General features: G+C 38.6%; 6 protein-coding genes across 6 annotated transcripts; 5 read left to right on the forward strand and 1 right to left on the reverse strand.

Moving 5' to 3' along the window:
* The first annotated feature begins 5,279 nt into the window (after positions 1 to 5,279).
* masp2 (MBL associated serine protease 2) lies at positions 5,280 to 15,942 on the forward strand. The gene is made up of 11 exons (XM_058410681.1): positions 5,280 to 5,450; positions 5,539 to 5,755; positions 6,645 to 6,822; positions 8,347 to 8,478; positions 10,460 to 10,656; positions 12,923 to 13,070; positions 13,878 to 13,996; positions 14,087 to 14,165; positions 14,379 to 14,501; positions 15,010 to 15,084; positions 15,164 to 15,942. The coding sequence occupies exons 1-11, from the start codon at positions 5,440 to 5,442 to the stop codon at positions 15,940 to 15,942; spliced, it is 2,058 nt and encodes a 685-aa protein (XP_058266664.1). The 5' UTR covers positions 5,280 to 5,439.
* A 934-nt stretch (positions 15,943 to 16,876) lies between these two features.
* Positions 16,877 to 24,620, reverse strand: dffa (DNA fragmentation factor, alpha polypeptide). Its single transcript, XM_058410682.1, has 6 exons — positions 24,332 to 24,620; positions 22,393 to 22,551; positions 22,156 to 22,310; positions 21,350 to 21,536; positions 20,970 to 21,097; positions 16,877 to 19,473 (listed from the first exon to the last, which is right to left on the reverse strand). Exons 1-6 carry the CDS (start codon positions 24,423 to 24,425, stop codon positions 19,258 to 19,260), a joined length of 939 nt encoding a protein of 312 aa, XP_058266665.1. The 5' UTR covers positions 24,426 to 24,620; the 3' UTR covers positions 16,877 to 19,257.
* Positions 24,621 to 27,381: 2,761 nt separating this feature from the next.
* On the forward strand, positions 27,382 to 30,222 carry LOC131366353 (uncharacterized). Its single transcript, XM_058410762.1, has 6 exons — positions 27,382 to 27,752; positions 27,842 to 28,144; positions 28,237 to 28,566; positions 28,996 to 29,097; positions 29,377 to 29,420; positions 29,705 to 30,222. The coding sequence occupies exons 1-6, from the start codon at positions 27,713 to 27,715 to the stop codon at positions 29,954 to 29,956; spliced, it is 1,071 nt and encodes a 356-aa protein (XP_058266745.1). The 5' UTR covers positions 27,382 to 27,712; the 3' UTR covers positions 29,957 to 30,222.
* Positions 30,223 to 32,579: 2,357 nt separating this feature from the next.
* Positions 32,580 to 35,538, forward strand: LOC131365799 (uncharacterized). The gene is made up of 8 exons (XM_058409667.1): positions 32,580 to 32,706; positions 32,888 to 33,196; positions 33,325 to 33,654; positions 33,806 to 33,847; positions 33,949 to 33,990; positions 34,365 to 34,484; positions 34,595 to 34,626; positions 35,044 to 35,538. Exons 1-8 carry the CDS (start codon positions 32,667 to 32,669, stop codon positions 35,302 to 35,304), a joined length of 1,176 nt encoding a protein of 391 aa, XP_058265650.1. The 5' UTR covers positions 32,580 to 32,666; the 3' UTR covers positions 35,305 to 35,538.
* Positions 35,539 to 41,000: 5,462 nt separating this feature from the next.
* Positions 41,001 to 44,330, forward strand: LOC131365800 (uncharacterized). Its single transcript, XM_058409668.1, has 8 exons — positions 41,001 to 41,132; positions 41,251 to 41,541; positions 41,670 to 41,999; positions 42,155 to 42,196; positions 42,298 to 42,339; positions 42,645 to 42,755; positions 42,869 to 42,900; positions 43,316 to 44,330. Exons 1-8 carry the CDS (start codon positions 41,090 to 41,092, stop codon positions 43,574 to 43,576), a joined length of 1,152 nt encoding a protein of 383 aa, XP_058265651.1. The 5' UTR covers positions 41,001 to 41,089; the 3' UTR covers positions 43,577 to 44,330.
* A 2,471-nt stretch (positions 44,331 to 46,801) lies between these two features.
* Positions 46,802 to 49,384, forward strand: LOC131365802 (uncharacterized). Its single transcript, XM_058409670.1, has 7 exons — positions 46,802 to 46,929; positions 47,042 to 47,338; positions 47,447 to 47,776; positions 47,935 to 47,976; positions 48,228 to 48,356; positions 48,513 to 48,544; positions 48,928 to 49,384. Exons 1-7 carry the CDS (start codon positions 46,887 to 46,889, stop codon positions 49,168 to 49,170), a joined length of 1,116 nt encoding a protein of 371 aa, XP_058265653.1. The 5' UTR covers positions 46,802 to 46,886; the 3' UTR covers positions 49,171 to 49,384.
* Positions 49,385 to 59,197: the final 9,813 nt, after the last annotated feature.

The following is a 59,197-nucleotide window of genomic DNA, read 5'->3' on the forward strand; positions in this document are numbered from 1 at the left end:
TTTAAAGTAGCAGTGATTTAATTTTCTAACTCTGATGCATGTGTCAATTGAAAGCTGTTGAAATATTTCCTAGCTTGAGCCTTTTACAAGAACAACTGGTCTGAAAAGGTTTAGCAGATAATAATAATATATAATAATAATATTTTTATAACATATTTTCAACAATTTCATGTATGTGTATTATCAGAAGGTGTAGAATGTTAAAAAAATATTATTTTTAAAAAAATCTGTAATAATACTATAATATAATAATACTATAAAATATAATACTATGTCTATGCTACACTAGACATTACTGTATTTTACTTCACTACATTACAGTACAGTATAGTGTATTATAGTATAGCTAAACAATGCATAGCATAAAATAGTATGAAACTGAATGTTTCCGATGACAGGTGACAGGTTTCATTCCATTTCCATTTCTATTCTGAAAGTATGCTCATATTTATGCACTTATACTAATATATTATCCTTCCTGCAGTAACAGTTTACAGAGATATTTATTTAATGGACTATCTGCGTAATCTGCTAATTGATTAATAAACTAATAATAATACATTAAAGACTAAGAACAAACAGATTGAAAAGAGCATTTAAATTCTATTCAAGCCTAATAAATTTCCAAATATATACAGTATAGTATTTTTCAACATATGAAGGCGTTTCCCAGGCCTGCCTAGAGCACTAGCTTTACCTTTTCATGTAAACGAAATGTTTTGATTAGAACTGACCTATTGTGCCAAAGGTGTCTTCAGATCCTGAAGTCAAACAGAAGCGCAAACTACTCAACAATCAGTGCGTCTTGTTTTCAGTTGACATCCCAAGAACCCTGCGCTGTAAAGAGGAACTGAAGGACTCTTGACAATCCCTTAAGTTTCACTTAAGCCACTTCTAATGCACTGACAAATAGCCAACTGTGACTGAGAGACTAATAAGATACATTAAAATTAAGCTTAATTGTCCTGGTTATACAATCGGCAAAGTGCTTGAGATACAGTGGGCTGCACATGAAAATATTACCTAACCAAGTAGGAAATAGAAAAATCTATCAAATATTTCTCATATTTGATGTCTCACACATTTGAATCATTTTAATTAGTGTTATCATTTTTAATTATCCAACTGCACTGTGAGGAGTTTATCTTCATTTAAGAAATAAATGTTTGAAGAAAGCAAAAATGACCTGCCAATCCAATAAGATAATTTTAATTAATAGGATTACTTAAAAAATTGATAATAGGTAAAATAATAACATAATGTAATGTATAATAATCACATAATGAGTATTAGATACGTGCATAATTTATATTAAAGAGAAATGTTTTATTTTATTTTATTTTATTTTATTTTATTTTATTTTATTTTATAGATTTTTTTTTTTTTTTCATTTGTAATTCATGTGTTTACTCAATAAAGTTTAAAAGGTCTGATTTATGTACACTTGAATTTCAGCTCATTAAAAATACCTATTGTTCTGCATTAAGTCCTATATTGAATGCAATGGCACATACAATGCTATAATGCTTTTATGGTATGGGTAAATTATCTTGTACTATTCCATAACATCCAGTCCTGCAATCCTACCACCTGCCAACTGGATCCAATCCCTTCCACTATGCTCCAGACCATCTGGCCTGACCTCCTGCCCTTCATCACCACAGTCATCAATGGATCCAAACCATCAGCAGTTCAACGTTTCATAACAATTAGTATATACTAACAGCAATACACAACAGTCTATGGAGTTTACACAGAATGGTGCAAAAAAAGCAAATAACCAAGTGAATCTTAACATCTGTAGAAAAGAAATACAGAAAAATTCTAACAAATTTTGAAGCTTCTAAAATAAAACTGCCATCAGACAGAAGTTCTTAATACCTACTTGTTAGTGAATGTGTGCTCAAGATTTGCTCCTACAGTTATTACTTTTGCCTTAGAAAGTTCTATTTTACACAGTTTGAATAAAAATCATATAACCCCAGGTTGGTTTGGCGTTGCATCCAGGTTGTATACCCAGGACAGGGTCTGGATCCATTGTATCCTTGGCCAGGATAAAATAGTCACTGAAGATGAATGAATGAATGTAGGAAATCCCTCTAATCCAGTGTGGTCCCGTGCTGAACACGATCATGACCTGACCTTTTTTTGTCCTGCGATCTTTATTTCTGACTACCTGTGACTGTGTGAGTTAGAGCATCATATTAACTCTTCTATCCTGTCGCACTAAAGACCTGAATAATGGAGGATGTCATTTTCCAGGAAATTAACAAGTGTCCATCAGCCACAATGGAAAACATTCACATATGCTGAAAGAATAAAATTCACCTGTAAATATTCATATCAAAGCTTAAATTTAATTGGTCAAATACACAAATACAGTGCTTATAAAGCTGAGGCTGAGTGGGTTCTTAGCTAGTTTAGCTATCTGATGTTTCCTAAAGAAAAAAAAGTGATGCTCAGTACAACTTTCCCGTTGTGTTGAGGGAAGAAATGGCACGTCCGCAATAAAGGATTTTTTTTAATGTTTGTTCTTTTAGTTCAAATTCCTGAGAAAAATCACATATGCTTATTCATACTTAATCTCATTATTTATTTTTATATATATATATATATTTTTTGCTAGATTACTTTATAGTACAGACTGTTCTGCTGGAAGTGGTGTGGAGATTCTGTAACATCTACAAGAGCAGAACATGTGGCTAAAACATACGTTTGTCTGTATTTTTTAGTTCTAACGTAAGTTCATCAGACTAGAGCTCAGGTATAAATCTCCAGCGGCTCAACCCTCACCATCAAAAAGACCAGTGAAACCTCTTCCATTTCAGCTGATCAGTTTTCAACCTTGTTTCCCCTTCTCGTTCTGGAATAATTCTGATTAACAGGATTAGACTTCTCTATGCACACATCTGTCAGAGAGAGAGAGAGAGACAGAGAGAGAGAGAGAGAGAGAGAGAGAGAAGGAAAGGGATCAGAGTCCAGGCTTCGGTCCAGAGACTGTTACAAGGGGTAATTATCCTTACAAAGGCTCTTTCTTGTGACCGTCGACAAAATATCCGATGTTGGTGCCCCAGAGCACATGAGAGTTCCCATGCTCCTCCACCTTCCTCCCAGCTGATCACTGCAGCTTTATTCCTGGTGTTGCGTAAAAGCACTGAAAGCCCTTCTGTTTTATTTCATTTTTATTTCATTTACTTATATATTTCAGCATGTGGGAGTTTATTTCCAACACGGCGACTCGGCTGAATCTGGCGTTCTCAGGACGAGAGAAAGCTCGCTTTGTGTTCTGCTCAGAAGCAGTGTTTTTTTTTTTTTATGTGATGTTTGTGACTGGACTCGACTCCACAGAGAGAGGAAGCTCTATTATCTTAGCAGCGCTGGTATAACATGATGAGACAGCGTGTCACTGAAGAATCCTGTTAGTTCCTCAAGAGCTCTTGGTTGCTGTTGTAGAAAGGACAGTATCCAAAGTTACATTATTTACTGTCCAGTGTCATCCAAACGAGGATGAGTTTCCATTTTGAGTCTGGTTCTTCTCAAGGTTTCTTCCTTATATCATCTAAGGGGGTTTTTCCTCGCCACAGTCGCCACAGGCTTGCTCACTAGGGATGATTTTGTCTAACATCTAGGACTTTTGTTTTTTATTTCTTATGTTCTGTAAAGCTGCTTTGAGACAATGTTCATTGTTAAAAGCGCTATACAAATAAATTGAATTGAATTGAAAAATTGACTTTTTATTGCTGCCTCCCATGGGATCCCAGTTCTAAGCACACCTCAGTTTGTTAACCCTTGAGGTACATAGGCATTGTAGATAGCCAGGAAGTCCTACACTCCAAAATGTATATATTCATTCAGTACATTGTTTGCTGTGAAAAGAAACATGTCAAAATGTCTTATTGCTATAGCAGCTGCTCATAATAATGGACTAGATCAGTGGAAGTGATCTCCTAAAACCAATGGACTAGATCACAGGTAGATTTCCCTGCTGTGTTACTCAGCTGATTAGTTGAATCAGGGGTGTTAGCAGGAAAAACACAAAAATGTGCCCACTTTTAAATCTCATTTCAGATTCAGTGAAGGAATGTTTATGAGTCTCAAAGCATGAATCAGGCAATAGAACAATAAATCCATAAGTTATTACAGACACATGAGTGTAGAGTTAATATCCGGATGTCCTCAGAATGCAGTCGCTGCTATACCTCTCAGTAGTGACCAAACATTTGCTCCATATTTTAAATCAAAACTCAACAATCCGTGATCCCTTGAGCCGCCAAGAAGTGCAAGGTCGCCACATTATAGCAGATGCTCACAATCAGCAAAGGCTTTCGCAACTGGAAATTACCATTGTCATTTATGAAGATAATTATTATAATTCTCCATGTACATCAAACCATTACCAGTGTAGTGTATCGGAAATAAAGGCCCAATTAAAAGCTTGCTTGTGGAACATTTATTGCATTCACTCACTCTCACGCTCGGCTCTCTGAGAGCTTCCACCTTTTTAAATAACAACTAAAACAACCACTTACTTCTATAGCAAAATGTAGATATGAACGAGACGCCAACATTACAAAAGCCCCAAATCAATTTTGCTCTTAGGATAATTGGCACATGGTGATGCAATCTGGTCCCCATTCAATGCAGACGCGGAACCTGATTATCAAGCAGAAGCGTCACTCCGCTTGGATCTCTCTCTCTCTCTTTTGTTTTCAAATCTAATAACTAGGTGGAAAAAAGTTGTGTCTGAGTATTTAGGATTCTTTGCACTTCAGTATCAATATTCTATTATTATTAGAGATTATTACAGCCTTATATGTGGTAGAAGCCCTAGAGCTGTTAACTGCTTAAATGTATACTTAGATTACATTCCCGGCTAAAAAACAAAAACTTCATTGCATGAAATCAATCATCAAAAATCAACAGTGACCTCAGAGACCCAAGTGTTTTATAAGCTCTTTTGCATGCTCAATGGTCTGAACTCAAACTATAAGGTTATAAGATAAAGATTTTTCCTCACAGAAGACATTTTGTTCTACTCTGTGTTAGATACAGTAGCTAATAAATCAGTATATGTTTATTATGATGTTTAATAAATAGATGTACATATTTTACCTATTATTTATTAATATCTAGTATCCTGTAGCATACTTTGATATAACTGTAATGTGGATAAAGTAAAACAAAAAAAAAAAAAGCAAAAAATAATCAATCACTCAATCACTGAAAGTACCACATAGACTCAGAGATAATCCTAAACCTGAACAGCACTCACACTGTCAACATTTGGGAAAGTCAACTCTGTCATTAGTCAGTATTTGCACAGACCTTTTTACTGGATTGCTGGTTCAGTAACCTGGAGTGCACTGTATGGTCATCGGTGTAACTGGACCAAACGTGAATAAAAGTTTGTAATCTTCAGCAAATGACACAAGGTGAAGAATGATCAAAGGGTAAGCAAAGAGCTTGCTTTTCTTTAAAAATGTATAGCATGAATATTTGGTGTTATTGAATGCATGTGTTATGATTGTGTGCCTACAGTGTTTTAGCAGCTGTGGTTGGCCTGCTGCCTCTGTCTTTAAGCCTGGAGTTAACAGGATTGTTCGGGAGCTTCACTTCTCCCAACTTTCCGAATGCGTACCCTAATAACCAGCTCATTACATGGAACATCACAGGTCCAGTGGGTCACAGACTTCGGCTGTACTTTACCCATTTTGACCTGGAGCCCTCTCTTCACTGTGAATATGACTACCTGCAGGTACTCTCCAAGATGACTTTAGTGATACATATGTTGCAACTGTGAAAAATGGAAAATGATGAAAATAGACTGAATATAACAAGTCAACCAACAAGCATTCACACCGATTCCAATGCAAACCTATTTACCTGGTATGAATGCTACTGATTTGCACTCTTGACCTGTACACATGACTCATTAGCACTGCAGATGCTGCACATACAGTGTTATAATTACTAACAATGCATTAGGCCAATTAGACATAATCTTGATGGGGTAAATGGAAGTCTAATTAGACCCTTAATTACAAACCTAATTCAATGCCTTCAAACCTAAACACATGTCTAATCAGTTTTTTTTTTTTTTTTTTTTTAAGAAAAGAATCATGACAAGTACAACAGTTCAGGGAAAAAATGAAATCAAAAAGGAAGTTATCGTGTTATGAATCCCATGCTTTTGTATCAAAAAGGATTCAAAACAGAAGTTTTGTATCATCGCAAATAACATAAGACACAAAATTTCCGATCTTATTTGTATTCTCTTTTAACTGCACAATAATTTCCACAGACCCTCTCAGTATAGATTTATTTCAAGAACATTATCTAAATGTGTACAATAATAGTCTATTTATTAGACTTTAAATTCTTTCTCTGTTCCTGAATATTCCACAAAAGGAACACCTATTTATAGGACAACCTGTTTTTGAGTTTTTGAGATATTTTTGAAGCCCATACAATTTAAGTGACCATCCAAGTGAACAGACAAATAACTGTAAGAATTCTATGGTAAATATAATAAGTTTGTAAATAATGGGTTGTAATTTTTATCACTGCATCACAACCAAAAATCATGGATGAATTCATATGCTTTAGAAAGTCTTTTCGCTGTTTTTCTCTCTCTGGTTTGGCAGGTGATTTCAGAGGGCAATGATACAGTCCGATTTTGTGGTGAGAATAAAAACAATTATGAGGATTCCCCAAAGAAAAGCAATCTGTACTCCTCCACCAACACAATGTCTGTGATCTTCAGATCAGATTACTCCAACGAGGAACGGTTTACCGGCTTCCAAGCATACTACGCTGTAGAAGGTGAGAATTTATTGTTACTTCTGGGGCTTTGTGGCTGTACTACTGCCATCCGGTCTCAGGTCTATAGAATATATTCAGCAGCACTATGTGTGAGTTCAAAAGTTGTAACCATGTTCTTTGGTAAACAATAATGGCATGATATTAAAACAACATTAAGGGTGAAACAGTGGTGCAGTGCTTCCAGAATGATCTTCAGTTCAATCCTGAGCTCCGGTTCCTGTCTGCTCTCCTTGTGTCTGTCTAGGTTTCCCCTCACCATCCTAATCTAAACTATGGGCTATGTCCTAAATTGCCCCTAGGTGGTACTGTGTGCAATGTCCCTTCTAAAAAGCATGTTCACACCCTGCCTTCTTGGCATAAGCTCCAGATATGGAGCAGAGATGGAGCAATGCTAAATTTCCATCTCTCCAATGGCTGGCACATTATTACTAATGAAGCACATCTTCCACAGAGCAATGTGCTGATGATCTTTACTACAAAGTTCCTGGGCAATCTTCACAGCAAAAATCTGCAGTTTATAGTCACGCATGAAAATATGTCATCTTAAAGAGAGGAAAGTCAACAAAAATGGTTATGTGCTTTGAGCTGTGAGGTTTCCTGGGAATTATGCAGTAAATATTAGCAACATGTGGCAGGATTTAACTCAGATGGTAGGGAAATGCCTCCACCAAAGCTAGAATTGTAACCATCCAACAATTGTTAGGTTCTGCTAGTCAGATAACACTCTGGCTATTAAGCATCCAGCCTGAAAAATATTAACAAAGACAAGGTGATTGTTTTCCAATCTTCAACATCCAGTTTGTGGTCACTGTTGCCTCAGATTCCTGCTCTTGGCTGACAGAAGTGAAACCTAATGTAATCTTACAGTATAGTATTGCATCAAGGTTTGATGTGTTGTGCACTCTGAGATGCTTTTCTGTTTGCCACATCTGTAAAGAGCAATTTTGACTTACTGCCATTAGCCTTTCTGTCAGCTTGAACTAGCCTGACCATTCCCCTTTGGCTTCTCTCATCAACCGGGCATTTCATGCTAGAGAACTATGACTAACTGGATGTATTTTTGCTCCATTCTGTGTAATCTCTGGAGACTGTTGTGAGTGAAAATTCGAGGATATCAGAAGATTCTGATACAACTGTGCCACAGTTAAAGTCAATGAGATTTCCCTTTTTCTCATTCTGATGTTTAACGTGAACTTAATATAATATATTTAGTTTGGTATTATGAGAGAAATGACGTGAAGAATCATAAGAGGAAAGAGATACATCTATACAAAACCTTTACTTTCTTACTTAGTTCAAATGGAAGCCCTAAAAATACTTTCCATAAACTCACATTCTGAATATATTGCAATAATTAGCTGTTGCAAATAAGCCATAACCGATGAACATTTTCAATGCTATGTGCAAACCCCAATCTTCACTGTGAGAACGGCTTACTCATCACAGAGAATATACAGTGTGTAGAATGAAACTTTTTTCAGCAAGAACGCGGGTCCTAATTGCTCGCTTTCTCTCTGTGCACAGACATTGACGAGTGTGTGATTACGGTGGATGGAGAGCCTGTGTGTGACCATTACTGCCACAATTACGTGGGGGGCTATTACTGCACTTGCAGACTGGGATACCAGCTCCATGCCAATAAAAGGGATTGCACTGGTAAGGATGCAGAATGAGCGTGAACAGTGTGACCTTCAATTAATTTGGTGGCTGATCACTGAAGCAAACGAGAAGCATTTGTATTAATACTGGAGTGCAATGGATTTGCAATTTGCTGTGTTGCATTTGTAACAGTTTGCATTCGTGATGAACGATGAAGAAGCTCTAAGTCCGCAGATAATTTTTCACTATTATTTTAAATGCCGTTGGTGCTGACGGACCCCAGAATCATTTTTTAAACAAATCTTCATATATATAGCTAGTTACTGTAGCAATAAAACCTGTCCATGATCCCAAATGTGTCCATGACTCTTTATGTTTAGATATTTCTTAACGCTCCCTCCTGTCGTTCAGATCAGTGCACAGTATGCAGCGCACCATTGATTATTTTCCACGCTGAACTTTGCCCCTTTGGCAATTCATTCTAGACAGTTGTTTTCTTTTTGTTATCAGCAATGCTATAGACCTATTTAGTGTGTATCAACACCCTTGTGCCCTGAAGGCAACATGTACAATTGACCCTGTCAGAAGCTGCTGATTACAGTAGCACAGGCCAGAGTAGAAAATACAGCTTAGAAAAAAAAAAAAAAGGATTGCAAAGTTTCCTTTGTAACTGAACGTGAAATGTCTGAGGGTCAAAGAAGGAGCGTGTGCAAGCATGTGACATATTAATGCATTTTAATTAGCAAGTTATACAAAAACAAGCTTTAAAATGATTAGATGAGTAACCCATAAAGTAGTGGATCCTCACTGTGGAATCATAGTCCTTGTTATTATATTTATTATTGAGTTCTAATAATTATTAACCTGATTAGCCAAAAAAAAAGCACCAAAATATTGAATAATGATCAGTGATAACATCCGAATAGATTTATTATGTTCGGAGCAGGATCTACGAAATTTATTCTACAGTTAAAGGGGTGCCAAAAGCTTGAGAACCCTTAGCTTAAGGTCCCATAAATAAATACAGAAAGTTGTCTTGAGTGAGCTTTGTGATCATTACCATGTCTGAATATGAAACACTACATCTCTTTGTCAGTCTGAGACTAAGTTAATCACCGTACGTTCCTGAGGGAACAGCAGGATGGCGAGCAGAAGAAAATTGATACCTGTTTGCTGCTTTAATAGAGTGATGATGGTGGGTAATTAATCACAATTACCAGCCTTGACGTGACTCTTAATTATTGCTCTCCGCCGAAGAAAGTGACATCACATTATGCTGAGGAATGGGGACATGTACCTGCATCTGCGTCTCCCTAATTATCTAAATTACCTAACCTTTGTCACCTTTGGTAGAGCCTCTGCCTTTTGTCACATTCTCCTACGTTTGTTGTGCTCGAAAATGAATTGTAGCAGTTGGCAAAAACAGACAGTGCTCATGAGTCTACTGATTAAAGCTGTGTAGTGACAATGAAATGAAGAAAAGTGATAAGGATGACTGCTATTCATATTAAGCACCGCAGAGTCTCAAATCAGATTGGTCAGAAGGTGTTGATTCATTTACTATAACTTCAACTACATAGTCTAAGTTTAATAATAATAATAGCCAGATTCAGTGCTGTTATTTAACAAAGAAATACATATTAACACCATTCTGTAAGCAAAGTGTCATTTCTTTAACATCTAATGTCATATGTACATTTTAAAAAAGAAATCAGCTTGTTTTGTGGACAGTTCACAAGATAAAATGTGAGAATCAGGCCCGGTGTTCCACATGATAGATAGATAAATAGATAGATAGATAGATAGATAGATAGATAAATAAATAAATAAATAAATAAATAAATAAATAAATAAATAAAAGTAAGAAGGAAACTGTAGGATGTGCTGTTATTGTGCAATAACCAGCTCTGTGGATTTAACAGTAAGCTTCACACTAGACCACATCACATCACCCCAGGCTAAATTCTGTATGTCAGAGAAAGAGAGAACGCATATTAATAATAAGAAGAAAATGAAAAACTCTTTTTCCTTTCTGTAGTGGAATGCAGTGGTCAGGTGCTTTTGGACAGGTCAGGTGAGCTGACAAGTCCACGGTATCCGCTTCCTTACCCCAGAATGAGTCAGTGCGACTACACCATTCGCCTGCCGGACGGCTTCCAAGCGAGCCTTGATTTTGTGGATATCTTTGACGTGGAGACTCATCCAGAAGTTCCCTGTCCTTACGACATGCTCAAGGTTGGTGCTGCCAGGAGATTGCGATATCCAAGTATTAAAATGATACTAATTTATTTTTTTTTCAAACTGTCAGTAGTTAAAGTCATATTTTAGCTGTACAAATCAATGAAATCAGCTAATCAATTAAAGATAACATTAAAATAGTCAATAAAGAGTAACCTTTACATCCATGGTGTTGCTTCTGCAATGAAAAGAAATTAATGAAAGCATTTACATTTGTTTGCAATGTAGATTTGAGTTGTAAAAGATGTTAGTGTGTTATATTAAAAATTATATTATATTATATTAAAAATATTAAACTTTTCTATATATTAAATCTTCACCAAATGAATGATTATAAATGTTTCTTTGTTAAATAACTTTATTGTTGTATCAAGTATTAAGTATCAGGTCACTGATGTCCAGATCACTGATGTGAATTATGCTACAGAAGAAATGAGCGTATCTAATCTAATCTAATCTAATCTAATCTAATCTAATCTAATCTAATCTAATCTAATCTAATCTAATCTAATCTAATCTAATCTTCTGATTTGAAATAAAGATGGTCCTATTGTCAGAGCTGCTGCTATAGAAAAATCTTCTGACTAATCAGAATCAAGTAGAATCTGTGCTATAAAATACCTCAAGATATAATATAATATAATATAATATAATATAATATAATATAATATAATATAATATAATATAATATAATATAATATAATATAATATAACTAAACTAGAACAGTAATTTCTTATAACACAAACAGGCAAGACGAATGATATGAAGTTTTAATGAACATCTTCTTGGGGGTTTTGTAGTATGTATATTAGCAGACACATCTTTGTTGATATGCGCTGTACACCTCGTCCTATCTGAAGCTCTGATTCGAACCAAATTTCCGGATGTAATAATGAATGTTAAGTCAGGCGTCTGCGAGCTGCACTTAACTCTGACATCTTATTTAAAACTAATTACTCATCTTCGATCATAACTGCGGGTCTTGAGAGACGGCATGCGCGGCTAAATGAATGTGTTGTAATAAGCGGTAGGAAATGTTATTTATTTATATTTTTATTCAATTAAAATCTCTGTTTAAGACGAGAAGGCCAAGTGAGAGTTACAGCTTTCTTGCATCAGAAAGCTGTAACAAAATACAGTAGGAAGGCAGAGCAAGATTATATTTAATATGGGAATAATGTCATCATAAATGTTAACAAATATTATTCAACACATAATTACTAGTCCATGAAACATGAATGTGTACTGTGTCTAAATATAGATTTTCTCTTTTACAAAGCTGATTAAAAAACCATAGGACCTGTGATTGTAGTTGTCACACGTAATCACACAATAGTTGTTTTTTTCCCTTTGTCTTTATCTTAATTTTGTATAATAGAGGCTCTAACAATGCTGAAGATTTTTTTTCCCCCTCCCTCATAAGCCACACATATTCCTACGTATTGTTTTCTTTGAAAATAGAAATAGAAATTGTAAATTGCTCTTGTGTAACAGAGTACATTATGTAAGCAGGCTTGATAAATTACTAATAAATTATGCTGCAAATGATCTGCTTATGGTCATAACATCTTCCAACTGTGTTTTCGTTTTGAAAAATACTTCGCAAAAACAATCTTCTTTTCTTGACTTTCAAAAAATCTTCCAAAAATGATCAATACATCTTCATTGAACATTTATCACTTATTGTCACATTTGGTACATGATGTTATGAGAACTCTTTATCCTGAGTATTATTCTGAATGCACGAACCAAACATCATTAAGTGAAACATCTGATGAGTCACATAATACGAGCGGTTTGATGGATCCAGGCATTATTATTGAGAGTGATTTAACAATGTACTCTCACAAATATTAATTACAGGTTCACTTCAAATAATTAGCAGTTTGTCCATCTCCAGCTGGTTGTGGCTTACTTTGCTTTTATACCAAACTAAGCAGTATTTATCTCTGTATGTAAATGAACTGTCTTTATATTTGTTCAGTTGCTCTCTCTCTCTCTTTCTTTCGGCCTTCTGTCTCCTCTTTAAAACAAACGCGGGTTCGTCAGGCATGACGACAGCCATTAAAGTGCTCCCCAAGCTCCACTGATCAATGACCCGAAGGCCCATGAATAAACAATATATGCTCTCTCATGCCTCTTTAAACTGCCTGTCTTTATTTCTCCCAACGGATGTGTAGATGCACTTTTCTGGGCATTTATCCTCTAAAACAGTCATGTTCTGCTGGCTAAAACAAAGTCTGTTTTGTCTCTGATCGAAAGATCGCTGCAGGTTTAAGGGAGTACGGCCCATTCTGTGGAACCACACCACCGGCTAGAATCGAAACTGGCACTCACGAAGTACGTGTGACTTTCTGCTCAGATGGCTCGGGAAAAAACAGAGGATGGAAGATAAAGTACTTCAGCACAGGTAGCCTCCGAGCCACTGGGACTTTAATAATGTTTTCAATGTTCTGCTTCAGTTACACATCTTTATACCACAGTGCTTAATTCTAATATCTGATTGGGCAGGAGTTGCTGATTAATTTTGCGATATAACAGCAGCTCTGACAGTAATGCTACTGCAAGGCAAATCACAGGTTTATATTAATATTACACAGGAACTTGTATCATGGAGGCACCGCATCAGTGGATTAAAACGTGTATAGCCATTGACATGATATTCTTGGGGTGGAGATGTTTAGCATTTGTGGAAGAAGTCTCCAGTGTCAGTGCTTTGTATAGTAGTGAAGCCTTAACGACAATTTTCAACTGTTTATAGCTGCTATTATTTACAGTAATAACACTAACTCACTTATCACACAAATGTAAACACAACATAACTATAAACTTAATAATAAAAAAAAATACGAATAAAAAGTACAATATGTCATTCTTTATATAATATAAAATGCAATAAGAGTGGCATAAGAGAAATCAAACATTTCAGGATTTTAGCAAGGACTCTGCTTCATGGCAGTAAAGCATCATGGTGATGACAGCTGAGGCACCAAATTATTTTCCATTTTTGAAAACATACTCTTCCATGGTTTATGCATGGAGACAAGGAAACATCAGCAATTCGAATGAAGACACTAACAGCTTGGATTCCTCACTACACATCTAAATGTATACTGCCATTTCATTACAGCAATGTTGGATGACAATGTTTATTGTTCCTTTCTCTCTCTCTCTCTCTCTCTCTCTCTCTCTCTCACACACACACACACACACACAGCCAAACCTTGTCCAAACCCTGTGGCTCCTCTCCATGGCCGTGTTCACCCGCAGCAGGACCAGTACATCTTAACCGACACTTTCAACGTTACTTGTGACCTCGGTTATGAGTTAACTCTGGTATAAAATCTCTGAGTTTACTTTTTGATGTGGAAAAATTAGCACATGAATATGCTCTTTTGGAGGTTAAAATCACTTTTATATCTTTAGGGTGATGAAAACCTACCCTTTTACCAAGCCACATGCCTGAAGGGTGGATTTTGGGATGGTCCAATGCCTCTCTGTACATGTAAGCAGACTGAACCTAAAAGAGCATGAAGTGTACAGAATTGTCAGTGGAGCTTTACTGAAGGAGCCTTTACACCTTAAAGCCTGATGTGGACTAAACCAACAGATTCAAGACAGACATAAAATACCATAAATATACTATCTTATTATTTGTATCAAATTCTGTTTTAATCCAATGGATGTGTATTATTAATCGTTTTTCTTTCTCCGGCAGTGGTTGACTGTGGAGTCCCCGATAATGTTAACAATGGAAGTGTCCAATTCACCACAACCACATATACATCTCAGATCAAGTACAGCTGTGAAGAATTGTACACCACGAAGGACAGTACCAATGGTGAGAGCTTTTTATTATATAACCAAAATATGCACAGCAAAGAATACATATTAATTGTGTGGAAGCCTGGGACAACCATTTGACATTTTCTGCTATATACAATTCTGATGTCTAAAGCCTTTAATCTTAATCAGGGACATTCTAACAGCCAGTATCTTTGCTAATGACACAAAGCTATCCTACTTGATGAAAGCTTAACATTCAAATCACACTTATCTAACAAGGCTTTAGACATTTTCAGGTAGACTTACTAAGATGCTGAGTTTGTTAAATTGTCTTTGTTTCTAGTTGTTTTTGATTTTTGTTTCTAGATTCCAATACCCATGATGTCGAATTATGTCATAGACATAAAAAGCCAAGCACCCAGCAAACAAGGGAAAAACAAACATTCCTAATTTTTTCATGAACCAAAAACAAATGTTTCCACCCTGTTCCAAAAAATAATCTGTTATCCTTGGCAACCTCACATTTGTGAATTAATATTTAAGCTTGTTCCCTGACTATTTAGGAGTCTACACCTGTGGTCATGATGGCTTCTGGAGAGACACACTGGGTACAAAAAGTCCTCCTGACTGTATACCAAGTAGGTATGCTAATGGAGTTATATCAGTGAATAGAAATGAACAGTTTTCTTAGAATAACTGGTCTAACTTGTGTGAAAGTCTGTGGGAAGCCTGCAGGGAGACTGGCTAAGGTGATTGGAGGAGAGAATGCAGAGAAGAACGAGATACCCTGGCAGGTAATGATCCTGAGGGGAGGTCATTTAAAGGGTGGTGGTGCTCTTCTTGGAGATGACTGGGTCCTGACTGCAGCTCATGTTCTGCACGATTATGGCGACTTGTCCAACCTGGCAGTGAAAGTAGGCTTGGTCAAACGCTCCGATCCCAAAGCTGTGAAGGTGATGCTAGAGGATATCTTTATACACCCAGGATACCATCACAATGGGCTGAACTTCAACAATGACATTGCTTTGATCAAACTGAGGCACAAGGTTCCTATTAGCACAGCCATTATGCCAGTGTGTTTACCTGGAAAAGAGGAACGATTTGTGCTGAAGACTAATGACTATGGGACAATAAGTGGTTGGGGAGTATGGCAAATGTCCAGCAATCGCGGTTCTCATAATCTAAAGTTTGCAGAAATACCCGTGGTCGACTTTGGAGAATGTAAGGCTAGGTATGATGCCCTAGAAACCTCAAATGGGAAGCTGGTAGTAACAGACAACATGATGTGCGCAGGTTTGGAGGAGGGGGGTGTGGATTCATGTCAAGGGGACAGTGGTGGGCCGTATGTATTCCTGGACAAACAAAGTCATAGCTGGTACATTGGTGGCATTGTGTCCTGGGGATATACATGTGCCAAAGCAGGGTATTATGGGGTGTATACAAAAGTGACCAATTATATCACTTGGATAGAAGACATCATGTCACAAAACAGTTAAATAAACAGACATTACTGTACAATGTATATGGTACCTCTTGTTTATTTTGGTCTACAGTTTTTTCCCCCCAGAACAATAGCTTTGTTGATTCATTGCCATGAATACCTCTAGTTGTTATAATTATTAGGCACTTAAGTGGATTAAAGATACCACTTTGGAAAACACCACTGCTCTTGAGGGACTTTTAGCAAAACCTTCAACAACCTGTTGCATTTGAGTGGATCTCAGAAACACGGGATGTAATGTAGATATGTTTAAAAGGCAAATGAGCAGCCTGAGGCTTTCAGCTTCAACATAATCACTTACACTCATTTAACTCTTATGCATTATGCATTTGATGCCAATTTCACAACACACGCTTTCGCTGTGTGACCCATTCAGTCCTCTTGACTTGGGTATAATTGCCTCTCCATTGGCTTCTAGCACTGCTTTTTCTCCACTTATATTGTCTGTCATCAGAATTTTAGCAATGTATGATCTGGTGTTAAATGAGGAGGTTACAAAATGATGCTGTGCATTTGCAGGGTGTCTGATTCTGGGTTTATGCTTTGTTGGTGATGGGCGCTGGATAACAGGCAGGTGACGTGCAGGTCGATGTTGGTGTCGGACTCTTTTCATGAGAGAGACCATGTATTAACATAGAAATAATACCAGATTTAAAAAAAACCACCAAATTCTCAAATAAAGCCATGTAATTATTTATTTATTTATTTATTTATTTACTACATTAATTAAAGAAACAAAACATAGTTAAAAAATAGAATATTCTATTTATAGAATATTAATATTTATAGAATATTAATATTAATATATATAAAAGTTATTTAAAAAACATAAAAATACGTTGAATACCAACAGACTCTGCAGTGGGAGCACTGAGAGAGATGATGGCAACATTAGGACTATAATTCAGTGGCAGGGGGTTTGATCTGAACGCTGGAGAACTGAGTTCCAGCCGGCTATTAAAGCTTTTAAGACAGGAAGACTTATGCCACCGGAACTACACCCCATTCACAGTCCTCGTTCAAGGCTGTGATGCTGCATACAGAACACCCGTACATTAAATCCTTAATCAATATAGCAGCATGCTGCATTTCACACGTAGACTCATGACTAAGAGTTCATGTCAAGAAATTGTGCCGGTTTCAGGGTCACTGGGCTGTTTTCATGCGTGTCGTCAAGCATACTGGTCAAGCTCTTCTCCAACACCACTCTGTGCTCATTACACTGTAAGGCGGAGCCACGTCCTCGGGAGCGACCTCAGTGCTTTTAACAAGACTGTTCCACTCAACCAGTGTAGCTGTCCACCGAGGAAAAAAAAAAACAAACATTTCCTTCATTACACACAAAGTGTTCTGCATTATTAGCATCTAGGGTGAATCCATACACGTGAATCCAGGCGCTCTAACAAGCTAAGTCCGGCTTTGTGCAAATTCTTGTAAAATCTTTTGATTGTATAAATCAAAGACCTTCTTAGACAGAGATATGAAATGAAATATGAAGAGGATTGAGACTTGAATTCAAAACGGCACACAACAGAGACACATGGCTTATTTCATGAATAGTTTATTAAATGTTTTTAGATGTTTGTGTCCATCTAGGTTTAAATTCCTCAGCAAAACGAGAAATGTCAGTCAGATATCATTGGCTCGGTGGTGATAAATTGGATTTTGTGTGTTATGGGGAGAAAGGAGATGAAGCTCATGTTGCATTTCAGTGCCTTCTGTGAAAATCTAAATTTAATGCCATGCATTTCCAAGTCTAATGCATTTCTTCATGAGCAATGGTTTGAATATGTGTGGTGGTCTGGGAAACCTTTTTAAAAAAACCTTTTTAATTAACAATGATGTTGATATATTTTATTTCATTTTTCCTATCATTCTACAAAGACCATGTTGGCATCCGAACATGATTTCTTCACACAGTGGATGTCAGGCTTTGATCAAGATGCAGGACATAAAGCCTGAATCAAGTGAAGTGAAATGGGCAAAAGCCTAATCAGCTCAGTTTGTAATCACATAACCGGCTGTCAAAACGTCTGTGGTGCTCCTCATCCAGTCGGAATGAAACCTGAAAAGCAATTTTCTCCTTTTTCACTTGTGGGTGAATAGAAAATGCATTACCTATGGTTGCATGCGAACGAAAAACGCATTTCAGTTCACGAAAGCCTAGAGTTTTCTGATCTTTCTAAACACAGAAGAATGAAATTTCACCATGTAAAGGGTTCTCCAGGCTGCCACACATACAGGACAATACTCCAGCTATACTCAAGTATTTTCCAGAATCACAAAATTTCCAAGTGACAGTAAAACAGTATTAGAGGTTGTGTACCTTTATTTAAAAAAAAAAAAATCAGAACTTTATGATCAGCTATAAAGCTTGTGGAGTGCCACATTGCAAGTCGCAGGTCACCTTTAATAACCAACATTATGCATAAATCCAAGACACCTGACGTTAGTATGCAGATATGCAACGTTAAAGACGACGAATCGAATTTTCACATATGATTTGTTCGAAATCTCTGATGTCCAGCCTCCAGTGCTCTCATGGTCTCACGCTTCCAGACTCAAAAGTTGCTGTGATTAAACACAGACTCATAGCAATGACATCATATTGCTGTGAGACACAGTATATTGCAAATTACTCAGAAAGTCGTTTGGTACAGTTGTAACTAATGAGGTTCGGCGGAATCAATACTTAATTAGGTCACCTTTAACACCTGTTATTTTTTTATTCTCCCTTGGAGTCTTGGTGATGTTGTGCCTCAAAGGATATCATTCTGAGAGGACTTGTCCAGCTTTTCAACTAATTCTGCACTCGGTACAATGATACTGAAGAATTCACATGAAACACATTGAAATAGAGGTATGTTTTAATTATGTAAAAAGCATCCCATCAATTGTTATAATGGCTCATTATATAAAACTGTCAGCATTGTGGTAAAGCAGATATATAAAACGTCACAGTTATAATAAAACTCTTTCACTTTGTTTGTAAGTCTTAGTCATAAAAGGCATTTTCTATGTGCTTCAAATTAGAGGAATTTAGTAGTGCTCTCATCATGTCACTTTTTTTTTGCGGGTAACACGTGACTTTGAACAGCTTTGACCTAAACAGAAATCAAACCTAATTCATGTGAGAAGTTTGTCGAACAAGATAATAAACCAATACACATATGATGTCAAAAATGATATACAATCAGCCAGGACTTGCATCAGAACATTTCTGGAGTATCAAAATGACTAGAATTAGACTTAAAACAATATGACCCTGAATAAAGGAGTGTATCTCCAGCAAGGAAAAACCCTGCTTGGGTTATTTTCTACGTTTAGCTCCGGTCTCCTCTTTCTGTAGCCGTGTTGTGGAGGTGGAATTGCTGCACTGCGAGTGAGCGCTGAGTGACTGCATGGCTTGGACCTGCTGCAGACGTCTACTCAGTTCTTCCTCACAGGCTTGTAGTAACACGGCAGTCCTGTCTCTGTCCCAGCCCAGCTCGCCCATCATTGTCTCCACTCCCTGTTTAAGCACCATCTACACACGCAGAGATATATATCAAGGCACTGTGCATTCAAAACTCGCTCGCCGTCGAGTATGTTCCGGAGCAAGTGTGTCATAAGCTGCTATAATTTTCCGCCGTTAAACGATCAATCTTCATTTCCATGCTTCAATGCAGAGTTTTGATTCAGATCAATTGTGCGAATTAAAGTAAGCAATAACTGAAAAACAAAGTAAGCAGGGTTGTAAATAGGCTGCGTTTGTGTGACAGAACGATGAAGAGAGCGAGTGCCCCCATGTGGAATGGAAATGCAACTGCAGTAAAACAGAGCTTGAGCTGTGGGGTGGGGGGTGGGTGGGTATTCCTGAACACGACCATTCATATATAATATATTCAAAATATAAATGAAAGTTATTTAAACAATACAACATAAGGAAACTTCATAGCAGTCAAATGTCTTGGCATGAAACCAATAACCACAGAAGTAGACAACAACAGTGAGCAAGCTACCTAAGTGCATTAATAAAGACTATGCGGCATGAAAAATATGCGGATTACTTCTTATCCGTTCTTGATAATGTTTCTAATGAAGCACACTGTGTTTGCGACCTCGGCAAACAGACACCAAGTTGCTGCCAGACGTGTTTGCTACGAGACGTGTCAAAACATTATTTAGGACTGTGACAACGTTTAACTGTAAGGGGGCCACGTCTTGTGCTCTCAAGAGTTATATGACGACTTTGAGCTGCACCACCAATGCGTGTAGTTCAACATGCAAAGGCATCTGGGTGGAGTGATATTATTATATCATCAAGTTGGCTCATAGCAGTGTGTATTTTCTTCCTCTTATCTGTTGGCCAACTATGAATGAACAACTAATAATCCAGACATGAAATCTGCTTGTCCCTGGAAACCTGGGTTTGTCTGCCTCTGATCAAGCTCCACAAACATATATGTGCCTTCAGATCATGATAGCTATAATATTTCGAGACCTCACAGTTGTTGAACATGGCACACTAGTTGGATGTTGAAAGTAATCTGCAAATATATTATGCAGCTGTTTCAGCAAAATAACAGATGTTGCATATTTTTGTTATTTTAAATTAAGAAGCATCAGGATTATTTAATAACACTGAGAAGTGCGCAGTCATGTAATGTATGACGGGTGTCACCCTTTATAACCGCAAAGCTCCCCAGTAGATCCAGGTTAATATTACTGTAGTACTGTTGATAGTTTGTGAAGGTCAAGATGAACTGATTAAACAGGTGGAATCAGGTAAACCTGATGACCCATGATTATTATTATTTTACATCGTTCCAGGAGCCAAGACATGACATCTGCCATATTCAGATGCTTTTGGTTGGCCTTGCAGTTACTTGAAATTCTGCCTCAAACCATTCTGAATATTCCAGATAAAGAGCTCTAAAGCGTGAACATGAACCCTAAACAGCTTGACACACCCTTCTTCTAATCTGATCAAGATATATAGATAGTGTAAAAAAGGCTGGTGAAAAGACGCTGGTCCGGTACCTGCAGTTCCTCGTTGGAGAGTCTCGTTTCAGGACTTGTTTTGCTCTTCAGAACCAGAAGTGTCCTAGAGTTAAACCCTACAGCTGAGTCCACTTCAGTGCTATCCACCACATCCAGTGCTGTTTCACCTGCAAGACAGGAACTATAAAATATCACAATAATCTACAACAAATAAAATACTGTTGGATCATTTAAACAGTTCCTGTACTGTCACCAGCATCTGCAGTATTGCCTAGGATACACTACAGTACACTTCATTGTTACTGAACAGTTTCATCTTTCACAGCACAATGGCACCACCTTTTGGCTGCAGGGTTTCTATAAGACATTACATTTTTTCAGTGTCACTAATAATAGCGTCCATCATATCAGATTTCTACCTTGTTGCAAATCCTGTCTGCGCTCTTTATCCGCAACCTTCAGATAGAGCTTCAGCAGCTCTTTGGACTGCCGCTCCTCTTCTCTGCGGTCTAGCACTCTCTGCAGGGTATCCTGTAAATGCCGGGTTTTCTGTTCTGGAAAACCGAGCGCTGAGGCCAGGACTGCGCAGGGTACAGCCACCAGACTCTGTAACAAACACATGAAATGCATGAACACGCACACTAATTAGCAGCAGTTACACCACAGCGCTGTTGAATTGTTAACTCTGACTGACCAGAAGGTGTGGATTCATTGTCTTTAACAGCGGAACTGAGAGTAGTTCCTCTGCTATGCTGCAGACTGTATTCAATTACTGTGCTGGGTTTGATCTGGTGTTCTTCACAGGAACTTGAAAGTGGATTCTTCCTCATAATCTACGGTGGTGTTATTTAATGAACAGATTTTTTCATAAGAAACGTGTATAATCATTCATATCATGCTGCTTTCTATTTTTAATTTTAATGTGTTGGGCCATGCTGTCTTCCATTTCCAATGAACAGCGTGCATTTTCATATTTTATTCCTTACTTATTTATTTATCAAGGCTTCAACAGCAAGATTTTGCTGCTCACGTGGCTAGAGTATGTATCTATTCTTTAATTTATTAAAAGTGTAATAGGATGCAACCACATCACACCACCCATGTTCTTATAAGTAGCTATTTTAGGAAGGAAACATGCTCACATGCCCACTCATGTTTTATTCCTTAAATAACCCACTCTTTCTTGCAACGGGTCAGGAGTAAGGAAAAAAAAAATTTAACACACCTCTAGATCAGCCTCAGACATAAGAATGATGCTGGCCAGGTCCTGACGCAGCTGGTCAGCCAAACCGCGCCAGGGATCTACACTGCCGTGTGCGCTGTCTACTGTGTCTCTGCCCATGTCAAAAGACTGCCTGAGCCATGCCGTGCCTCCGTCAACTACAGAGAACAACAATCCTGATCAGGATTTGAGACTGAGACTAGCACCAAAGAAAAACTTTTCACCCAAAGACATTCATACATCGCTTTGCAGGCTTCCACATCTCTTTATCTTGCAAGAACATGAATTTGGTGTTCGGGGGAAGACACAAGAAGTAGGTGTTGTCTTCAACAATGGTTCCATCATCGTCAAGCACCACAGACACCGTTGTGTCGGAGCTGTAGCCCAGGGCTTGAATACCTATGGGATGAACACGAAAAGATTTAGATTAGAAATTAAACCTGAATTTTTAAAAAACAGGAGAAACCTGTGCCTGGATGTCATACCTCAGGCAATTATAATCATCATCACCATCAGAAGAAGAAGCAGACTACTTCTGTAAAAGCATTACCAGAAGTGGGCAGGTCTCTGCTTGCATTTAAGGAGACAGGTACTCAGACAAGCAGCGACTAGCCATGGAAATTCTCTTTCTTTTTCAGAGAGTCAGATCATTTGACTCATAACAAATAAGAACCAACTCTTTTGGTCTCGCAAATGACTCATATCCATTTTTCGACCATTTTTTCCCCTCTGAGGCAGAAACTGTGTAATGAACTCTTACTCTATGATCTACTGAATAAAATACCATTCACTTGGTTCACAAGACACTCATTTGTATTAGTGTAATGTGTGTATATTTGCATTGATGGTATTGTGCTGCTGAGTTGGTGCTTCATTAGGAAGATTTGTTCCAATCTGCTTAGATAATCAATCACCTTCCATAATATAGTGACCATATACAGTACATCTTCAACAAGCAAAGACAAGAAAGAAAGAATAAGCGAGAAAGAAAGCAGAAAGCAAGAAAGAATGGAGGTAGAGAGAGAGAGAGAGAGAGAGAGAGAGAGAGAGAGAGAGAGAGAGAGAGAGAGAGAGAGAGAGAGAGAGAGAGAGAGAGAGAGAGAGAGACAGACAGACAGACAGAGAGAGAGAGAGGAGAAAGAGAAGACAGACAGACAAATAGAGAGAGAGAGACAGACAAATAGAGAGAGAGAGAGACAGACAAATAGAGAGAGAGTGAGACAGACAGACAGACAGACAGAGAGAGACGGACACAGAGAGAGAGAGACAGACAAAGAGAGAGAGAGAGAGAGAGAGAGAGAGAGAGAGAGAAAGATAGACAGAGAGAGACAGTCAGTAAGATAGAGAGAGAGAGAGAGAGAGAGAAAGATGGACAGAGAGAGAGAAAGATAGACAGAGATAGACAGTAGGTAAGACAGAGAGAGAGAGAAAGATAGACAGAGAGAGACAGTCAGTAAGATAGAGAGAGAGAGAGAGAGAGAGAGAGAGAGAGACAGACAGACAGACAGAGAGAGACGGACACAGAGAGAGAGAGACAGAGAGAGAGAGAGAGAGAGAGAGAGAGAGAAAGATAGAGTGAGACAGACAGACAGACAGACAGACAGACAGAGAGAGAGAGAGAAAGATAGAAAGTGAGAGACAGACAGACAGAGAGAGAGAGAGAGAGAGAGAGAGAAAGATAGAGAGTGAGAGAGAGAGAGAGAGAAAGATAGAAAGTGAGAGACAGACAGACAGAGAGAGAGAGAGAGAGAGAGAGAGAGAGAGAGAGAGAGTGAGAGAGACAGAGAGAGAGAGAGAAAGATAGAGAGTGAGAGACACAGAGAGAGAGAGAGAGATACTGAATGCAAGCAAGATAACTCTTTAGACTCGGACAAAGAGTCGATTCAGTGAGAAATAATAAAAAGCAGCAGATTTCGTTTCGCGTGGAATAAAATTTCATTATGGATGACTGCACTATACTCTAGTAATTGTTTAATGTTTAAACGTTTACTAACGTGCTTATAATAAAACTTATTACTTAATACGATCATGTTTTTAATGATATAAATATGAGATGTGATAGTAACTATAGCTGTGCACTTTACACCGTTCCACACCACTCGCACTGCCTGGTTTTTGCCTGTGTTCATTTGTATAAACGTAAAATACGAACACAAACAGATACAAGTCTCTGCCTTACCCTTTGCCTTGAGCTGGCTCAGTGAAACCACCACCACTCCGTAGTATTTCTGACGGGTGAAGTTGCACACTTTACACGGCTTTATCTCTGACATTATAGTTATTAGTTACACACGAACACACATTCAAAATCCCCCGTCAGCTATACTCATATTCAGAGACGGTGTATCAGTCCACCTTGCTGTAGTTTCAACACTTCCCTGCGAGCTAACGTTAATTATTTGCTTTAAATTCCACTCCGCCCGACGCGTTTCCTAGCGCTTCCGAAACGCCTACGTACAAAGATAAGATCAACTTCCTTGAATCCCAATTTACTTCACAGTTGCTAGATATTACACTACATAGGTTAAAACCGCCATTTTATTTAACCCTCTCTAGTGTGCTACAGTAGGGAGTGTAGTGCTATTTGGGACGACATCGGTCCTGGATCAGCTAGTTAGGTCTGACAGACTCGTGTTGAAGAGATGCAGTTAGCTTAGCTTTCTAGGCAGTCCGATTAGCCGTTGTAGTTTCTACGATACGACAACTCGTCCGCCATATTGGAAAGGGCATAATACTATCGCAAGTCTATTAAAAGATGCGAGTCTGTACTGATAAAATGCAATTTAATTTAATTCATTTCAATTCAGTTTTATTTGTATAGCGCTTTTAGCGATGCACATTGTCTCAAAGCAGCTTTACAGAGCATCAGAAACAAAAAACATAGTGCAAAACGTTCTAGATGTTAGACAAAATCATCCCTAGTGAGCAAGCGACTGTGGTGAGGAAAAACTCCCTTAGATGGTATGAGGAAGAAACCTTGAGAGGAACCAGACTCAAAAGGGAACCTCATCCTCATTTAGGTGACACCGGAGAGTGTGATTATAAATTATTCTAAACAATGAAGAGCGTGATTATGAACAATGTCCTTTCTGCAGTTTCTGCAATTTTTGGCAGAATGTTAGTGTGTGTATTAATCAAGAGGTTGTGGTCATCCTCAAAGTCCACATAGAGTTGGCAGCGTTGCTTTGAATACCCAAATCCTCACAAAGCAGAATCCAGTTACAGCTGGTCCACCTCTAGATGCCTCAGGATCCTCGCAGGGTTGGCTTCTTCTCACTGAAGGTCTACTGGAACTGGCACAATATCTAGATGCCTCAGGATGGGTAGAAAAAGGGAAACAAGTGAAAAGGAATTAGCGTAGCTGCTGTTCATAACATTAGCAAGCACTAGATGATAATGTGAATTAAATCAGATGTACTGGAGCACAAGTTTATGGGATGTATTATGCCTGGCTAAAGAGATATGTCTTTAATCTATGTTTAAACTGGAAGACTGTGTCTGAGCCCCGAACAGTGTCAGGAAGGCTATTCAAATGCTTAGGAGCTAAATACGATGATCTTTTTTTTCTTTTTTTTTGTTTCTTCGGTAGACAATTCTTACGACATTAAAAATTACAGACTATGCAAAGCTCAATAACTATACGATTGTTACCTTGTATGTGGCCAAAGGATGAAAATAATATCAATAGTGCAAACGTGTTATTCAAATTATGACACAGATTTGTATTAATTTTTACTAATTCTTCTCTCAATCACAGGACAGCTTTTAGACTGAACAGTTTGGTTCAGTGGCCTGTTCTCAGTGAGTGACAGCGCTCCAATTCATGCAATTCAAATGCACTAGTTGGATGGTTTATAAGTAAGTGAAGTTTTCCCACCTTAGACGTAACACATCCAAAAACCCTATGCTTTGCTGAGTCAGACTGAATCATTCATTGGCTTTTTAGTTTGTGCGTCAGCCAAGTTGTGTGTTGTCATACACTGATGTCTGAGGACGAGACACTCTTAGAGACTTTCCCACTCCATCCTGAACACTTTGTTTGTTTTGAGATGACCTGTTTCAGTATTTTTCAAGGTAAAACATGACAAGATGCATTTTTTTCAAAAACTTTGTCCTCTGAACACTTTCAATAATCAATGCAAATAATTCATTCATTCATTCATTCATTCATTCATTCATTCATTCTTCTTTCTGCCCATATATTTGTCTGTCTGTCCATCCATCCGTCTTTTCATTCATTCATTCATTCATTCATTCATTCATTCATTCATTCATTCATTCATTCATTCATTCATTCTTCTTTCTGTCCATATATTTGTCTGTCAGTCTGTCTTTTCATTCATTCATTCATTCATTCATTCTTCTTTCTGCCCATATATCTGTCTGTCTGTCTGTTTGTCTGTCTTTTCATTCATTCATTCATTCATTTTTCTTTCTGCCCATATATCTGTCTGTCTGTCTGTTTGTCTGTCTTTTCATTCATTCATTCATTCATTCATTTTTCTTTCTGCCCATATATTTGTCTGTCTGTCCGTCTGTCTTTTCATTCATTCATTCATTCATTCATTCATTCATTCATTCATTCATCTTTTATTCCATCCATCTATCCATCCCTACCCAGCCATTTATTTATTCATCTTTCCATCCATCCATCCATCCATCCATCCATTCATCCATCCCTTTGCCCACCAACCCAACCATCATTCATTCATTCATTCATTCATTTGTCTTTCTGTCCATCCATCCATCCATCCATCCATGGGATGCTGATCTATCACAGGACACAAAGTACACACATACTTACAGTATTCTACAGTATGTCACCCCTAATCTAAACTGCCTTCCTCCCTCATCACTGCTGTAATAGAATTATATTTAATTCTATTCAAATTTAATTAGAATTTATTAAAGCCTGAAATCTGAAGAACAATAGAATAGTTTTTATTATCCGTATGTATTTTTGCTACACAGGTAGATCAGAGAATATTTCTTCAATGATTTTGTACTTCTAAGAAATTTACAAAGATGTCCTGGGCTGATGAGCTCCCATTGTTACCAGAACATGAAGATTATGTAAAGTTTTGTGTGTGCCTTCAAACACAGCCACCTAGTAGTAGAAGAAGCCTTTATTTGTCACACTACAGAACAGTGAGTAGCTTTTCCTCACATATCTAGACATGCTGTAATATGGCAAATATATCCCTTAAATGTAAAGGTTAGAAAGCTGGTGTCAGAGCACAGGGGCAACCGTGATGCAGCACTCTGGAGCAGAAAGTGTTAAGGGCCCAACAGTGGCATCTTGCTGAGACTTTAAACCCCTTTTAAACCCCTTCTAATCAGTAACCTATAGCTTAACCATTAAAGAAAAACGTAACAGATGTAACAGTCATCACTGATTGCATAATGTGTGTGACACAGTCAGTATCCAAAAAACTTCCAGGGGATTTCATTTGTATTTATACCACATCCTGTTTAAACAGGAAATTATGATAATTTATAAACTCTAAAGCCTAGACCAGTAAAACATTTCAGTAGAAGTGAAGCTGAACTTCATTCCAGGATGAAGATCCTCCTCCTCATCACCCTGTGCCTGATATCAGGTCAGATATTTTTCTTTAGTCAATGTATTTAAGATTTTGAGTACTCAAGACTTAGTGAGGTTAACAGTCCAATTTATTTTGAATGACAGGTCCAGTGGGTCACTCTGACGTGATTGGATACTCAGGTGGACGTGTCATGATACTCTCGGAACTGCAATGGGATTTAGACAACACTAAATCTATTTTCAAGATGGGACAAAAACATTGGGATTATATCATAAATAAAAGTTCAAACAGAAGTTATGTTCATACAGGCAGATTCATGTTGTTTAGAAATGCGGAAGGTTTTCTGAGAGTGTTGATCAGGAACTTGAAGCTGGAGGATACTGGAACATACAGAATTGGAGTCGGCAATCACAGCAGTTACAATGTGAACCTGGATGTTCGAAAAGGTGAGAAAATATCGATCTTTATTTTCTTACTGAAAAGAAATGAATCTCACATCAATCATAATTATAATCTCACATCCCTGTGTAATTGACAGATCCTTGTTACGGAGAACCAAGAACAATGACCACTTATCGAGGGCAAAATATCAGCATCATCTGTAACTATCCTCTGGAGTTTAAGGAATTTAGCAAGTACATTTACAAAGAGGACAGTGACTATCTTGTTAAAGACATCCGGGCTATTAGAGCAAACTCTCAGAAGAGCAGATTCTTAATTTATTATGATAGAAGCGCTGAAGTTCTCGGTTTGAACATCAGTGACGTGAGAGAAGCTGATGGAGGAGTTTATTTATGTGGAGTGATGAACAGTAATCAGCCAGTGCTGTATTACTCCTTCTTTTCAGAGACCCGGTTACATATAACAGGTGAGATTTTTATATATGGTGTTTAAAATATTCATATACACATCAACAATTCTTTCTAGATCTAAAAGTATAATTTACAAGGCTGCCACAGACTCATTCAGATCTGAGTGTATAGTGAATATTATTGCATGTTAAAAAAAAAAAAAAAGGTGCAAAAACATGATGACACCATCAGCACGGACAGAAACGCCACATGATGGAGTATATTTCTCACTGATTATACATACCTCACTCTTTTATTCCGTATTCAAGTAAATGTGCAGTCAGTTGTTTTCCAGTGGCTTGGTCCCAGTTGCAATTTGACAAAAATACACCACAAATAATATAAACAAATGGTTTTGCTCATATATGAAGATCATGGACACGTCTGTTGAGTGTGAATAAGTCTGTTCTGTGTTCTGTATTGTTAATTTCTGTCTCTGTCTTCAGGTTCTGACCCTGTCATCATCAGTGTCAGTGTCAGTGTGGCTCTGCTGCTGTTTGGAGGATTTGCCTTGATTCTCTACATACTGATATACAAGAGAACACGAGGTAGTATTTACCCTTACACACACACACACACACACACACACACACACACACACGGCACAATAGTAGTACGCTTACGAATAATCCTGAGCTTTAGTGCAATAACCAAAAGGAAACCTTTCTGTCATTTTATTTCATTTCTTTATTTATTCATAATTATTTTTTAATGTAGACTTGCTCTTGTATCACCATCAGACTTTATTATTTGTTATATTATTACTGCAACCACTGTGGAGAGTTTGTGAGAAAGTGAACGTTATTCTGTTTTGTGTACGATTACAGACTCTGCATGTTCACCCAAGAAGAGGCTTATAGACAATATACAGGTGTGTGTGGATGTGTGTGTATTTGTGTGTGTTTGTGCATGTTTGTGTGCTTGCGTATGTTTGTTTGTGTGCGTGTGTTTGTGTATATGTGTGTGTGTGTGTGTGTGTGTGTGTGCGCTCATGTGCTTAGGCTTGCTTTTCAGAATATGATGTGTAATTAGGTCTCCATTGTTATCATTTTGTGTGTTATGTGAATTTTGTTTAAAAAATCCCCTCATAAAAAATCTAAACTCTTCAATCCCACTACACTAAAAAGTAACAGTAATTCAATTCTCTTATTTCAGATTTATGAGAACGACTTGGCTAATTTACACCTGTATGAAAACACTGTAATAAAACTGAATTGTCAGAATCTGGGTTCATTCACAAGCCAATCAGATTCAACGTACCAAAGACTGGATCCCCTCACCAACCAATCCGATTCAGGCTACGCGTCTCTGACTAACACCACCGACCAATCACATTCACACTACCAATGCCTGGATCCGAGAACTCGGACTAACTCTATTTACCACACTCTTGGTGTTAGTGTTTAATGTATTATTTATTCCTTTTTTTCCATGATGATAATTGATTTTCGTCTCTCAGTACAAGATTTTTTCTTTACCACTATTTATGAACCTGCCTCACTATCCAACGATCAGGTATATAAAACCTGAATGCCATGAATAATTGACTGCATGCTGTGTAAATGTTAGTATTGAAAGTGAAATCATACATTCATTGGAATTTGGTTGTAAATTGACATAAGGAAAAAAAACTTTAACAGTAATTTGCTGGGGATATTTTACTGATCTAAGCTTCATGCTATTTTTCTAGGAAATAAGGTTAATACATATTCTTATATAACATCATATACATTTATAATATGTGTAATTTTTTTTTTTATTGGAATAGAAACATATATTCACATAGAATGTGTTGAATTTGGTGTTCATTGAATTCTTTGATATACAGATTATTGTGTAGTTTTTTTTTGTCTGTATTTATTGAATGTATTGTCTTGTTTATTATGAATTTTACTGAATGTGTTTATGACCGTACATATTCTCCGGTTATATTTATATTTCCTAACATTGCATCTGTGACGATAAAGATTACTTAACCTGGAGGCTCAAGAGTTCCATAATAGCAGCAATGAGTTAATGAGGTTTTTTTTGTTTTGTTTTGTTTTTCACCTCCAGTTCATGGCATGACTATAATGCTTCTTAGTGGACTTCTGACTAGAATAGATTTAATGATACATCGTATTTATCTCATATTGTGCTGCAATCTTGAAACATTTCCTGTGTGGACCTCACAGATATTTTGATTCAGGAAGTAACTCAGTGGATGACTAAAAGGTTGTATGTACAAATTACCACCCACCCACCCACCCCCAAATCCGATACCCCCACCAATCTCATACCACTGTGCTGGGCCCTTGAGTATGGCCCTTAACTTTCAACTGCTCAATTGAGATGTATGTAAATTGCTCTGCGTGTTTTCTAATGCTATGGATGTAGTAAGAATATTATATATAAATAAATGATACATAATAATATTATTATATATGTAAATATATATTATTATCCCCCCACCACCAACAGATAGAACAGCATTAATGATCACATAAGACAGGGTTACACAGAGTGTTGAGAAAATGTCTTGAAAACTTCAAATTGCCCATAAAATTACTCAGAAATAAATTGGAAGGGGAATGTAACTAGAACACACTAGTGTGAGAACTAAACAAGAATTAAACATTTAAACAATAAAACACTCTCTCTGATCTTGGGTCAGATCTTCACTTTTATTAACCATTCATTTATCACCAATCATTTATGAATCATGATTGTGAATTTACCTTTTTTAATTAATTGCCAGCTATTATGGTAAACAAGATTAACAGTTTGGGTCAGTGGCCTGTTCTCAGTGAGTGACACCAATCCAATTGATACGTGTCAAATGCACTAGTTGGATGGTTTAAAAGATACAAATCTTTTTTCACCTAAGATCCAAAAACCCTATGCTTTGTTGAGTCAGACTGAATCATTAATTGGCTTTTTAGTTTGTGCGTCAGCCAAGTTGTGTGTTGTCATACACTGATGTCTGAGGAAGAGACACTCTTAGAGACTTTCCCACTCCATCCTGAACACTTTGTTTGCTTTGAGATGACCTGTTTCAGTATTTTCCAAGATGCAGTTTTTTTTGTTTCAAAATAAATTTTTTCAAAAATGTTATGTCCTTTGAATAATCAATGCAAACAATTCATTCATTCATTCATTCATTCATTCATTCATTCATTCATTCATGCATTCATTTTTCTTTCTGTCCATATATTTGTCTGTCTGTCTGTCTGTCTGCATGTTCATCAATTTATCCATCTATGAAGTCATGTCTTCATTTATCACTGATCACATAAGACAGGGTTGAGGTGTTGAGAAAATGTCATGAAAACACCCACAAAACCATAAGGAGGAAACATAAAATGAGGAGGAATGCCCATAAAATTACTCAGAAATGAAGCGGAAAGAGAACGTAACACTTCTCAGTGTGAGAACTAGACGAGAATTAAACATTTATCAACCCTCTCTCTCTGACCTTGGGTCAGATCTTTACTTTTATTAACCATTAATTTGTCATCAATCAATTATGAATCTACTAATTGCCTTATTTAATTCGTTGTCAGCTGCTACTGTATGTTAAACGAGATTAACTTCATGATTTGAAAGCAAGTCTTTCAACTTTTTCATACTAAATATGAAACACGTTAAATGCATTAAATGTTCAAAACTTTCTACATGAACGTTTACACACTTCTCTCTGGAGAGACTTAGAAAATGTCATTAAAATGTAAATTTCCAGATTGCAAGATTCTTATATTAACTTATATTATTTATTTTCAGTGGAACTGTTACAAACATAAATATTAAGTTACTGTTTGTAAAAATGGATCAGTAGACTGATAAGTACTGATAGAAAGTATACATTTTTTAGACAGATTTTAGTGAACAGACTTGGAAAGAGCATAAAACCATCAACACAAATCACATTCAATAATATAGAGGAAGTGCAGTGTGCTGCAGAGGGTGTTGAGTAAGCACACACTTACAACACCAATACACACATCTTATTAAAAGCAGAAATACCCAGTGACATGCAGACATTTGGAAAATAACAGCTAACAGAAGTCCACTAAAACATTTCCCTGTGCGCTGGAAAGAGCAAAAGAAGAGTAGAAGTGAAGTGAAGCTTCATTCCATCATGAAGAGCCTCCTGATCTTCACCCTCTCACTAATATCAGGTCAGCTGTTTGTTTCTTTTAAACAAATATATGAAGTCATTGTTTTGTATTATGTTTGCAAAGTTATTATGTAATGTTTCTTTAAACAAATAAAGTTACATAAAATTGTTCTGTGTTATGTTTGTTCTAAGGTTATTATGTTATGTTATAGACATTAGTACAATTTCCTTTTGACTGACAGGTCCAGTGGACTGTATTGTGACTGGATACTCAGGAGGAAGCATCATTATAAGCTCTGATATAAAATGGGATTCAAGATTTATTCGATATTTTTGTAAGAAAGAAAGCATATCATGCACTGATGTAATACGTACTGACACCACAAAGAATTCTGTTCAAGAGGGAAGATTTATGCTGTATGAAAATACAGAAGGATTTGTGACAGTTTTAATCAGGAGTCTGGAGCCACAGGATGCTGGAACATACAGAATGGCAATTGGGAACGGACAATTGCGGACGATCAGTGATGTGAAACTGACAGTTATTAATGGTGAGGAAATGTTTAACCTTATTGTTTTAATAAAACTGAAACATTTTGTCCTTCCAACACAAAGTTAAGATATCATTAAGACGTTTCACAGCTTTTGAGCTTTGTTTTCTCGTTTCTATAATTGACAGATTCTTGTTGTCCTGGGCCAAAAACAATGTATGCTTATCCTGGACAGAATATCAGCATCATCTCTAACTATCCTGTGGTATATGACAGAGACTACAAGCATATCATGAAACTTGACAATGGCAGTGTTTTAAATGGCATTCTAGATACTGACACCCAATCCCAGAACAACAGATTCTCCATTTCTGATGACAGAAGTGCTAAAGTTCTCGGTCTGAGCATCAGTAATGTGACAGAAGCTGATGATGGAGTTTATTTATGTGGAGTCTATGACAATATGAACTCAGTGGAATATTTATCCTTCTTCACAGAGATTCAGCTGCATGTTAGAGGTGAAACTTTTACTCATGTTGCTTGAAATATGTGTGAATATTTACACTAACAGATCTCACTAACACTAAATATGATTGATTTACAGGACAGGATTAAATTCATGTCTAAAGTTTTAAGATTTACTGTGTAATTGTTTCTTTCATTTAACAGCCAAATCATGGAAAGAAATCTCATCTGATAGAAAGAATTTCAGTAAGATCTCACTCATTATTCATACTGTAACACTCACACTTTTATTCTACGAGTTCTGTGAGATTTACTGTGTAATTGTCTCTTTGTGTTTCACACGACAGCCGAAGCACCGATAGAAATCTCATCTGAGAGTGCATATTTCAGTATGAACTTTTTTCATATTACTTCATACAACACTCACACTTTCATTCTCTGTGCTTGTTCAATGTATACATTCAGAGGATCAGTGTATTACATTCAGATTATCAATCTGTTCCTGTCAGAATATGTTTTAAGCCTCCACAAGAGGAACTGGAACATGATTAAAGCTGGAATGTTTTAGTCTGATTTATTTTTGGTATCATGATAATGCAAGCTTTAACGTTTTTCTAACATGACATCATCACATCAGGAAAGTGATCAGGGAGTGACTAGCAACATACTGTACACACATACACACTACAAAATACATGTTTATGCTCATGTATGAAGTGTTTGTTCTGTTCCTCTTCTGTATTGTCTCTGTTTCTGTCTCCAGGTCACTCTAATATCATCATCATCATCATTATCATCAGTGTGTGTGTCTGTGTGACTCTGCTGCTGACTGGAGGATTTACACTGCTGATGATCTACAAACTGAGACAGAAAGGAACACCAGGTACACACACACACACACACACAAACAAACTAACTTACACACTTTATCATGCGTAACATTTTTATCATTGCTGTCAACTGGAAGAAATTGAGACTTTTGTATAATTACAGGTTCAAGACCTTCATCACAAGACAATGGACATGTGAGTATTTATGTTTAATTGTGTTAGACCTGTGTGTGGGTATCACATTTAGGCTGTTGGGGCTGCAGTCCCAATAAGTCTCTATGCTTTAAACCTAATCATATCACACTTTTACCTACAGCTAGCTGCTTGTCTATTTCAAGCATTTACTTGTGTGCTTGTGAGAGAATGTTGTTCTTCATCGTATATAAATTGCTAGAAATAATTTGCAGGTAAACAGCTGTTGTATGAGACGGGGTCGCCAATCTTCCTCAAATAAGTGGCTCTACTAATGGATAAAAAACAGGACTGTGCAGAGCCATACAATAGAGAATATGCTGAAAACTGTACAAATGCTAATGTTGTGTGTCTGAGATTGAGGTATATTCTACCATCCTGCTGCAATAAACACTAACAGTAATGTATTCCTTATTTTAGGCTTCTCCTGTTTATGAGAATGACCTGCCTAATTTACCACCATATGAAAACTTGAACATGAAAATGAGATCCAATCATCAGAATCCGGATTCATCTACAAACCAGTCAGATTCAACATACCAGACACTGGACCCACTCACCAACCAATCAGATTCAGGCTACATGTCTCTGAGTAACACCACCGACCAATCACATTCACACTACCAGTGCCTGAATCCAAGAACTCAGGTGAACTCAGTTTACCAGACCCTTCAGTCTTAATGCTCTATTTTTTTATCCTTTTTTTGTAATGTAAGGTTATTAAATAAAACGTAGTTGTTAGCAAATTGCTATGGTACAGGTTTGAGCATCTTGTTATGCATGCGGAAAATCCGGGGAAAATCGTCACCTCAGGGTGGTAATAGTTACACCCTATAATTCATTATTTTTCAATAACAGCACACTTCATTGTTTTTTATTTCATACTTAACCCACTGCAGTTTTTTAGGTTCTCATTGTAACCTTTAAAATGTTATGTAATGTCAAAAGAAAAATGCTGTACATATCATCTTTATGTGAATAAAATTTTAGTGACATGGTGAAATGATGTAACTGACCCCATAGCTGGTGAAGATTATAGCACCTGAGTGAAGGTTTTTATTGTGTAAATATCAGTATTATAAGTGTATTTGCATATGAAGTGAAATTTGATTGCAAATTAGAATAATAAAAACCTGTGAATCATTATTTAGTTCAGTAATCAAGGTTCACAGTGAACAGTTACATCCAAATAGTTACATCCAAAGCATTTAATACAGACTTTATTGTTTAAGGATAGATGCAGCAGCATAATCAGCATGTTTTACAATGAATAAATATATAAATCTATTTTAAGAGTAATCTGGGTACAATATTTCATGCATATTCAAGTAACTAGTATCTATTAGTTATATTACACAAACTACACTGTCAGCTTATGTAGTGATATGTGGTATGTAGTAATAATAATAATAATAATAATAATAATAATAATGATAATAATAATCACCAAGATCAGTGAGAGGAATTGAGGAAGCCTGGTGCAAGAAAAAATGGTCTTTTAATGTCAGCAAGACTAAGGTGACGATTGGTGACTTCAGAAGAATGAGTATCTAATAGCATTCTAATTGGTGGCACATATCTTGCAATAGCAAATGCTTCCTGAACACCTCATTATTAGTTATGAAGCAACATCAGCACCTATACATCCTAAGAAGAACAAAGAGGACTGACTGCGGGTGAATTTTGAGTTGAATCTCTGCTTTAATTTTTTGTAGGGCTGTCAGTCGATCAAAATTTTTAATCTAATTAATTACATGATGTGCCGATTAATTTATCTAATTTATCGCGTTTAATCGCACATGAACATTGGCTGAGAAATTGCCCCCAAAAAGATCATTTAAAGTCATTACTGTGTTAGATAAGCATTAAATAAACATTACAACAAATACCTTTTTATATTATTTATTTACTGAACAACAGCCTATCACTTAGACTACAACAATCTTGACATTTTTTTTTTATTACTGAACAAAATCAGTTAGGCAACAATGGTCATGCCATTTTTTAAATATTATTAAACATAAGCACTTGGTCATACAATGGCTACAATGGTCATATGTTAACAGAAACAGTTAAACTGACCTCAACTCCTCTTTTAACATTCAACCAGTTGCTAAGACATTTTCTGAGTGTAAAGATGCCCTCTTCTTTTGGACAATGTTGCCAGCCAGTGAGAAAAGTTTTTCACATGGTGCAGTGGTTGCAGGGGTGGCCAGATATTTGAGAGCTAAGAAAGATAGTTTAACATGGGCCACTGCATGAGCCCACCACCACTGTAGAGGACACTTATCCATCTCAATACTGGGCTCAGGTCTGTAATGATTTAGAGGATTGCTAAGCTCATTTTCCTCCTCTGATTCAGAGTCAGAACCCAGCAAGAGGATCCTTCTCTTCTATGCTGGCTTATGCTCTACACAGGATTGTGGAGTATTTGTGCTAGATTCTACATTTTTTAGCATCTTCTCAAGGCTGGACCACACCTGTTCCCTCTCTTCTCTTGATAGGCACTTAAAGTCCTTAAAATGTGGGTCAAGAGCTGAAGCCAGTTTCAGCCATTCGTTGTTCATGTCAGCTTGCCGTTCAGCAAGGTCTTTCTTGAAGGCAGCCTCGAACCTCGCCACATAGGCTGGATCCTTTTCAGAGACGTTCATTACATGGTTAAGATGGCAGAATGCAGGCAGCACCACACAACATGAGACATAAGCCACACCACCATGATATGAACAATCAATAAAGTTCAGTACATTTTGTTTAGTCAAGACAAACCTATTTATTTAGCATCAAGTTATAAAAGGTGATTAAAAATCTTTCACATTTTGTAAAGTTCATTTTATGGAGTTTTTAAAAAGCTCTAAGACATTTAGGCATGCTTTTCTGGAACACTACTAGAAATACAAAATAAATACTAAATACAATTGAAAACAAACAAATCCAATAAAAACATGCAATAACAATAGAACATGTGGCACTACTGTAATTGAGGAGCGTGGGTGGGTGGAAGATTTACCGTGTAACAGTCTGTAGTTTGTGCAGTTTGTCCCACTCAGCTGCGGTCAGCATGACTAACTTGTGTTTCTGTTGGGCTAGAGTAGCCTCTTGGTTCCGTTAGAGACGGGTGATTATATCGAGCGATGAGTTCCACCTTGTAGAAACAACTTGTATCAGATGCTCTCTCTGTTGTCCAAGTGCTGTCTGTTGCTGATGTAATTCTTCTGTATTAGCAGGGCTGTGCTTAAAATGTCCTACAATTTTGCGACACTTTGTCAATGCATCAACAAATCCACTGTCGGAGAGGCAAACAGAGATGGTCCTCTGCAATATGTGTGTGGCACAGGGCATGTGATCAAACGGACGTCTTCGAAACCATGTTTCGAGCGCTGTCTGTTCCGATGGTTGTCACCTTATCGTGATTTCCCCACGCCTCAGCCAGTGTTAGGAACTGTTCGGCACATGCATCAGAATAGTGCCGTGTGACTGTCTTCAGTACCGTCAACGCAAAGGTCTGAAGTTTCCAGTCACAATCGATGAAATGTGTAGTAACACCTAGATAGTTCTGATTACTGACCAAAGTCTAGTGATCTCCGGTCAGGGCAACATATTTAGCTTGAGCTAATCTTTCCTCTTTTGATTTTTTTTCGGTGTCAAACAGCTGATTTATTTCCCAAAGTACCGTAGTTCTTAATGGTGGTGTGTAGGTAGGATCTGAGGACGCAATTCAAAACACATTCATTAACCCCTTGTCTTCCATTATATTAACAGACCTACAGTCCACAGCAATTCATTTAGCTATCGTATATGTAAGTTTATCTGATGTAGACTTGCTCATTTTGTGACGACGAGCGTGTCGATTGTAGCAGCCGGGTTGTGCTAAATTTAGAGTTCACTAAAACATGCTTTGAGTTCATGTGGCATTTCAGGCTAGAACTGCTTCAATGGTTTGCAAATTTCTTATGGCAGACAATGCAGACGTCTTTGGTTTTATCAGTGGCTCCATCTGGATTGTCCCTTCAGAGTGCCAGGTAGATATTTGTCGTGGTTTTGCATCATCACTACAGCTTGCAGTGCTAAGATGATGAGACAGGGTGTGTTAACTGCGTTAAAATATTTTAATCATGTTATTTTTTCATAACTAATTAATTAAGTTAAACTGACAGCCCTAATTTTTTGTTATTTTTTGTTATCAAAAAATAGATACTGCAGAGCTGATTATACATATATGCAAGGATGTAACTTAGGGACTGTGGTGATACAAAATCCAGGTAATAATTAAGTTGATTATAATGATAAATTCTGCAAAAAAGAACAGTAGGCTACTAAACTGTCTATATAAAAAAGATGTCTTTATTTATTGTTTAATAGGGGCCGGTCACCAAGACTTGAGAGAATCATTTTATAAAGTCAAAAATGTTTACCATTAATGTTTTGTGTGTGAATAAAATGTAAATAATGTGAGACTCAATTTCCACTGTTAAACAAACTTTTCATTTCAAACTAACTGCTGTACCCGAAAATGTAAAATAAATCACTTGTTGCACAAGACGTTCGTCAGAGACACATCCACCAAACTGCAGGTGTTTAGAATAGAAAAAGCAAAATGCTTTTATGAACTGTGTGCGTTGAATCACAATATCAAGTGCAGATAGAAAGCAGCAAAATTAATATGTAATTATATGAAAATGTTGACCATTACTTTTATAATTGTCTTGCATGCATAAACATTTCTGGTGCTAATTTTCTGTGCAGCAGCGTAAATACCTAAAGTAGATCATTTAAATGCATCCAACACTGTATTATAGCAGGGTAGGAAGTAATGAGCTGTAATCCTTTCTTCTGTAATCCAAAAGGATGGGAAAACTGATAACACAATATACACTACTTATTTGGTACACAGGATGCAAGATTGTCACACAATCTCAAAAACATAAAAGAAAGAAATTACTTTAATATAACGAACATTTTTCATTGTCAATTCAATCCCATCTCTCTATGTATCCTAACTATCCACCTCATCTGTCCTCTGATATGAAAACCACTGAGTTATGATCATATTGAGTCTAACATTAAACAAGCATCCGGAGTCTGCTTGTCATACATTGCTGATGTTTTCATGCTACACAGAATGCTCTAATCTACATTAAATATTTAGCTAAGTTGCCTAGCAACAACAGTGTATGTTAACGTTAGCTTAGTCAATGTTAGGCTAACATCAAATGGTGTAGACAGTAAATATGATTATCCTGACCTGAGCTAATTTACTGAATCAACTCACATCTCCTTTCTTTCATTTCATCCATGAAGAAATTAAAGTCATCTTTTGCTGCTTCTGTTGTTTCATCACTGATTGTGTCGCAACCGCGATACCTGTTCATTACATCTTTCAGTGAGATTTAGAGTTTGAGTGTGACCACAACATTCCTGGACGCAGACACGTGCATCAACACAGGCAGACTCTGTGTCCTGCTCGGTCCTGCTCCTCCGAGTGTGGTTAAAAATTCATAACAAATGAATTTGAAAGTGGAAGGGCACAAACAGTGGAAATTACACCCCTGCATATACAGCTCTGGAAAACAATAAGAGACCAATCTCCAGATTTGAACCCTATTGAAAACCTCTGGAATGTCATCAAGAGGAAGATGGATGGTCACAAACCATCAAGCAAAGCTGAGCTGTTTGCTTCTTTTTGCAAAAAAAAGTGGTATAAAGTTCCCCAACAGCAAAGTGAAAAACTGGTGGAGAGCATGGAGCCAAAACGCATGCAGATCGGGGTTATTCCACCAAATACTGATTTCTTAATGTTATTTAGCCGAAGGATTAACACAATTTGTTTACAAATTATTTGCATTTTGTTTTATTTGAGTTATTAAAGCTCTGCAAATACTGCATGATCTTGGGTTATTTTGATGTGTTGCCCTTTCCTTTAAATATACACTCTAACAATAGTTATATTTTGAATTTAGGAGAAATGTTGTCAGCAGTTCACAAAAAAATGAAACAAAACTGTTCATCTCACCAATACATACACATGGAAGAAAAAAACATAAGAAACTGATTATTTTGCAGTGGTCTCATTTTTTTTTCCAGAGCTGTAAATAACATTATTATCTGAGCAACTGAGCTGCAACAATGTTGATTAAAAAGTCAACATTAGTCTGTTTAACTGGTTCCCAGTTGCCATGATGTTACTTGACTCTTTAAATTAATAAAATGTAAAAAAAGAAAAAAAAAAGAAAAAAAGAAACCACTAAAACAAATCATATTCAGTAATTGAGGAAATGAGTAGTATGCTCAAAAGAGTGTTGTGAAAGTATACATTTAATAGACCAACACACGATATCCTGTCTAAAGAGGAAATTACTCATCATATGCAGACATTTGGGCAATAACAACTTAGAGACATCCACTAAAACATTTCCCTGTGCGCTGGAAAGAGCAAAAGAAGAATAGAATTGAAGTGAAGCTTCATTCCATGATGAAAAGCCTCCTCATCTTCATTCTCTCTCTAATATCAGGTCAGCTGCTTGTTTCTTTCAAACAAATACATAAAGTTATATAAAATTAAGGTTTATATAAAATTAAGGTTATTATGTTATGTTATAGACATTAGTACAATTTCCTTTTGACTGACAGGTCCAGTGGGCTGTGTTGTGACTGGATACTCAGGAGGAAGCATCATTATAATCTCTGATCTAAAATGGGATCTGAGATTTATTAGATATTTTTGTAAGAAAGAAAGCATATTATGTACACATACTGACACCAGAAAGAATTCTGTTCAAGATGGAAGATTCACGCTGTATAAAAACAGAGAAGGATTTGTGACAGTTTTAATCAGGGGTCTTGAGCCACAGGATGCTGGAACATACAGAATGGGAGTAGGGATTCAGATGAACACTGATGTGAAACTGACAGTTATTTATGGTGAGGAAATGTTTAACGTCATTGTTTTAATAAAACTGAAAAATATTGCCCTTCCAACACAAAGTTAAGATATCATTAAGACGTTTCACAGCTTTTGAGCTTTGTTTTCTTGTTTCTATAATTGACAGATTCTTGTTGTCCTGGGCGAAAAACAATGCATGCTTTTCCTGGACAGAATATCAGCATCATCTCTAACTATCCTGTGGTATACGACAGAGACTACAAGTATATCATGAAACTTGACAATGGCAGTGTTTTAAATGACATTCTAGATACTGACACCCAATCCCAGAACAACAGATTCTCCATTTCTGATGACAGAAATGCTAAAGTTCTCGGTCTGAGCATCAGTAATGTGACAGAAGCTGATGGTGGAGTTTATTTATGTGGAGTCTACAACAGAATGAACTCAGTAGAGTATTTTTCCTTCTTCACAGAGATTCAGCTGCATGTTAGAGGTGAAACTTTTACTCATGTTTTAAATATGTGTGAATATTTACACTAACAGATCTCACTAACACTAAATATGACTGATTTACAGGACAGTATTAAATTCATGTCTAAAATTTTAAGATTTACTGTGTAATTGTTTCTTTCATTTTTCACACAACAGCCAAATCATGGACAGAAATCTCATCTGATAGAAAGAATTTCAGTAAGATCTCACTCATTATTCATACTGTAACACTCACACTTTTATTCTGGGAGTTCTGTGAGATTTACTGTGTAATTGTCTCTTTGTGTTTCACACGACAGCCGAAGCACCGATAGAAATCTCATCTGAGAGTGCATATTTCAGTATGAACTTATTTCATATTACTTCATACAACACTCACACTTTTATTCTCTGTGCTTGTTCAATGTATACATTCAGAGGATCAGTGTATTACATTCAGATTATCAATCTGTTCCTGTCAGAATATGTTATGTTTGGTATCATGATAATGCAAGCTTTAATGTCTTTCTAACATGACATCATCACATCAGGAAGTGACTAGCAACACTACTGTACACACATACACACTACAAAATACATGTTTATGCTCATGAATGGAGTTGAAGTGTTTGGTCTGTTCCTCTTTTGTATCTATTTCTGTCTCCAGGTTCCCCTTTTATCATCATCATCATCATCCTCATCATCAGTGTGTGTGTCTGTGTGATTGGAGGATTTACACTGCTGATGATCTACAAACTGAGACAGAAACAAACCCAAGGTACACACACACACACACACACACACACACTTTCTTACACACTTTATCATGTGTAACATTTTATCACTGCAGTCAAATGGAAAAAATTGAGACTTAGACCTGTATAATTACAGGTTCAAGACGTTCATCCCAAGACAATGGACATGTGAGTATTTATGTTTAATTGTGTTAGACCTATGTGTGTGTGTCACTTTTTATTTAGGCTGTTGGGGCTGCAGTCCCAATAAATCTCTATGCTATAAACCCAATAATATCACACTTTTACCTACATCTAGCTGCCTGTCTATTACAAGCATTTACTTGTGTGCTCGTGAGAGAATGTTGATATTCATTGCATATAAGTTGCTAGAAATAATTTGCAGGTAAACAGCTGTTGTATGAGACTGGGTCGCCAATCTTCCTCAAATAATTGGTTCTATTTATGGATAAAAACAGGACTGTGCAGAGCCATACAATAGAGAATATGCTGAAAACTGTACAAATGCTAATGGTGTCTGTCTGAGATTGAGGTATATTCTACCATCCTGCTACAATAAACAGTAATGTATTCCTTATTTTAGGCTTCTCCTGTTTATGAGAATGACCTGCCTAATTTACCACCATATGAAAACTTGAACATGAAAATGAGATCCAATCATCAGAATCTGGATTCATCTACAAATCAGTCAGATTCAACATACCAGACACTGGACCCACTCACCAACCAATCAGATTCAGGCTACATGTCTCTGAGTAACACAACCAACCAATCACATTCACACTATCAGTGCCTGAATCCAAGAACTCAGGTGAACTCAGTTTACCAGACCCTTCAGTCTTAATGCTTTATTTTTGTATTCTTTTTATTATGGTGTAAGGTTATTAATTAAAATGTAGTTGTTGGCAAATTGCTATGATATAGGTTTGAGCATGTTGTTATTAGAAAATCGTTACCTCAGGGTGGTAATAATTACACCCTATAATTTATTATTTTTCAATAACAGTACCCTTCATTGATTTTTATTTTATACTTAACAAATTGTTTTTATGTTATCAATGTAACCTGTAAAATGTTATGTAATGCAAAAAAAAAAAATGCTATATGTGAAGATTGTAACACCTGAGTGAGGGTAAATATCAGTATTATGAGTGTATTTGCATATGTTGTGAAATTTGATTGCAAATTTGAATAATAACAAACTGTGAATCATTGTTTAGTTCAGTAATCGAGGTTCACAGTGAACAGTTACATCCAAAGCATTGCTTTTAGTGCTTCATCATAGGGCAGTGTTGTTATATTACTGAAAAACAGCAGAAGGGATTTCATGCATAATCAGCATGTTTCACAATGAATAAATAAATAAATAAGTGACTTACTTACATGTCTCTGTAAGTTCAACTCTACTAGAATGAGTGACACTAGTAAAGAAGAATAGTTTCATTAAGTCAGAAATGCTAAGCAATAAACAGAATGAATAAATGAAGAGAGCTAAAAATTAAAGATAACCTGTAATGCCATATGCTGTAGATGGTCTACTTGACATCTCTTGACATCACGCAGCTATCTATAAATGGCTAAGGATTACAGATGTGGACTGGACCCAAAACAGCATTTTTATATGTTCCATTTGTGACATTTGTTCCATTTGTAACATCAATAATAAATCAATAATAAATACATTGAACAATGCTTGTTTATGTGTTCCAATTGTGACATGAGTAATAAATCAACAATAAATACATGGAAGAAGATTCCTTAGATCAGGAGTGTCAAATATACTAAATATATAATATAATCTGGCCCATGAGATGAATTTGTGCAGTGCAAAAAATACACAGAAGACATTATCAGAAATTTGTCAAAAAATAACTGCTATTCCTAACTTGTCATGTGGAGTTGTGCTGTAGATGGCAGCAATGCACGATTTATGGACTGCTTCCTATTTATTCACAGATGTGAATTGGAAACCTGTGTGCTTGGTGTGTATGCAGCAAGTTGCAGTGCTCAAGATATATAATATTCGGCACCCCTATGAGACACATCATGGCGAAAAATACTTGCAAGGTCAACTATGAACAGAGAAGATAAATGAATTGTTAGCGGGTCTGAAGAAACAGCAGTCTGTTTTTACCCATAGCCGAGAGGTCAGTGATGCAGCAGTGTAAACCAGCTACCTTATTGCAAGCAAAATAGCTTCAGCATCAAAGAGTAAGTTCATGAATACATGTATGGTGAAAGCTGCAGAAATCATGTGATATGAAAAGTGACAGGCCTTTGCCAACATTAGCCTTTCAAGAAACACTGTGGCAGATAGGATTTCAGGACTTTTGGCAGATTTGGACTGCAACATAAAGGAAAAAATCAAGTAATTTCTTGCAGTTTCAGTTGCACATGATGAGAGCACTGACAATACAGATGTTGCGCAACTGGCCATATTCACTGGTGGTGTTGATGAGACTTTGACCGTCACAGAGCAGTTCCTAGGGCCTGTGACAGACAGCACAACAGCAGATGACATTTTCAGCTCTCTCGTTGGAGTACTGGACAGCGTTGGAGTGGACTGGGCCTGTGCTCCCAGCCTGGCAACAGATGGCCCACTGTCAATGATTGGGAAAAAATCAGGTGATCAGAGACAATTCAGAGAGAAAGTACAGGCCACAAATGGAGGACATGATTTTTGGATGCTTCACTGTATTTTGCACCAGGAGGCATTGTGCTGCAAGTCATTAAAAATGGATCATGTGGTTTAGCCAAGGTGCCATGCTGAAGTGTTTCTTTGAGAGGAAATTTGACAGTTCAGGGACAAACATGGCAAAGCAACGATGGAATTCCAATCCCCAGAATGGCTGCAGGACCTTGCATTTATGGTGGATATTACAAAGCACTTGAATAATATGAACAAAATGTTGCAAGGCTGCAGAAATTTTATCATAAACAGTGAATCTTAGTTTTTTGATCATAAAGTTAATAGCTAAGTTAATATGTTTCAGTACCAGATGCCTGTTACTAAATGTTTTGTGCCTGATTTGTAAGTTTTAATGCACAAGTGTAGCCTAATGTCACACAACAGTCTGTTGGCGTTACACCTAAGCTGAGGCATAATAAAATTGCACTTATTTTTCTTAATAATTTCGGTTTGTTCAGGTTATTTATATTTTTGTGAAAGGATACTTGGTTAAATGTAAATATTTTCATCATATAATTTTACTTTTTTTGCACTAAAACAAAGAAAAATTTAGATTTTTCATTATTTATAGTTTATTATGCTATTATTTTACTGGTCCAGCCTGACTGATATCAAATTGGGCTGTAAGTGGCCCCTGAACTATAATGAGTGTGACACCCCAACTTAGATTATAATATAGTTTTACAGATTATGATCTTGATACATGACTCGCTGCAGTGTCCTAGAATAGGATTTATAGAACAAAATGCTTTTAATTAGACAATATAGACTTGGCAACTTGTATAAATGAGCTAGTATCTAGTAAAAGCTAATACAGCTGGATTTGGGATTTCCTGAGTAGCAGGTCAAGGAGACCTATTTCCTTCTTGATTACATGGTTCACAGCAACTAGGTAATCAATGTTGCTGATGACATCAATGTCTTAGAGCACATCACCAAAGATCAGTGAGAGGAAGTGAGGAAGTCTGGTGCAAGAAAAATGGTCTCAATGTCAACAAGACTAAAGTGACGATTAGTGACTTCAGAAGAATCCAAGTATCTCAAAACATTGTAATTGGTGGAATAATTCAGTAGATTACCAGAATGTATTTATGACCCTTGGGTGAATGTTAGCAGTAAAAACAGTGAGCAACTTCAGTGCCTTGGACCTGCACATCACATGCAACAGCAAGTGCTTCCTAAACACCATCATTAGTGAAAAAGTAATATCAGTACGAAGAAGAAATAAAGGAAGAAAAATAGAAACTACCAAATCACATCAGTAATATAGAGGAAGTGAGCAGTCTGCTGCAGATGGTGTTGAGTAAGTATAGACGTAAAATACCAACACACGAGATGTTAAATGCAGAAATATCTTATGACACGCAGACCTATGGGCAACAACAGATAAAAAGAGTCCACAAAAACATTTCTAGTGTGCTGGAAAGAGCAAAAGGAGAGTAGAATTGAAGTGAAGCTTCATTCCATGATGAAGAGCCTCCTGATCTTCACTCTCTCCCTAATATCAGGTCAGCTGTTTGTTTCTTTTAAACAAATATATGAAGTCATTGTTTTGTATTATGTTTGCAAGGTTATTATGTAATGTTATAGACATTAGTAAGATTTCCTTTTGACTGACAGGTCCAGTGGGCTGTATTGTGACTGGATACTCAAGAGGAAGCATCATTATAATCTCTGGTCTAAAATGGGATTCAAGACTTAGATATATTTGTAAGAAAGAAAGCATATCATACATATCTATATTACGTACTGACACCACAGAGAATTCTGTTCAAGAGGGAAGATTCATGCTGTATAAAAACACAGGAGGATTTGTGACAGTGTTAATCCGGTGTCTGGAGCCACAGGATGCTGGAACATACAGAATGGGAGTAGGGATTCAGATGAGCACTGATGTGAAACTGACAGTTATTGATGGTGAGAAAATGTTTAACGTCATTGTTTTAATAAAACTCAAACATTTTCTCATTCCAAAAAAAATTCCACAGCTTTTGAGCTTTGTTTTCTTGTTTCTATAATTGACAGATTCTTGTTGTCCTGGGCCAAAAACAATGTATTCTTTTCCTGGACAGAATATCAGCATCATCTCTAACTATCCTGTGGTATACGACAGACACTACAAGTATATCATGAAACTTGACAATGGCAGTGTTTTAAATGACATTCTAGATACTGACACCCAATCCCAGAACAACAGATTCTCCATTTCTGATGACAGAAATGCTAAAGTTCTCAGTCTGAGCATCAGTAATGTGACAGAAGCTGATGATGGAGTTTATTTATGTGGAGTCTTCAACAGAATGAACTCAGTACAGTATTTTTCCTTCTTCACAGAGATTCAGCTGCATGTTAGAGGTGAAACTTTTACTCATGTTGTTTTAAATATGTGTGAATATTTACACTAACATATCTCACTAACACTAAATATGATTGATTTACAGGACAGTATTAAATTCATGTCTAAAGTTTTAAGATTTACTGTGTAATTGTTTCTTTCATTTTTCACACAACAGCCAAATCATGGACAGAAATCTCATCTGATAGAACGAATTTCAGTAAGATCTCACTCATTATTCATACTGTAACACTCACACTTTTATTCTGTGTTCATATTCAATGTATATGTCAGAGATTCAGTGCATTACACTCAGATTCTTCTACATGACATCATTATATCAGGAAAGCGATCAGAAAGTGACTAGCAATGCACCTGTACACACAAAGACACTACAAAATACACATTTATGATCATATATGAAGTTGATATTTTGGTCTGTTCCTGTTCTCTATCTGATTCTGTGTCCAGGTTCCACTCTTATCATCATCATCATCATCATCATCATCATCATCAGTGTGTGTGTCTGTGTGACTCTGCTGCTGATTGGAGGATTTACATTGCTGATGATCTACAAACGAAGACAGAAGAGAAAACAAGGTACACACACACACACACACACACACAGAGAGAGAGAGAGAGAGAGAGAGAGAGAGAGACAAACACACACTCACTTACATAATTATACACTTTACCATGGTTAAATTTTATCATTGCAGCCAACTAGAAGAAATTGAGACATTTGTATAATTACAGGTTCAAGACCTTCATCCAAAGACAATGAACATGTGAGTATTTATGTTTAATTCTGTTAGACCTGTGTGTGTATCATTTTTTATTTAGGCTGTTGGGGCTTCAGTCCCAATACGTCTCTATGCTATAAACACGGTCATACCACATTTTTACCTACAGCTAGCTCCCTGTCTATTTACGTCATGTGCTTGTGAAAGAATGTTGTTATTCATCATATATAAGTTGCTAGAAATAATTTGCAGGTAAACAGCATTAAACATTAGCTCTGCAAATGGATAAAAAACAAAACGGTTCCAAGCTATACAATAGGGAATATGCTGAAAACTGTACAAATGCTAATGTTATGTGTCTGGGATTGATGGATATTCTACCATACTGCTACAATAAACAGTAAGAGTAATATATTCCTTATTTTTAGGCTTCTCATGTTAATGAGAATGACCTGCCTAATTTATCATTATATGAAAACTTGAACATGAAAATGAGATCCAATCATCAGAATCTGGATTCATCTACAAACCAGTCAGATTCAACATACCAGACACTGGACCCACTCACCAACCAATCAGATTCAGGCTACACATCTCTGAGTAACACCACCGACCAATCACATTCACACTACCAGTGCCTGAATCCAAGAACTCAGGTGAACTCAGATTAACAGACCCTTCAGTCTTAATGATTTACTTTTTTATTCTTTTTATTATAATGTACGATTATGAATTAAAATGTAGCTGTTAGCAAATTGCTATGGTATAGGTTTAAGTATGTTGTTTTTGGAAAATCATCACCTCAGGGTGGTAATTGTTACATCTTATAATTGATTAATGCTTACTTAACACATTGCATCCTCCTTTTCTTTTTTTATTATGTTGACAACCTTTAAAATGTTATGTAAAAAATAAAAAACAAATGCTATATACATCATCTATATGTGAATAAAATGTTTTTTGACATGCTGAAATGGTATAACAGACCTGAGCTGGTGAAGATTGTATCATAACACCTGAGTTGTCAGGCATGCATTTCCGGGTTCCGTGTTGCCACTTCCGGTTCCGGGACGCAACTTCCGGTTTCGCGATCTCATTTCCGGTTTCCGCCATTTTATGCTCGTCAGTCCTATATAAGCCAGCGGGCAGTCCATGCTCCTTGCCAGATGGTCTCTTCACTCAGCCTTGAGCTCCTGAGACGGCATCCTGCCCTTTTCTTCAGTTCCTGTCTGCCTGGTTTGTCTCTGCCTTCCTTCAATCAATTACTCTGCCTGTCCTACGTTTAACCTGTTCTCTGGATTTGGATTATTGGACTGTATGCTGCTTATGACTCTGCCTGTCCTACATTTAACCTGTTCTCTGGATTTGGATTATTGGACTGTATGCTGCTTATGACTCTGCCTGTCCTACATTTAACCTGTTCTCTGGATTTGGATTATTGGATTGTATGCTGCTTATGACTCTGCCGGTCCTACGTTTAACCTGTTCTCTGGATTTGGATTAATGGATTGTATGCTGTTAATGTCTCTGCCGGTCCTACGTTTAACCTGTTCTCTGGATTTGGATTATTGGACTGTATGCTGCTTATGACTCTGCCTGTCCTACGTTTAACCTGTTCTCTATTGAAGTTGACTGAGAACTCTGCCATTTTTCGTGCCGTTCTTAATAAAGACTCTAAGTTTGAACTCGGACTGTGTTCTGCATTTGGGTCCTCACCTGCCATCCCTGACAGTACCATCTGGCCAACATGGATCCAGCAGAGCCACAGAACATGCAAGCCCTTCTAAGCTCCTTATCTGAGACCTCCACCTCTCACAAACGTCGTCTCCAGGATCTCGCCTCGGCTACACACGAACTGATCCGTCGCATGAATCAGCTTTCAGTCACTCCACCCTCTTCAGCTCCCTCGGCGACAACGACACCCACGAGCTCACCAGGTCATCTTCGAGAGCCACATCTGCCTCACCCCGAATGCTTCTCCGGTGAACCAGGACTATGCCTTGCATTTCTGATGCAATGCTCAGTGATCTTTGAACTTCAACCCTCTTCCTTCCCATCAGACCGCTCCAAGGTAGCATATGTCATCTCCCTGTTGTCAGGCAAGGCCAAGCTCTGGGCAACCGCCGAGTGGGAACGTCAGTCTGTACTCTGCTCCTCCTTTGAGTCTTCTTTCCAATGAACTCCGCAAGGTTTTTGACACCTCTGCTCTCCAGCAGGATGCGGCACGCTCCCTCTTTGAAGCCTCACAAGGGAGCCTAACCGTGGCGGAATATGCGGTGGATTTTCGCACTTTTGCCATCGACAGCGGGTGGAATGCCACCGCACTCTATGATGCCTTCTATCGGGGGCTGGCTTCTGAAATTAAGGATGAGCTCGCTGCCCGGGAGCTACCAGCCGACCTCGACGACCTGATCGCCCTGGCTACCCGCATCGATCAACGCATTCGGGAACGCCAAACTGAAAGGTCAGCCCGACGTCTTGGACAACCCAACTACCGACCCACTGTCTCTCGCCCCCCGCCTTCTCCTACCCTCCCTGTCTCTGCATCCAGGAGCCTTCCTCTCTCCCGTGCCATGGAGATTGGTCGTCGTCACTTATCCCCTGCTGAGAAGGACAGGCGTCGGGCCTCAGGACTATGCCTGTACTGTGGAGAGGCTGGACATTTTGCCGCTTCCTGTCCAGCAAAAGGCCGGGCTCATCGCTGAAAGAGGGGCCAGCGGCGAGCCTACGACCATCAGTCCCTTCCAAGCCACTGCTCAAGATCCACATCTCAGTTGACCAGCGAGGCTACGACCTATCTGCCTTTGTGGACTCCGGAGCCGACTCTGAATTTATGGATCAAGATCTGGCTAAACAACTAGGCCTTGAGACGGTGCCTCTGTTCTCGCCCCTCCAAGTTCGGGCCTTAGACGGCCACGTCCTCCATCATGCCTCCCAACGCACTAAACCCTTGCTTGTCACCATCTCTGAACATCACCAAGAGTGGTTGTCCTTTCTTCTGATCCCTTCACCATTTGCCCCTGTTATGTTGGGTTTTCCATGGCTCCGGAAGCACAATCCTCACGTGGACTGGACCAGCGGCCGTATTCTGGATTGGGGCACCTACTGCCTAGCCCATTGCCTAGGATCTGTACCTCCGACCAAGGTGTCTGACATGGACGAACCACCCCCTGACCTCAGCTTAGTACCCTCCGATTATCATGACCTGGGGATGGCATTCAGCAAGGTCAGAGCCTCCTCTTTACCCCCTCATCGTCCATATGACTGCGCTATTGACCTCCTGCCTGGCACTACCCCTCCCCGGGGTCGGCTCTACCAGCTTTCGGGACCCGAAAGAGAGGCTATGACCCAATATATTCAAGATTCCCTCGCGGCCGGGATCATTCGTCCGTCTTCCTCACCTGCTGGGGCTGGGTTCTTCTTTGTAGGGAAGAAGGATGGGTCCTTGCGTCCATGCATCGACTACCGGGGGCTTAATGCCATTACTACCAAGAACCGTTACCCATTACCCCTCATGTCTACTGCCTTCGAACTCCTCCAGGGAGCCACTGTCTTCACCAAACTCGATCTCCGCAACGCCTATCATCTGGTGCGTATTCGAGAGGGTGACGAATGGAAGACTGCTTTCAACACCCCAACAGGCCATTATGAATATCTGGTAATGCCGGTCGGGCTCACGAATGCCCCTGCTGTTTTTCAAGCCCTGGTCAACGACATCCTCCGGGACTTCCTAAACCAGTTTGTCTTTGTGTACTTGGATGACATCCTCATCTTCTCCCACTCCCTGGAGGAGCATGTTCACCATGTCCGGTCGGTGCTCCGTCGCCTGCTTCAGAACCGTCTGTATGTGAAAACCGAGAAGTGTGAATTCCACACCTCCAGCACCACGTTTTTTGGTTTCATACTCTCGGCCGGTAGCATACAGATGGATCCCAGGCGGGTGGAGGCTGTGAGGGACTGGCAGCGCCCTGAAAGCTGTAAGCAGCTCCAGCCTTTTCCTAGTGTTCGCTAATTTCTACAGGAAGTTCATCAGAGGTTAGAGTGCCGTTGCGGCACCCCTGCACCGACTCACTTCCTCGCTACACCCCTTCTCATGGACTCCAGAGGCTGAGCTAGCCTTTGCCCAACTCAAGAAGCTCTTCACTACTGCTCCCATCCTGATTCTTCCGGACCCATCGCGCCAGTTTGTGGTGGAGGTGGATGCATCTGACTGTGGGGTGGGAGCCGTCCTGTCTCAAAGGGCTTCTAAGGACAACCGACTCCACCCCTGTGCCTTTTTCTCTCACCGCCTTTCCCCAACTGAACAGAAGTATGCCATCGGTGAACGGGAGCTTCTGGCTGTGAAACTGGCCCTGGAGGAGTGGCGCCACTGGTTGGAGGGCACTGAGCAGCCTTTCATTGTATGGACTGACCACAGAAATCTTGAATACCTTCAGACAGCCAAACGACTCAATCCTCGACAGGCTCGTTGGGGGCTGTTCTTTGGGCGTTTTAACTTCACCCTCTCATTCCGCCCTGGTTCTAAGAATGGTAAACCGGACGCCCTTTCATGACTATTCACCCCCGATGAGGATGACCCAGCTCCCGAACACATCCTCCCTTCGTCGGTAACCATCCGTACTCTTCATCTGGGGATCGAAAGGAAAGTGCAGCAGGCCATCGCAGGGATACAGATTCCAGGCAACTGCCCCAGGAACAGACTCTTTGTCCCTGATCACCTTAGGTCTCAGGTCATCCAGTGGTGCCACAGCAACCGCCTCTTTTGTCATCCCGGGGTTTCCCGTACCTTGTCTACTCTCCAACAGCGTTTCTGGTGGCCATCACTCAAGCACGATGTCCAGAGATTTGTGGCAGCCTGTCCCACCTGTGCTCAGCAGAAATCGTCCAGGACCCCACAAGCCGGGCTCCTGCGCCCCCTTCCGACCCCCAGACGACCTTGGTCCCACATCTCCCTGGACTTTGTCAGCGGACTACCTCCTTCTGCCGGCCACACTACCATCCTTACGGTGGTGGACCGATTCTCGAAGATGGTCCATTTCGTGCCCTTGGCCAAGCTTCCCTCCGCCAAGGAGACTGCCCAGATGCTACAACTACATGTCTTCCGCTTACACGGATTACCTCGCAATATTGTGTCTGACCGGGGGCCTCAGTTCACCTCGAGATTCTGGAAGGAGTTCTGTCACCTCTTGGGTACCTCCATTAGCCTTTCATCTGGCTTCCACCCGCAGACCAACGGCCAGACGGAGCGATTGAACCAAGAGTTAGATACTGGGCTCAGAATCCTCTGTTCTGAAGACCCTACATCCTGGTCATCCAACCTCATTTGGGTCGAATATGCCCACAACTCTCTTCCCTCAGCAGCCACAGGCCTCTCCCCTTTCCAGGCTGCTTACGGCTATCAACCACCTCTGTTCTCTTCCCAAGAATTAGAGGCCTCGGTTCCCTCTGCCCTTGCTCTGGTTAAATGGTGTCGACGGGTCTGGAGGAGGACCCGCTTAGTGCTTCTCCGCTCATCCAAAAGCTATGCTCGATGGGCCAATCGTAAGCGCCACCCGGCACCCTCTTACCATGTTGGCCAACGTGTTTGGCTGTCCACTCGGGATCTGCCCCTGAAAATCGCCAGTCGGAAGCTCGCTCCTCGCTTTGTTGGTCCGTTCCCAATCTCTAAAGTGCTCAATCCGGTGTCCGTCCGACTCAAGCTACCCCGGGCCCTTCGCATCCACCCTACGTTCCACGTCTCCAGACTCAAGCCTGTCCGAGCCTGTTCGCTGGTTCCCTCCACCAGACCCATTGATGGAGGCCCTGTTTATACAGTTCGCTGCCTTCTACGCTCCAAACGTCGGGGTAGAGGTCTCCAGTATCTTGTCGACTGGGAGGGCTACGGCCCTGAAGAACGCTCCTGGGTTCCCGCTCGTCACATCCTTGATCCCGACCTTGTTTCCCGGTTCCACCGCGAGCACCCTGATCAACCAGGAGGGGCGTCGTGAGACTGGGGTACTGTGGTACTGTCAGGCATGCATTTCCGGGTTCCGTGTTGCCACTTCCGGTTCCGGGACGCAACTTCCGGTTTCGCGATCTCATTTCCGGTTTCCGCCATTTTATGCTCGTCAGTCCTATATAAGCCAGCGGGCAGTCCATGCTCCTTGCCAGATGGTCTCTTCACTCAGCCTTGAGCTCCTCAGATGGCATCCTGCCCTTTTCTTCAGTTCCTGTCTGCCTGGTTTGTCTCTGCCTTCCTTCAATCAATTACTCTGCCTGTCCTACGTTTAACCTGTTCTCTGGATTTGGATTATTGGACTGTATGCTGCTTATGACTCTGCCTGTCCTACATTTAACCTGTTCTCTGGATTTGGATTATTGGATTGTATGCTGCTTATGACTCTGCCGGTCCTACGTTTAACCTGTTCTCTGGATTTGGATTAATGGATTGTATGCTGTCAATGTCTCTGCCGGTCCTACGTTTAACCTGTTCTCTGGATTTGGATTATTGGACTGTATGCTGCTTATGACTCTGCCTGTCCTACGTTTACCCTGTTCTCTATTGAAGTTGACTGGGAACTCTGCCATTTTTCATGCCGTTCTTAATAAAGACTCTAAGTTTGAACTCGGACTGTGTTCTGCATTTGGGTCCTCACCTGCCATCCCTGACATGAGTAAAGGTTTTTATTGTATAAATATCAGTATTACAGTATAAGTGTATTTGTATATGAAGTAATAAAAAATTGTGAATCATTGTTTACTTCAGTAATTAAGGTTCATGTGAAGAGTTCTGCATCCAAAGCATTGCTTTTAATGCTTCATCATAGCACAATGTTGTTGTATCAGTTAGTCTGAAAAATAGCAGACAGTATTTCTTGCAGACTTTATTGTTTAAGGATAGACAAAGCTGTATAATCGCATAATCAGCATGTTTCACAGTAAATAAATAAATAAATTGTCAGACCGAGAGGAAGCAGGTTAGTGAAAACAGTTCTCTTTTTAATGAGAAGCACTCTCAATGCGTATGCATAAACCAAGGGAAACTGAAAAGGCAAAAAAGGAACACTAGGCAAAACCAACTTCTTTGGGGAAAACAAAACAGAACAGAAAAGGCGCGAATAATCCAACGGAACGAAGGCTGGAAGAGCAGACCCTAGATGAATAGCTATAATATTCGCCACTGACTCTGGCGAGTGAGGGTGTTAAATAGTGTCTGGGAAATTGGGTGCAGGTGTCAGTGCTAGAACTCGGGTGATTGGGGGCGTGGTAGTGTGGCTGAAGTGGGTGCATCCGTGACAATGATAGATAGATAGATAGATAGATAGATAGATAGATAGATAGATAGATAGATAGATAGATAGATAGATAGATAGATAGATAGATAGATAGATAGATAGATAGATAGATAGATAGATAGATAGATACTTTATTCATCCCAAAGGGAAATTCACAGTTTCCAGCAGTATCCACAAAAAACAAAAACAACAACCACTTATCGAGGACAAAATATCAGCGTCATCTGTAACCATCCTCTGGAGTTTAAGGAATTTAACAACGTTTACAAAGATGACATAAAGACATCTGGGCTATTATAGCAAACTCTCAGAAGAGCAGATTCTTAATTTCTTATAATAGAAGCACTGATCTTGGTTTGAACATCAGTGACGTGAGAGAAGCTGATGGAGGAGTTTATTTATGTGGAGTGATGAACAGAGATTAGCCAGTGCTGTATTACTCCTTCTTCTCAGAGATTCGGTTACATATTACAGGCGAGATTTTTATATATGGTGTTCAAAATAGTCACACATACATCAGCAATGCTTTCTAGAAATAAATATATAATTTGCTGCAACAGACTCATTCAGATCTAAGTGCATAGTGTATATTATTGCATCTTGGCCTTCAGGCGCAAAGACAGGATGACACCATCAGCTCAGAAAGAAATGCCACAGGATATGGCATATTGTCACTGATTATACAAACCTCAATCTTTTATTCTGTATTCAAGTAAAATGTTAAGTCAATTGGTTTTCAGTGGATTCGTTACTGTTTTGTACTAAGAGGCTGCGGGTTCCTCTGCAACATGACATGAATACACTACAGATAATATAAAAAAATGGTTTTGCTCATATATGAAAATCATGGACACGTCTGCTGAGTGCGAGTTCATCTGTTTTGTGTTCCATATTGTCTCTGTCTCTCTGTCCAGGTTCTGACCCTGTCATCATCAGTGTGTGTGTCTGTGTGGCTCTGCTGCTGTTTGGAGGATTTGCCCTGATGATCTACATACTGATATACAAGAGAAAAATAGGTAGTATTTTATTTTAGTAGTTACTTAGGTAGTAACTTATCTTCTCCTTCCATCCCTCAGATACAACAGCTTCTGCTCGGATCTCAGTCTGGTCTGGCAGATATTTCATCTTGGATGACAGCTCATCAGCTGAAACTCAATCCCAGCAAAATTTAACTGCTGGTCATCTCAGGTGATTCATCCCCAGCCCAGGAACTTGCGATATCTCTGAACAACTCCATGATCTCCCCTTTGGCCACTGCTCGCAACCTTAGTGTAACCATGGACAATCAACTGTCCTTTTCCAACCATGTTGCTAATGTCACACACATGTCGGTTTCCTCTGTACAACATCAGAAGAATTCAGCCATTTCTATCCACACAGGCTACTCAGGTGTTTGTTCAGTCTCTTGTCATTTCAAGACTGGACTGCTGCAACTCTTTACTTGCAGGTATACCCCTGAATGCAATTCATCCACTGCAAATGATCCAAAATGCAGCTGCATGACTTGTTTTCAACCTGCCTAAGTTCTCCCACACCACCCCAATGCTGAGGTAAATCCACTGGCTTCCAGTCGCTGCATGCATCAGATTAAAAACACTGATGATTTCCTACAAAGCCAAGAATGGACCAGCATTGTGGAATGAACTTTACCTAGATGTCCGTGCAGCCGACCACTGACCATCTTCAAACGACAGATGAAGACATACCTCTTCCTGAAGCACTTAAACTAGCTCTTATTTTCCCTGTTTGTTTTATATAATGTTGCATGTACATAAAAAAAACTCATTGTTAGTCTGATCATAAGTCTGTGACCCACTGAACTATTGTTAATGTGTTCATTGACAGAGACTCCAAAGCAGTTTTGTACATCACTCTGGATAAGAGTGTCTACCAAATACCAGAAATGTAAATGTAAATGTACGTTTGTATTATTTAGCCCCCCCATACACCATACAAAAGTATTACCATAGCAAACAAATGCTATGTCTACGCTTACAAATAACCCTGAGCTTTAGTGAAGTAAGTAAAAGGAAACCTTTCTGCCATTTTATTTCATTTCACTTTATTTATTCACTTTACTTTATTTCATTTCACTTTATTTCACTTTATTTATTTGTAATTACTTTTTATATGTAGACTGAAATTCAAGTTGTGCAAAAGTAATGTAACGCATTACTTTTTATAAAAAATAACTACAGTGAGGGAAAAAATTATTTGATCCCCTGCTGATTTTGTACATTTGCCCACTGACAAAGAAATGATCAGTCTGCACTCCCCGAGAGTGCTCTTAATCTCAGCTCATTAACTGTATGAAAGACACCTGTCCACAGAAGGAAGAAATCAATTCCAAACTCTCCATCATGGCCAAGACCAAAGAGCTGTCCATAGTTGTCAGGGACAAGATTGTAGACCTACACAAGGCTGGAGTGAGCTACAAGACCATCGCCAAGCAGCTTGGAGAGAAGGTGACAACAGTTGGTGCGATTATTCCCAAATGGAAGAAACACAAAAGGACTGTCAATCTTCCTCAGTCTGGGGCTCCATGCAAGATCTCACCTCATGGAGTTTCAATGATCATGAGAACGGTGAGGAATCAGCCCAGAATTACACTGGAGGATTTTGTCAATGATCTCAAGGTAGCTGGGACCATAGTAACCAAGAAAACAATTGGTAACACACTACGCCGTAAAAGACTGAAATCCAGTAGCACCAAGAAAGCACATGTACAGGCTCATATGAAGTTTGCCAGTGAACATCTGAATGATTCAGAGGAGAACTGGGTGAAAGTGTTGTGGTCAAATGAGACCAAAATCCAGCTCTTTGGCATCAGCTCAACTCGCCATGTTTGGAGGAGGAGGAATGCTGCCTATGACCCCAAGTACACCATCCACAGGTGACAGGACAACTGCACCGCATCAAAGGGATGATGAACGGGGCCATGTACCGTTAAATCTTGGATGAGAACCTCCTTCCCTCAGCCAGGGCATTGAAAATGGGTCGTGGATGGATATTCCAGCCTGACAATGACCCAAAACACACGGCCAAGGCAACAAAGGAGTGGTTCAAAAAGAAGCACATTGTCCTGTAGTGGAATTTAGTGGGCCCAAATTCCTTGAGATGTGAGATGTGTGCAAACCTGGTGGCCAACTACAAAAAATGTCTGACATCTGTGATTGCCAACAAGGGTTTGCCACCAAGTACTATGTCATGTTTTGCAAAGGGGTCAAATACTTATTCCACTCAATAAAATGCAAATCAATGTATAACTTTTTTGAAATGTGTTTTTCTGGATTTTTTTGTTGTTATTCTGACTCTCAGTGTTCAGATAAACCTACCATTAAAATTACAGACTGATCATTTCTTTGTCAGTGGGCAAACATACAAAATCAAATAATTTTTTCTCTCACTCTAAGTAATGCAATTA

This window comes from Hemibagrus wyckioides, linkage group LG15, assembly GCF_019097595.1.
Source record: "Hemibagrus wyckioides isolate EC202008001 linkage group LG15, SWU_Hwy_1.0, whole genome shotgun sequence".
Taxonomy (NCBI): domain Eukaryota; kingdom Metazoa; phylum Chordata; class Actinopteri; order Siluriformes; family Bagridae; genus Hemibagrus; species Hemibagrus wyckioides.

Bases quoted from the DNA above. Each gene is read 5' to 3' on its own strand.
- masp2 (XM_058410681.1), top strand. The intron at 8,479-10,459 runs GTAAGGATGCAG...TCCTTTCTGTAG, and splicing joins CAATAAAAGGGATTGCACTG to TGGAATGCAGTGGTCAGGTG. The intron at 10,657-12,922 runs GTTGGTGCTGCC...TCTGATCGAAAG, and splicing joins GTCCTTACGACATGCTCAAG to ATCGCTGCAGGTTTAAGGGA.
- dffa (XM_058410682.1), bottom strand. From the start codon at position 24,425: ATGTCAGAGATAAAGCCGTGTAAAGTGTGCAACTTCACCCGTCAGAAA. The intron at 22,311-22,392 runs GTATGAATGTCT...TGTTCTCTGTAG, and splicing joins GTGGAAGCCTGCAAAGCGAT to TTGACGGAGGCACGGCATGG. The intron at 19,474-20,969 runs GTACCGGACCAG...CTGCGTGTGTAG, and splicing joins TCTCCAACGAGGAACTGCAG to ATGGTGCTTAAACAGGGAGT.
- LOC131366353 (XM_058410762.1), top strand. From the start codon at position 27,713: ATGAAGATCCTCCTCCTCATCACCCTGTGCCTGATATCAG. The intron at 28,145-28,236 runs GTGAGAAAATAT...TGTAATTGACAG, and splicing joins GAACCTGGATGTTCGAAAAG to ATCCTTGTTACGGAGAACCA. The intron at 28,567-28,995 runs GTGAGATTTTTA...CTCTGTCTTCAG, and splicing joins GACCCGGTTACATATAACAG to GTTCTGACCCTGTCATCATC.
- LOC131365799 (XM_058409667.1), top strand. From the start codon at position 32,667: ATGAAGAGCCTCCTGATCTTCACCCTCTCACTAATATCAG. The intron at 33,848-33,948 runs GTAAGATCTCAC...TTCACACGACAG, and splicing joins ATCTGATAGAAAGAATTTCA to CCGAAGCACCGATAGAAATC. The intron at 33,991-34,364 runs GTATGAACTTTT...TTCTGTCTCCAG, and splicing joins ATCTGAGAGTGCATATTTCA to GTCACTCTAATATCATCATC.
- LOC131365800 (XM_058409668.1), top strand. From the start codon at position 41,090: ATGATGAAAAGCCTCCTCATCTTCATTCTCTCTCTAATATCAG. The intron at 41,542-41,669 runs GTGAGGAAATGT...TATAATTGACAG, and splicing joins GAAACTGACAGTTATTTATG to ATTCTTGTTGTCCTGGGCGA. The intron at 42,340-42,644 runs GTATGAACTTAT...TTCTGTCTCCAG, and splicing joins ATCTGAGAGTGCATATTTCA to GTTCCCCTTTTATCATCATC.
- LOC131365802 (XM_058409670.1), top strand. From the start codon at position 46,887: ATGATGAAGAGCCTCCTGATCTTCACTCTCTCCCTAATATCAG. The intron at 47,339-47,446 runs GTGAGAAAATGT...TATAATTGACAG, and splicing joins GAAACTGACAGTTATTGATG to ATTCTTGTTGTCCTGGGCCA. The intron at 48,545-48,927 runs GTGAGTATTTAT...CCTTATTTTTAG, and splicing joins CATCCAAAGACAATGAACAT to GCTTCTCATGTTAATGAGAA.